The 70243-nt window shown below is 31.9% G+C and overlaps 7 protein-coding genes, 1 long non-coding RNA gene and 1 pseudogene across 10 annotated transcripts; 4 read left to right on the top strand and 5 right to left on the bottom strand.

The window, feature by feature from the left end:
- Positions 1-23: 23 nt before the first annotated feature.
- On the bottom strand, positions 24-2920 carry LOC111287876 (uncharacterized). The gene is made up of 5 exons (XR_016328961.1): positions 2237-2920; positions 1971-2128; positions 1693-1852; positions 1089-1135; positions 24-983 (listed from the first exon to the last, which is right to left on the bottom strand). It is a non-coding gene; the product is annotated as an uncharacterized LOC111287876 (long non-coding RNA).
- A 23475-nt stretch (positions 2921-26395) lies between these two features.
- On the top strand, positions 26396-28028 carry LOC111287867 (pectate lyase 1-like). Its single transcript, XM_022878544.2, has 3 exons — positions 26396-27273; positions 27359-27494; positions 27594-28028. The coding sequence occupies exons 1-3, from the start codon at positions 26495-26497 to the stop codon at positions 27816-27818; spliced, it is 1140 nt and encodes a 379-aa protein (XP_022734279.1). The 5' UTR covers positions 26396-26494; the 3' UTR covers positions 27819-28028.
- A 12811-nt stretch (positions 28029-40839) lies between these two features.
- On the top strand, positions 40840-43056 carry LOC111274257 (hydroxyproline O-galactosyltransferase HPGT1-like). Its single transcript, XM_089746363.1, has 6 exons — positions 40840-41148; positions 41320-41363; positions 41481-41674; positions 42054-42117; positions 42222-42294; positions 42425-43056. Exons 1-6 carry the CDS (start codon positions 41050-41052, stop codon positions 42584-42586), a joined length of 636 nt encoding a protein of 211 aa, XP_089602489.1. The 5' UTR covers positions 40840-41049; the 3' UTR covers positions 42587-43056.
- Positions 43057-43801: 745 nt separating this feature from the next.
- LOC149513995 (hydroxyproline O-galactosyltransferase HPGT1-like) lies at positions 43802-44849 on the top strand. Its single transcript, XM_089746362.1, has 3 exons — positions 43802-43863; positions 43949-44056; positions 44397-44849. Exons 1-3 carry the CDS (start codon positions 43817-43819, stop codon positions 44422-44424), a joined length of 183 nt encoding a protein of 60 aa, XP_089602488.1. The 5' UTR covers positions 43802-43816; the 3' UTR covers positions 44425-44849.
- Positions 44850-44974: 125 nt separating this feature from the next.
- Positions 44975-46885, bottom strand: LOC111287858 (uncharacterized). The gene is made up of 5 exons (XM_022878536.2): positions 46563-46885; positions 46426-46478; positions 46187-46351; positions 45912-46013; positions 44975-45268 (listed from the first exon to the last, which is right to left on the bottom strand). Exons 1-5 carry the CDS (start codon positions 46762-46764, stop codon positions 45134-45136), a joined length of 657 nt encoding a protein of 218 aa, XP_022734271.1. The 5' UTR covers positions 46765-46885; the 3' UTR covers positions 44975-45133.
- A 292-nt stretch (positions 46886-47177) lies between these two features.
- On the bottom strand, positions 47178-50133 carry LOC111274246 (uncharacterized; annotated as a pseudogene).
- Positions 50134-51317: 1184 nt separating this feature from the next.
- On the bottom strand, positions 51318-55106 carry LOC111280726 (putative inactive receptor kinase At4g23740). 2 transcript variants are annotated; one of them, XM_022868159.2, is made up of 3 exons: positions 54603-55106; positions 52795-54115; positions 51318-52235 (listed from the first exon to the last, which is right to left on the bottom strand). In XM_022868159.2, the coding sequence occupies exons 2-3, from the start codon at positions 54014-54016 to the stop codon at positions 51565-51567; spliced, it is 1893 nt and encodes a 630-aa protein (XP_022723894.2). In that variant the 5' UTR covers positions 54017-54115; positions 54603-55106; the 3' UTR covers positions 51318-51564. The 2 variants fall into 2 exon arrangements, with proteins under 2 accessions (XP_022723894.2, XP_022723919.2); XM_022868184.2 differs by having other exon boundaries at positions 52795-54078; positions 54603-55004.
- Positions 55107-56998: 1892 nt separating this feature from the next.
- LOC111287849 (uncharacterized) lies at positions 56999-59142 on the bottom strand. Its single transcript, XM_022878527.2, has 4 exons — positions 58716-59142; positions 58232-58550; positions 57447-57505; positions 56999-57365 (listed from the first exon to the last, which is right to left on the bottom strand). The coding sequence occupies exons 1-4, from the start codon at positions 58972-58974 to the stop codon at positions 57334-57336; spliced, it is 669 nt and encodes a 222-aa protein (XP_022734262.1). The 5' UTR covers positions 58975-59142; the 3' UTR covers positions 56999-57333.
- Positions 59143-61435: 2293 nt separating this feature from the next.
- Positions 61436-64749, top strand: LOC111280705 (SUMO-conjugating enzyme UBC9). 2 transcript variants are annotated; one of them, XM_022868147.2, is made up of 5 exons: positions 61436-61541; positions 61640-61717; positions 63070-63197; positions 63861-63965; positions 64336-64749. In XM_022868147.2, exons 2-5 carry the CDS (start codon positions 61648-61650, stop codon positions 64477-64479), a joined length of 447 nt encoding a protein of 148 aa, XP_022723882.1. In that variant the 5' UTR covers positions 61436-61541; positions 61640-61647; the 3' UTR covers positions 64480-64749. The 2 variants fall into 2 exon arrangements, with proteins under 2 accessions (XP_022723882.1, XP_022723875.1); XM_022868140.2 differs by having other exon boundaries at positions 61436-61545.
- The last annotated feature ends 5494 nt before the right edge of the window (positions 64750-70243 follow it).

Raw genomic sequence — 70243 nt, 5'->3', positions numbered from 1 at the left:
CCTTATATTCTGACGACGAATTATGTTTTAGATGACAGAGAAAAACCTTAAATGCCTGTATCAGCAGATATTTAGTATATACTACTACTATGTTATTGCAGTCCTGAGTCCTCTCCAGCCAAGCAGGAAAATATCTATCATGATAAATACAGTTGACACACTTAAGAAAGAAAAAAAAACAATTATTGAATATAGTTGGAAAAAGAATGGCATCTAATACATAATTCAGAAAAATAAAAGGCAGGGCAAAACAAAATTACCAGTATTTCATATCATCTATGAACACAAAAGCATTGATACCAACAGGTTCCTTGATTGTACAAAGAAAACAGAAATCACGACCCCAAGGAACACAAGTGTTAGCATCCTCTGCATATACAAAGGGCCAAGGCAAAAGCTAATAAACTCACCAAAATTGAACACCATACAGGCACACATTTGGACAAAGAATGGAGTGAGAACCCATCAAAAAATAGTCTCCTCAAAGATTGAGGTTCAAATCAAAACAACCTCAACATAAAGGCCATTTCTACTAGGTGTATTGTCACAAAGGATTGCTCAACACTTGAGACAGTGACGGTCAAAAAAGGAAGGCTGGGTGACAAGTTAAGGTTGACCAGTGAGAGCCAGTTAACCTGTGGAAACATGAGGGAACCAGTCATTGAAAGAGGAAGAAAATTTGAAAGACAATGGTGGAGGATTGTCATCCCAGAAAGACCTTCAGTTGCATCTGTCATCAAGCTATAAAAGGCCTGCCCTCTATGTCAAGAACTCCTTTCTAAACCCACCACTGTATAAGCCAGGAATGGTAAATCTTCCAATACCCACCCAACCAGAATGAAGCAATCCAAAGGAACATAATCTGCAACACCGGCAAAGCTTAATTCAATTCTGTTTTTTTTTCTTGAAACCCTTCTTTTGTTGGCTTCCTCTTCCATGATGAACCCGAGATCATCAAAGCTTGCCTTGGCATCTCCACCCTCCTATCACACATAGTTCATTAGAAACAAGTAAGCATGAGGAAATGTGGATAGCATAAATCAACTGAATAATCAGATAAAATTAGATGAGAATAAAGGGAAACAAACCTCAGAATCCTTCAAATGTGCTTTGGAAAGTAATTCTGGTTCTTGACCTATAAATATGAAATGAAAAGTTTCTAATAGAAGTAAGTTATCCCGATGAAGATAGCCAAGAAACCACCAAACTGCTGAGTTATAACTATAATTAAGAATAACATTCTCATGGAACAAAATTTCAAGAAATCTGTCTCAATGATAAAAATTGGCATCATTTTGTAGGGATGAAATATCTTGGATGGGAAGAATGTTATGAAAAAAGGTGACTACCAGCTGGACCAATTTCCAGTCATACTCCGTGAATAATTCACTGAAATTGGAAGGGTTGACCATTAATGCTGATATCAAAATAACAAAAAAAGAGGGAATCTAATGGCACGAATGCTTTACATGTAGATGAAAGATGAACGTCCTACTTCACAGCATCTAACGAGCTTAGCTACAACTTTGTTTCTGATGGTTTCGTAAACAGTACTCATGCGTTTTCATTGACCAACATTTTAGGCAGGCTTTCAAACAACATCTAATTTCTTTTCCTTTTTCCTGCACCTTAACTTAAGTAAGCAGCTAAAGGGTCCATTGGTAAAACAGAAGAAGAAATTTTTTTGCTTACTAATCCAAAATTTCAAGTGGGCTTTCAAGAAGGGAAACTATAACTGCAATAGCATCACTGCTCGTGAAAGAAAACTTTATATTCCAAAGATACTCTATCTGCTGAGGAGTATCACTTGAGGAAGGCTCGATAGGCATTGAAAGAAAAACTAAAACTTTCACTGCAAAATAAGAAAAAAAAAGAAAAAGAAAATATAAAAGGACGTCAACACTCGCCAGTTTAGCATTTAATACAATTATTTTTAAATCGACCCAAAAACTCGAACATCAAATCTTTACCTGCCTGCATTTAACACCAAATTCCGATCATGTTGCCAGTGTTCAATAATCGGAATCAAGTTTTTTCAAAAAAATATTCCATCTGCAAACTTGCTTAAATACTTCTCGCTTTTGTGGATCGTCCCATCTTCAAAACCTCAGTAAATCCTTCAAAGCATCTGTCAGTAAGTTATTTGAAACAAGATTAGTCAAATCCATTTTTCAGTCGCTCAAAAAAATTAAATACATCAAACAAAAAATTCACTTCAATAAAGGCAAATGACTACCAAGACAGTGTTCGCCCTTCGTGTAAACGATCTGTTTCATTATAGGATCTTCTTCGAGAATGCCGAGACTGGCTTAGATCCCTGATAAGCTTTCCATGTCCATTTTTTTCCTAAGGGAGTTAGGGTTTTGAATTGGGGGTTTGGGAAGAAACCTATAGAGGCTAGGGCTTTGAATAGGGGGTTCGGGAAGGAAAATGGCAGAGACTAGGGTTTTGGGTGATAGAAGAATCAGATCTGACGAAAAACCTGGAAGAATGATGACACCTAATAAGATTTTTGCTAGAGGGATGGGAAGACAAAGATAGTTGAAGAAAGAGGGAAAATGTTACCGTTGGAATATCGGTGATTAGGCCTGTTGTGGCGCCTCTTCAGATCAAATTTTCCCGCGCTTTTGAATGCGGGCTGAGATAGGATCAGGTGCTGTAGTCTGCAGTGAAAATACTGAGGCTCGAGCATACAAGTGACGTGGAAGAATACTGTCAGTGGAACGACAACAAAACAACAAAGAGGATAATAACAATAGAAAAGCTGATGGCCAAAAAAAAAAAAAGGCATCTCCAGCCTTCTCGGGTCATGGTCATGAGCCGCCCATTAGGCCCGTTAAATAGAATAGATTACTTTGTTTCAATTAAGGAAAAAACAAAGATATAATCTGAATCGAGTTGAATTAGTTTAAATTAAAGTTTGACTTAAAAATTTATTATTAAAATTAATTTTGAGTTTAATTAAATTTTAAATTTAAATTTGATTTAAAATAAAGATAAAATTATTTAAACTTCTTTGATTAGTTTGTTTACCGAATAAAAAATAAATTTTAGTATTATATTTGATTTCAAACTTAATTATTTATATTCAAACTCAAGTTAAAACTTGAATTGATATATAAGATAAAATAATATTTTTATTAAATAATAAAATATATTTTAAAATATAAATATTTGATTAAGTTCACAAATTATTTGAGTTAAGTATTAAAATACTTGAACTAGACTTATTAGATAAATCAAATTATTTGAACTTAATTTGAAAATAATAGAACTGAATTCAAATTTTATTTAAATCGAATATAAATAACACATGAACAATAATATATCATTTATACCTTAATTTTAATATCAAATAAACATAGTCTTAATTTTTTAAAATTTTTTTGATGGAGTTTGTTATCATAAGTCAAAAGACATTAATTCACAAAAAAATATTAAAAAAATAAAATAAAATAAAAACAATATAAAATATACAACTAAGGACATTGATTACTATATTACTTAATTTGTTTTATGAAAGAAATAATAAAAAGTTGTAATAGGAAGTTTTATAAATCGTCTCAAATTACTCATTTCTATTATTATATTGTTGAATTTAAAATCAATTTTTTTTCACACTACATGTTTTTTTTATTATTATGTTATTGTAATCTTATATCAATATATAAAAGTCAAAGCCTTTAGCATAAAAAAAAATAATCCTATGTAGATAAGTTACATTTTTGACATGTAGAATGTCATAGGTAAATGTCATGTGTTATATAATTAATGAATTTGATTATATAATTAATTGTAAAATAATTTATTATGGCTAAATTAATTATATTTAAATACCAACATTCTTGCCTCCTATAATTTAGCTATAATTAATTTAATCATTAATTTAAAAAATCAAAATTTAAATAGAAAGCTAATTAATCAGAAATAATTTTGCATATTTACTAATCTTTATCTAAGATTATATAAACATATTAATTTGTAGAACAATTATATATATATATATATATATATATATATATATATAGACACACACATAAAAGATAACTTTAATATATTAAATTGAAAAAAAAAAGAAATAAATCTATGTATGTAGGGTAATTTTTTTATATATGAATAGTATCAAATGATATCAAGTGTTTTGATCATAATCAACAATTCAAATTTCAAAATTAAAATTACAAACTAATTTAATCTTTAATATTTTTTCAATTATGGTCCAAAAAATATCATTATCTGTTCAATGGCTTTAATTTTAGTTTTTTTTTTAAATTTAAATATGAATATTTCTTTTTATTTTTTTTACAATAAAAATCATATTTGCCTTGCATTCAATAGCTTTAATTTTGTTTTGAATTCTCGTAAATTTTTTGTACTTACATTACCTTATTTTTTATAGGTCAAATTATATATTTAAAATTTAAATTCAATAATAATATGTAACTAGTTTGTGGCATGTGCTATACAAATGTTATTTTTATAAAATTAAACATAAAATATTATTTTTAACAAAAATATAAAATTTACATATGCATATAACCAAATGATATTTAAGAAAATAATACATTTAAAATATTCAAACATTCAATAAATAATATGGTTTAATACTTAATTAAACACTTAATAAAATTTACAAATGCATATATCCAAATTATATCTAAAAGTAACTCATTATCATATGGATACTACTTGTAATTAAAAAATTAAATGAAAAAAATCAAATTAAACATTTTCCATAAGAGTGATCAAATTTGCCTTAATTAATTTAAGATTTCAACGTGATTTCACCTACTTTTTAAATCAATTAGAGGTGTATAATGCCTTTTAATAATTATTTGTCTTTTTATTAATTTGAATACACATATATTAGTCATAAAATCATATCAGTAAAAAATTTATATTGCTATTAAAACTCAAAATTTTAATAATTTAGGACATTGTAAGATATGTTTTTGGAAAAAAAAATAATTATATGATGAAGCATATGCTGAACCAAAGATTTGTTATGTATATTTGAGAAAAAAAAGAATCAAAGATTTACTATATATGTGTGAAAAAAAAGGAATCGAAGATTTAATATATATGTATGAACTTTGAATTGAAAACCCAATATAAGTTCAATTAAATAATATCAAATTGGTTAAACTTTTTATTGAATCACATACAAAAAATGAAAAATAAAACTGTAAATAAAAATTAGAGAAGAATAGCATCTTTCCTTACTCGTTACAAATGAAATACTTAATAATCAAATAAAAAAATGAATACTTAATAATCAAATAAAAAAATGAGAATAGTAGACTTTTAATTTTTTTTTTTTGGGCAAATTGAATAACGAATTCATTAAAGAGATAGAAACATATAAGTACCAAATGTTAATAACAAATCAAAAACTCATTTAAAGAGGTCTATAAAAAAAGTTAAACTTTTGATTAAAAAAAAAGTCATTTTTCACATTCTTTTTTAACATTATAATTTTTTGTTTTACTATGAAAACTTTGCAACTATAAAATTGAAAAGAAAAGATTAATTATCAATTAATTTTCATAGTAAAATATTTGTAGACACCCAATTGGGTCCAGGCCCAGATCAATTGGGCCTAACCCGAATGGGTAAGCCAAATTCAATTTTATCTTGTATTTTTTTTCTTTCTTCTTCTTTTGTATTTTATGTATTGTATTATTTATTATTATTATTATGTATTAATATATGTATATATTTATTTATTTATTTTTTGTTAATATTTATGTGTATTTTATTATTTATGTATTATTACTAATATGTATATATATATATTTTTATCTTTTTTATTTTATTTATTTTTGTATTTTTACTTATCTAATTATATATCTGATATTTTTTTTTATTATTTTTTTATCCTATAATATCTTTTGATTTATCTTTTCTAATTATCTAGTTTTTTTTTATTTTGATTTTTATTTTGGAGGGCTAGGATTGAAAGTTGAAGAATCCTACTGGGAGTGAGAATTCAATCAGAAGAGTCCAGACTGGATTCAAAGATTGAATTCCCGTCCAAAGGGGAATTGAGATTGATCAGAAACTCCTGATCAATCCCTATATAAAGCAACCCCTGGGGTAGACTGAAAAACACGGAAAACAGTAAGCAAAGCTACTGATTTGAGAGAAAAGGAGGCGTATAGGAAGCTAGGAAAAGTTTAGGAGTGTTCTGGGAGGGAGAAAAAATTTTTAACAATTTTTGGCGAAAAATTTTTCTGGAAATTTTTGGGAAATTTCCAGATTCCGACGAAATTTGAATTTTTCGGCAACAATTCCGGTGAATATTGAAGTTTCCGACGACCAGCCCAGTTTCCGACGAAGATTCCCAGAAACCGGTGATATTTCGGCCAACTTCCGACGAAATTTCCAGATTCCGGCGACATTTTTCAGAATCCGGCATCGGTGTTCTTCAGGTTTTAGAGAGAAGGGAGAGGAAAAGGGAAGAAGAGAGAGAGAGGGGAGGAGCGTTCTGCCGAAAAATGAAGGGGATTGCCTTTTATACCCTCCCAAAACGACGTCGTTTTGACCTTAAGTAACCAGAGGATCCGCGCGTTTTACCGAACCCGACCCGACCCGAGCGTCGACCCGCTTTTCTGACCCGCGCGTGCCAGCCCCCCTCCGAGCCGAGCCGAGCCGAGCCAAGCTACCAAGCCGCTCCCCCGAGCCGTTTCCCTGCCTTGAGCCGAGCCGAGCCGAGCCGAGATCCGAGCCGCTCCAGGTTTTTTTTTTTTTTTTCTTTTCTTTGAATTTTTTTTATTTCTTTGTTTATTTGTTTATTTTATTTTTTATTTATTAGATTAGGTTTATGTAATATTCTTTTTATTTATTTTTTTATTATTCTATTTTCTTTAAATAAAAATAAAAAATTCCAAAAAATATATATTTTTAGGGAAAAGTTGAAAGTATCAATTTTCCTCATAAATAAATTTCAAAAAAATATATTTTTAGGGAAAAGTTGAAAGTATCAATTTTCTTTAAGAATAAATTTCCAAAAAATATTTTTAGGGAAAAGTTGAAAGTATCAATTTTCCTTAAAAGAAAAATAAATTTTCAAAAAAAATATTTTTAGGGAAAAGTTGAAAGTATCAATTTTTCTTAGAAATAAATTTCCAAAAAATATTTTTGGGGAAAAGTTGAAAGTATCAATTTTCCTCAGAAATAAATTAAAAAAAAATATATTTTTAGGGAAAAGTTGAAAGTATCAATTTTCCCTCCAAAAATCATTCTTTCCTTCCTTTCTATCTTAATTTTGATTTTATTTTTTTTTCTTTAAATAATCCGACGACAGAGCCTCTATAAGTGAAACAATAGTTTTTCTTGCATACTCTTGAGGTGAGGAAATTTTTTCAATTTTTTGCTAAAAGTATTAGAGTCAATTGAGAAAAATTTCCAATAATTAATTACTTGGTAAAATTTTAAGGCTTTTGGATAACACAAATTTAAGCTGGTACCATCTTTTGATGGGCGTTGTGAGGGTGCTATAACCTTCCTCACACGTAATCGAACTCCCGAACCCTGTTCTGGTTAGCAGACCTGAACCTATTCTTTTAGGGACCCTTAAACTTAGGTGTTCCCTGAAAGGACAGATTTCTTAGGTGGCCAATCGCACCTAGATAAAAAAGATTGGTGGCGACTCTCTAAAAGTCAATGTCTAGCGATAGATCCCCGGATCTAGACGTTACGACAGCTTGGCGACTCCGCTGGGGACCTTGAGAGTCAGGCCAGCAAATAATTTGTGTTATCCAAAAGCCAAATGAAATTGAACCTTGTTGTATATATGTGTTGTTATTCATTCATGTTTTAGTTACCTTGTTAATTATGTCATTCATATGCATGTGCATAACATGAGCTCTATACCCGAGCTCCGTCCCTCTAGGAGGGAGTAAAGTACCTATTGCTTTCGTGAGGTCTAATGCCTCCGAGTGGCTAGCGAAATACTCCCACTCAAATTGAACCTTTTCCGCTTGTAGCCTGTAATGGGTGAGGATTAGGGTGCCTTACTAGTCTGTGATGGATAGGGATGTAAGGAGCAATTTGAGGACCTTTAGACTCTGACCTTAAAACCACATGTAGTGAACTTTAAGAGTGCCTACACCTAGGATAGAGCTCTTTCTACCCAATGATAGATATACCCTAAAATTAAGACATAAAAAGGGTGTTTATCTAATCATTTTGATTGCTTAACTTTGTGTATTATTTTTATCATATGTAACATTATGCATCAACATCACTTACGTTTCATCCATGGAACTAACTATGTTGTTTGTCTGATTGTATGCATCTGTATTCTTTTCATGATCATGTTCAACACAATCATTTGCATTCATTTCATACTAGATTTCATTCAAAAAATGTACATTTCATTTGTGTATCAAAGCATCATACATAAGGCACAGCATAACATTTCTAATCATAAGTATGGTACTCAAGGTCCGAGGATAGCTCCATCTAGCGAAAACCCTGCTCATCCATACAACACAAGATCCAGAGCAAGGCAAATGGAAGAAGAAAGTTCTCATAGATTTGAAAAGTTAGAAAAAGCTCAGGAGAAGATTGAAAGTGAACTAAGCAAGATTCTAGAGGCCCTCAATAACATGAATAAGGGGAAAGGGGTTGAAGGAAATACAAGCCAACAAGTTCCCCATTTACAAGAAGTGGCTGACCCTTTGTACCCTCCAGGTTTTGGCCCACCTCAAGCCCAGTCTGCTCAAGAGGTCCCACCACAACACTTCGCATATCCAACATATCCTAGAATGCCATCAGCTTTCAACCCAGGGCAGTATAATAGCTATATAAATCTTGTCTTCATTGAAAAGGTAGCAGAACCAATTCCTAACCTAGATGATCTAAAAGAGAAGGAGAAGGAAAAGATGAGAGAGGAAGCTCAGGAAAGTTTCAAGATTAGCATGCTAAAGCAAAGGCTAAGGGCTGTAGAAGGATTTAGCTTTTATGGGTCAGTTGATGCTGCTGGGCTCTGCCTAGTCCCTGATGTGGTTATTCCCTATAAGTTCAAAGTACCAAAATTTGAAAAATATGATGGTACAAAATGCCCTAAAATTCACATCACAATGTATTGCAGAAAGATGGCAGCTCATGCGCATGATGAAAAGCTATTGATGCATGTTTTCCAGGACAGTCTTATTGGCTCTGCCACCAGATGGTATGTTCAGTTGGATAGGACTCGTATTCGCTCTTGGAGTGATATGGCACATGACTTCATCAGTCAATATCGACACATTATCGATTTGGCTCCTGATCGTTTGTCTTTGCAGAATCTAGAGAAAAAGTCAAACGAGTCTTTTAAAGAGTACGCCCAGAGATGGAGAGATATAGCTTCACAGGTACAACCTCCTTTGACAGAAAAAGAGACTGCAGTGTTGTTTGTTAGCACTTTGAAACCTCCCTATTATGAAAAGATGATAGGGAATGCAACAAAAAATTTTACTGACATGGTGATCTCTGGAGAAATTATTGAAAGTGCCATAAAAAATGGCAAGTTGAAAGGAGGAGAAACCAAGAAGGCATCAGAAAAGAAAGAAGCTGAAGCTCAAGCTGTGAGCTTTGATAGACAACAATTCAGGGATTATCAACCCTATCCATCCCAAGGCTACTCTCTATACTATCCCGCTGTGAATAATGCCTCATCCTACCCATACCAGCTAGCTCCACAACCATCTTATTCATCCACTTACCGCCTTAACATTCAAGCTCCTGTAATAACCCAAATTCGCCCTACTAACCCAGCAAGTGGCTCACGAGAACAACGGACTGCTCAAGAAAAACCTGTATTTGATCCAATCCCTATGACTTATACAGAATTATATCGAGAACTCTATAATAGCCATTTGATTGCCCCCAGCCATGTGGAGCCGCTTAAACCACCCTACCCAAAGTGGTATGATCCCACAGCCCACTGCGACTATCACTATGGAATTACTGGCCATTCTACTGAAAATTGCACTGCTTTAAAGTATAAGGTGCAACGGTTGATCAATGATGGAATGGTAAGTTTTGATCAAGGAAAAGCAACAGCACCTAATGTTAGTGTACTGAGCGAAAGTCAAGAACAGAAAGGATCCGGATATTCACAATGAATTGAGGGGCAAGATGTCAATAGAGATTCTTCACCTGATCGCATAGGGGGACAATTTTAAAATTGGAGATAAGGCTGGTTGAAGGTTTCTTCTGTCATTTTAGGATTTCTTTTCAAACAATGTTAGATTTTTTTTTGCAATATGACTTCACTTGTTATCATTTTAATAAAGGCAAGTCAATGCATTTCATTACATTTTTCTCTTTCACTTGACCATTATTCCATGCCTTGTTACCTTCCATAACTTCACATTCCCATTTTTAAATTTCAGATGATGAATATTTAGACAATGATAACAATAATTCTGGGATTTAATTTTGAGAACTCATCTACGTTAATGTGAGGAGATGATTTGAGCAAAAAGTAAGCTGTTACTGAAGGTGAAATAGATAGGTCTTGAAGATGTGCAATCTTTTATACAAGTTCATGAGCTTTGTTCAATAGATGATGTTCAAGAAAAGTATTCACAATTGAGATGAAAAATGACCATATTTTTTTTACCATTTGAAAAACCATTTATTGTTACCCCTTTGAGCTTATCATTTTTTTGAAGAACCCCAACCAAGGATCACCCTCTACACTGGAGGGTAAATTTTGAAAAAAAAAAAAACACCACAAAAGGTCTTAAAGATGGAAAGAGAAAGAAAAACAAAAGAAAAATAAATGCCACACATGATTTGGGGCAAAGTAATAAGAATCTTTTGTGTGAAGAAAGAAAAAAATAGTGAAACGATGTGGAGGGCAAAATGCCAAGTTGTATCAAATGATCCTTTGGTTTTGAACCTTTTTAATACATGTTTTGAGCCTATTATATCCATTTTTTTATGACCCTTCACCTTGGCCTACATTACAACCTTGAAAAGTCCATTTAGATCAAGTGTGAATACTCAACTTGAATGATCATATGTTGAACGAAGGTATGCTCATAAGGAAGCAATGGAATCATGCTCTAAAGTTGGACGTATGAAAGATATCAACAATGGATGAAAAAAAGATGATGAAAAAAAGAAAAAAAAAGAAAAAAATGAGAAAAAAAAGAAAAAAAAATGAGAAAATGAAAAAAAGAGATTCAAATTGAAAACCTGAAAGGGTGATTTTAGTAGAAAAAAAATTAAGTCAAATGGCTCACATGAATGAAAGATCAAAGACATCTGAAGATCTCTCAAAGACTGGGGCGAAGTTTGCTAAACTCAAGATGACTTCAACTGTAAATGGAATGAGTTTTTGAAAAAGAATCCTAGATTAATGTTTAGAATTGTCTGAATATTCATCATTTGGACATACCATCCATCCCAATGACATGTATCCAATTCATTTCCTTTCACATTTGCTTTGTACCAAAACAGATCTTCATTGATTATCTTTACCATAATTCACCTTGCGTTCTCTTATTGTTTCACCCCTAGAATGAATTGAGAAAATGCTTGGTTGCATTGTATTTGTCAAGATTTGAAATGATAATAAATGAATGAATATGTGCTTAAAAGAGTCTTGCATTCATTTGAAAAGAAATCTAAGATGATGAAGAAATGGTAGAAACCTAAAGGAGATGATTTGAAAAGGTATATGATATAATGGGGCAAATCTTGAAAAGTGATGAATTGATTGATATGACTTGCAAGTTATGATTGAATGATGGGAACAATCAGTGGACAGAGTTTGTTTTGGAATGGTTGATGCTAAGACAAGGACCCAGTGATGGTGGATGAAATTTGTTTTGAAATTTGCTAGTGCTGAGAAATTCATTGAATGATGGTCAAAGGATGATCGATTGATGAAGCTTATTCCAAAGTATTGAGAAACTAAACAAGGAAAGAATGTAAGTGGAAAGGACAATTGAGAGCTACACTGGTTCGATCTTAGAAGAGCAGTGCAATTGGATCCTTGAAGAATCAAAGGGCTTGACACCCAAGAAAGAAAAAAAAAGAGCTTGAGAAACTTGAGTACCATACATTGAACAGGAATTAATTGGCCAACATTTGCATAGCATGCATTGAAAATCATGCACATTGCATAGCATACACTACTTTCAGGAAAGTATAGTGTATAAATTCAAGAAGCAGGGGTGTTCCAACATCCCACATGGAGAAGACAGATATGAAAAGACTTTGCAAGTTTGAGAAAAAACTTGTCAGGTAAGTTCCTAATCCTTGGAATAGGATGTCTTTTGGTATCAGGATCGATTTATAAGACCTTTGGGCATAATCTCCTGAAATTCCCTCAAACACAACTTTCAACTCCTTCGGACATGATTGTCTAGGAGTATTTATTTTCCAAGTTCATTGCCTCTGTTTAGAGGAGCAATTTACTTTTCCAAAGTCGTGGTACCTCTGTTTAGAGGAGCAATTTACTTTTCAAAGTTCGTTGCCTCTGTTTAGAGGAGCAATTTACTTTTAAAGTTCCGTTGCCTCTGTTTAGAGGAGCAATTTATTTTTTCAAAGTCGTGGTGCCTCTGTTTAGAGGAGCAATTTACTTTTCAAGTTCGTTGCCTCTGTTTAAAGGAGCAATTTACTTTTCCAAAGTCGTGGTGCCTCTGTTTAGAGGAGCAATTTACTTTTCCAAGTTCGTTGCCTCTGTTTAGAGGAGCAATTTACTTTTTCAAGTTCGTTGCCTCTGTTTAGAGGAGCAATTTACTTTTCAAAGTCGTGGTACCTCTGTTTAGAGGAGCAATTTACTTTCCAAAAGTCGTGGTGCCTCTGTTTAGAGGAGCAATTTATGTTTCTCAAAGTCGTTGAGCCTCTGTTTAGAGGAGCTTTGGGAAAAAAAAAAAAAACAAAAAACAAAAAACAAAAAAACAAAAAAAAATAAAAAAACAAAAAAACAAAAAAAAACAAAAAAACCAAAAAATGTTGAGTTGAGTCTTGATTGGGTGTCTACGTCTTTGCGCAATTTCTGTTTCACAAAAAATGTGCAAAGAGGGGCAGCTGTAGACACCCAATTGGGTCCAGGCCCAGATCAATTGGGCCTGGCCCAAATGGGTAAGCCCAATTCAATTTTATCTTGTATTTTTTTTCTTTCTTCTTCTTTTGTATTTTATGTATTGTATTATTTATTATTATTATTATGTATTAATATATGTATATATTTATTTATTTATTTTTTGTTAATATTTATGTGTATTTTATTATTTATGTATTATTACTAATATGTATATATATATATTTTTATCTTTTTTATTTTATTTATTTTTGTATTTTTACTTATCTAATTATATATCTGATATTTTTTTTATTATTATTTTTATCCTATAATATCTTTTGATTTATCTTTTCTAATTATCTAGTTTTTTTTTATTTTGATTTTTATTTTGGAGGGCTAGGATTGAAAGTTGAAGAATCCCACTGGGAGTGGGAATTCAATCAGAAGAGTCCAGACTGGATTCAAAGATTGAATTCCCGTCCAAAGGGGAATTGGGATTGATCAGAAACTCCTGATCAATCCCTATATAAAGCAATCCCTGGGGTAGACTGAAAAACATGAAAAATAGTAAGCAAAGCTACTGATTTGAGAGAAAAGGAGGCGTATAGGAAGCTAGGAAAAGTTTAGGAGTATTCTGGGAGGGAGAAAAAATTTTTAGCAATTTTTGGCGAAAAATTTTTCTGGAAATTTCTGGGAAATTTCTAGATTCCGGCGAAATTTGAATTTTCCGGCAACAATTCCGGCGAATATTGAAGTTTCCGACGACCAGCCCAGTTTTCAATGAAGATTCTCAGAAACCGGTGATATTCCGACCAACTTTCGGCGAAATTTCCAGATTCCGACGATATTTTTCAAAATCTGGCGCCGGTGTTCTTCAGGTTTTAGAGAGAAGGGAGAGGAAAAGGGAAGAAGAGAGAGAGAGGAGAGGAGCGTTCTGTCGAAAAATGAAGGGGATTGCCTTTTATACCCTCCCAAAATGACGTCGTTTTGGCCTTAAGTAACCAGAGGATCCGCGCGTTTTACCGAACCCTACCCGACCCGAGCGTCGACCCGCTTTTCTGACCCGCGCGTGCCAGCCCCCCTCCTAGCCGAGCCAAGCTACCAAGCCGCTCCCCCGAGCCGTTTCCCTGCCTTGAGCCGAGCCGAGATCCGAGCCGCTCCAGGTTTTTTTTTTTTTTCTTTTCTTTGAATTTTTTTATTTCTTTGTTTATTTGTTTATTTTATTTTTTATTTATTAGATTAGGTTTATGTAATATTCTTTTTATTTATTTTTATTTATTTTTTTATTATTCTATTTTCTTTAAATAAAAATAAAAAATTCCAAAAAATATATATTTTTAGGAAAAAGTTGAAAGTATCAATTTTCCTTAGAAATAAATTTCCAAAAAATATTTTTGGGGAAAAGTTGAAAGTATCAATTTTCCTTAGAAATAAATTTCAAAAAAATATATTTTTAGGAAAAAGTTGAAAGTATCAATTTTCTTTAAGAATAAATTTCCAAAAAATATTTTTAGGGAAAAGTTGAAAGTATCAATTTTCCTTAAAAGAAAAATAAATTTCCAAAAAAAATATTTTTAGGGAAAAGTTGAAAGTATCAATTTTTCTTAGAAATAAATTTCCAAAAAATATTTTTGGGGAAAAGTTGAAAGTATCAATTTTTCTCAGAAATAAATTTCAAAAAAAAAATATTTTTAGGGAAAAGTTGAAAGTATCAATTTTCCCTCCAAAAATCATTCTTTCCTTCCTTTCTATCTTAATTTTGATTTTGTTTTTTTTTCTTTAAATAATCCGACGACGGAGCCTCTGTAAGTGAAACAGTAGTTTTTCTTGCATACTCTTGAGGTGAGGAAATTTTCTCAATTTTCTGCTAAAAGTATTAGAGTCAATTGAGAAAAATTTCCAATAATTAATTACTTGGTAAAATTTTAAGGCTTTTGGATAACACAAATTTAAGCTGGTACCATCTTTTGATGGGCGTTGTGAGGGTGTTATAACCTTCCTCACACGTAATCGAACTCCCGAACCCTGTTCTGGTTGGCAGACCTGAACCTATTCTTTTAGGGACCCTTAAACTTAGGTGTTCCCTGAAAGGACAGATTCCTTAGGTGGCCAATCGCACCTAGATAAAAAAGATTGGTGGCGACTCCCTAAAAGTCAATGTCTAGCGATAGATCCCCGGATCTAGACGTTACGACAATATTTAAGAACACTAAACCAAAACAGAAATAAATAGAAAAAAATTAAATAATCATAATTAAAATTAATCTAATAATTCTAACTTGAATAATCAAGGAAAATATATTTACAAAAAATATAATACTAAATAAATAAAAAAAGATGTCACAAAAAATAATAACACTCGTAGAGTTATAATCTTACAACTCTCCTTTAGAGCTTATTATAAAATGTAGAAAATTGATGTAAAATATCAAAAAGTCATACCATTATTTAAACAATGTATCAAAGGTAAAAAAGAATAGAAGAATACAAATAAAAAAATTTTTACAATAGTTGTTGTAATAGTTAACTTCATCATATCACTACTATATATATATAAACAACATACATACTCATAAATGTGAATCTCAAGGGTGAGCTATCAATCAACTACATATTATTATAAAAAAATTTTGTCTCTTTAGGCAAGGGCATAAATCCGTCTCTTATTACCCTAGCTAAAACCATTAGATCATTAAATTATTATCGAAAAAAAAAAGTGAAGGTTAATTCATAGGATGTGTTCAACTACAATATATATATATATATCGAAAAAAAAGGTGAAGGCTAATTCATAGGATTTAGAGTCACTTTTAGGCAAAAAAAGTGTCATTTCAGCTTTTTTTTACTCATTTTGTTCTAATCAAGGAGTTTATTACTAAAGAATGAAGGAGATATTCGATAACAAAGCATTGGATGTCATTTTTTCTAAATCTCACGAGCGAGGTCATAACGTGAAGAGCACCACGGATGCTTTCTTCAGTCATATTATACAGTTATAGAGACAAACCATGAGTGTTGTTACTAAAGATATGAAGAGCAGTTAACTATGCACCTCTTATGGTTTAGAGATAATACAATTCCTGACCGTTTATTCCTATGACTCATGGACTCAACCTATTCGAATTTGATTATGGTGTACCCAATTATATGAAGGAAGTTCGAAAAGTCGTTAAAGCCTGGAAACAAATAAATCGAATGAATCCGACTAGGTATGCAAACAATATGGCAAAAGATATCTTCCGTAGAGAGTAAAAAAATCAATGAAGTTAGGCCATTGCCAAAATATGTTTCAGAATAACTACCTATCATGACATCAAAGCCAGTGTTGACAACCTTCAAGATTGCCTAGCAATAGTTTACGATAGAAAAGAAAAAAATAGAGAAAAAAAAGATGGCACTCTTAAAACAGGTTAATCAATTGAGAAATAAGTTGATGATGAGAGGATTTTCTTGAAACTAGATGAGCTGGCTGAGGTTTTTGTTTATACCCACTACTCCCTAGGTATGATTCTCAAGGATATGATAAGGAGTTTAACAGGTAGGGCTAATCTCGAGGACTATCCAAATATGGATTCAGCTTATCCTGTCTGTTTTCTAAGACTGAATTTTTTTTTTTCAAATGAGAGGTATAGTATCCTAATGTCCAGCACTTTAGATCAGGTTATCAATAAGGTAAAGCCTCATTGGCTCTACATATATTGGGATTCTATGGCAGCTGGATTGAGACTCCCTCTTTATTCTTTCTTTGTTGTAATTTTTAATTTTTATAATTTAATAATTACCTAGTTCACCCCAAACTCAATTTGGTATGATATGAGGAGCAGTTAACTATTCACCTCTTATGGTTTAAGACAATACAATTCCTGACCGTTTATTTCTATGACTTATGGACTCAACCTATTCGAATTTGATTATGGTGTACCCAATTATATGAAGGAAGTTTGAGAAGTCGTTAAAGCCTGGAAATAAATAAATCGAATGAATCTGACTAGGTATACAAACAACATGGCAAAAGATATCTTCCGTAGAGAGTAAAAAAATCAATGAAGTTAGGCCATTGCCAAAATATGTTTCAGAATAACTACCCATCATGACATCAAAGCCAGTGTTGACAACCCTTAAGATTGCCTAACAAGAGTTTACGGTAGAAAAGAAAAAAATAGAGAAAGAAAAGATGGCAATTTTAAAACAAGTTAATCAATTGAGATATAAGTTAATGATGAGAGGACTTTCTTGAAACTAGATGAGCTAGCTGAGGTTCTTGTTTATACCCATTACTCTTTCGGTATGATTCTCAATGATGTGATAAGGAGTTTAACAGGTAGGGCTAATCTCGAGGACTATCCAAATATGGATTCAGCTTATCCTGTCCGTTTTCTAAGAGTGAACCTTTTTTTTCCAAATGAGGGGTATAGTATACTAATGTCCAGCACTTTAGATCAGGTTATCAATAAGGTAAAGCCTCATTGGCTCTATGTATATTGGGATTCTATGGCAACTGGATTGGGATTCCCTCTTTATTCTTTCTTTGTTGTAATTTTTAATTTTTATAATTTAACAATTACCTAGTTCACCCCAAACTCAATTTGGTACATAGTAAAGTTTATAATTCTTTGCCAACAATTAAGTATTCTTCTTGACCTCTCTCTATTTAGTAGTTTTTTTCTATTAAAAAAAACACTTTAGTGATAAAAGGTGATTTTACATCACAATTTAACCCAATAAAAAATTATTCGTAGACTGTTTGAACTCAGTAAAGAACTAAAAGTTGCTTTTCTTCTACCTTCAGAAAGAGAAGAAAAATAAGAACAGTGAGTTCAAGGTCTGGGAGATCATAAATGAGCCTGACAATTTTCTTGATGTACCTGTTACTTTTTCCATCCTAAACCTCACAGATTAAGACAAAATAATAAAACATACCCAGAGATGGGAACTGGTCATAGATGCCTACTAGCTGACCTCACATGAAGTGATAGACAAGTTCAAGTACTGGGGTAGGTGTAAGGTAACTTTGTATGGTCTTTAACTTGATTTTTTTTCTAACTTTCAGCTCAGTTTTGCAAAAAAGTCTTCCAACCTAGTGAGGGACTTCGACTTCTTATTTTTTTTCCACAAACCAAGGCCCAAAAAAGGCCAGAATAAAAAGATCCAACTTGTTGCCCCCTCTTAAAGAGGAAATAAAGTAGTAAATTTAATACTGAATAAGTAGTCGAGATCTTCAGCTCAGCCTTCAACCACTGCCAAGAGCAAGCACAAGATGATGGCATATTTAGAGCTTTTTACAGTAGCTCTTCCTTTCGTTATGAAGTTGGGGATTGGGGCTTCTTTTTCCACCTTGAAGAATCTCGAGTCCAAGGTCTTAAGGCCCAACTTGAAAAAATTTTACACCAATATAAAAGACACTCATTGTGAGAACCCACTAGATAGTGCTGATGTGACAAAGAGGTTCTACAAGGTCGCAGTCCCTTTCAACAGTAAATATCACTTTAGCTCAATTTTTCCATTATTATTAACTTTGTTATTTTTCTAAATCTAAGCTCTACCTTTACAATTTACCAAAAGCTTTCACCTTAGCCTATTCCTACGCCAACCAAACTCTACACCATGCCTATATGGCCATGGTTCACATGCTCAAGGCTAAGGACTTGATTGCCTAGGAAGAAGAATATTAGAAGAACATAAAATCCTTGGCCAGTCTTAGGTCTAGCCTCAGCATTTTCATAAAAAAGTGATCAAGTAAAAAAAAAGATAGATGAATTGACAGCCAAGCTAAAGGGCATGCAAATAGAAAAAGCCTTAGCAGAGTCCATGAAGAAACAGGTCAAGCTAAAACTTAGTGAAACTCAGGTTGAACTTGTTATGCTAAGGTCTTAGTTAAAGGTTAAGGTGAAGGAAAAATAATAAATCAAGTAAAAGGCTAAAAATATTTACAGAGATAAGGTCATTTGAGAGTTCAAAGCCACTAAAGAATTCACTCGACTTTAGGATGGAGTTTTGAAGGAATAATTTCCTTGGTGTCTTCAAGCGTGCAAAAGAAAAGATGTTGTTCAAGTATGTTAACATCAACCTCAATGTCTCTGACATTATTCTGAACATCAAGTTGAGGTCTCTTCCATACCTCTCTAAAGGAGAAGAGGAAAAAGATAAGGATGCAACTATGAATGCCAAGCTCAAGACTGCCTTAGTACCTGAGGCTGAAGAGGGATTTGATGCTATTATTGCTAATGCTAATTAAGAAGAAACCTGAAAGGGTCTTTTATTTTCTTTTTATTTTTTTGTTGATTTTTTATAAACTTTTGTTCAAGTTTGAAGTCAGATTTTTGTTATTATTTCAGGTAAAGTCACTCAACCAAACTTTTATCAATTACTAATTTTTTGTACTGACATTTGCTAACAATTAATGAAAGATGAAATTTTCATTTAAGACTTAGTTTGGTCTCATTTTTCCCTTTTACCGCTTGAATATTTAAGTAAAAGAGTTCAAGTTTAAGCTTAAACAATAATTTACCAAATGATCTCATGGCTTAAATTTGATGAATTTAGCTCGGATGACTTAAAATGATTTAATCTAGTGTTCAACAAAATAATAATTTAACTTAAAATAATTTAAAACTCAACTTGGTTTGAATGAACTTAAAATTTAACTAAGTGTTCAAGAATATTTTAAATTAACTTTAGAATCTATCTTAATACAAATCTCAAGTCAGACTTTGTTAAATCGGTTGAAGTCTAAGCTCATAAGTTAGAATAAACGTAATCATATTTGACTTCAAGTTTTAGGCCAGACTCAACCGAAGTTAGATTAGATCGGATAAAACCTAAGTTTTAGACTCACAGTAAATATGATTGTCATAACTTCTTTCAAGATTTTTGAATTACAAGTGTGGGCTTAACAAACCTGAGCTATTGGTAATACACTTTCAAATTATCTGCATTACACGTCCTAGAGATAAGGTTGCCATTCATGTCTTATAATCTATAAGTTGTATCATAGACGACCTTTTTAACTATATGGGGTCCTTCTCAGGTTAGAGCTAATTTGTCACATTAATCATAAACTCTTGAGGCTTTAATCTTTCAAAGTATTAAGTCGTATTTTTTAATGTTTTTATGTTAAACTCTCTTGTTGTAATAGTTAGATACTTTCTATTAATAGGCTGCTATCTGGATTAGAGCCACGTCTCTTTGTTCCTTAACCAAATCTAGGTCGACCTTGAAAGCCTTTTCATTTCCCTCTTTTGAATCGAGTTCAACTTTCAAGCTTGAGAGCCTGATCTTAATGACCACCATGACTTTTGTCCCAAATACTAAATGGAAAAAAGTTTCTTGGGGACCTTTGTGGTTGTCTTTAGGGCCCATAGTATTCTAGGGAGCTCATCAGCCCACTTACCTTTAACTTCATCCAACCTTTTCTTTAAGGCCTCTAATATTGTTTTGTTGGTCACCTCAGCTTATGTATTAGATTGAGGGTAGGCGATTAATATGAATCTTAGATCAATATGAAGATTGGAACACCATTCCTTGAACTTTAAATTTTTAAACTATTTACTATTGTCTATTATTATGGACTGAGGTAGGCCAAACTTGCAAACTATATTCTTTTATATAAATTTCTCAACTTGGACTTCTATTCTAGTAGCTAAGGCCTTGTTTCAAACCATTTAATAAAGTAATCTACTGCCAATAAAACAAATCTCTTATGGTCAATGTGAATGGTCTAAGGATGTCAATCCCCCATTAAATGAAGAACCAAGCGCTAATGATAGAGACAAGTTCAGTTGATAGAAAATATTGTATATGGGCGAACTTTGGCATTTGTCATAAATTTTCACTAGGTCGATTGCATCATTTCTGATGATAGGCCAATTATAGCTTTATCTAAGTACCTTGTAAGTAAGTAGCAAAGGTCCGAGGTTATTTTCACATATCCCTTTATGAATTTTCATAAGGATGTAGTTTATTTTTTCGTCATTTATGTACCTCAAGTAGGGTAGGCTAAAAAATCTCCTATATAGCTTTTTATTGAATATGACATATTGATGAGCCTTCTTCATCAAGGCTTTAGCTTGGACTTTATCTTTAGGTAGTTTTTTATGGTCAGGTATGCCTTAATCGTGGTCATCCAAGTCCTTTTATTCTCGATTTGTCCAACCAGTTTCTCTTTAGTGCACTTTTAGGCCAATTCTTCTACCAAGACTTGGCTCGAATTTTTCATTATCATTTCTAAGGCCAGCTTGGACAAGGAGTTTGTCAACGTATTTTTTACCCTTAATATTTTCTTTACCTTGACTTTATAAAAAGTGGCAATAAGGGGCCAGTGTTTTGTCTAAGTATGTTTGAATTCTTTCTTTTCTAACTTTAAATCTATCGTTTATCTAGACAACCACTATTGAAAATCACTATATATAATTAAATGCTTTATATTTAGCTCGACTTCATTGTTGGATGCCTCAAATCCAAATTTGAGGGTTTATTAATATTGTAATCTTTCTAGGCTAATCAAGATAAGGTTAGCCCCACTGCTGTTTCTAGTAATTGATTTGTGGATAAAAAGTTCACATTTCCTCTTTTTTGACCTTTTCGTTTTTTTAGGCCATTCATTGGTCTGAGCCAACTTGAATTATGTGATGAAGCATGCCAATACTTGAGATTTAAAGGTTGACCAGAAGAGCATATATAGGTCGAATTCGCTGAACTATACTGCTCACTTGATTAATTTACCTGACAGCTCTAATTTTTGTAAAACTTATTTGAACAGTTGATTAGTCAATATGTGAATTGTATGAGCTTAAAAATATAGTTTGAGTTTTCTTACTGATGTGACGACTGCGTAGGCTAGCTTTTCTTCCTGACATAGTTCATTTCTGACCCTGCTAGTACTTTTCTCATAAAATAGATCGATCTCTATCTTTTTTTCTTTTTTGATAAAGACTGAGCTGCTGGCTTGGTCGTTAGTGGCCAAATACAAATACAATATCTTGTTTGGCCTTAGGTGGAAAGAAGAGGAACTTTTTAGACTCATCAAATATTTTCTAGCATTGAAAGGTCCATCTGAAGTTAAAAATGTTCTTAAAGATCTTGAATTATGGCATGCATCGCTCTGTCAACTTGGACATGAATTTGTTCAGAGCGGTTATTCTTTTGATTAGCCTCTGTACCTCATTCACTGAGATCAGTGCTTTTATGTCTAAAATGGTCTGAACCTTTTTTAGGTTTGTCTTTATCCCCCTTTTATTGATCATATAGCCAAAGAATTTTCTCAATATAACTCTAAAGGCATACTTGCTTGGATTAAGCCTTATGTTGACTTTTTCATATTATAAAATGTCTCTTCTAGGTCTTTTAAGTGCTCGATTGGGCTATTGCTCTTTGCTATCATGTTATCCACATATGCCTCCATGTTTTAGTTAATCTAATTTTTATAGACCTTGTTGACCAATCTCTGATAGATTGTTCCTATATTTTTCAAGCCAAATGGCATGACCTTGTAACAATAGAGGTATTTTTTAGTGATAAAAGTTATTTTTTTCCTTGTCTTTCTTCAACATTTTAATCTGGTTGTAATCAGAGTAGGTTTTCATGAAACTAAAAAGGTTGTGTTCAATGTTATCTTCTATCAGTTGATCTATATTGGAGAAAGGAAAACTATCTTTTGAGCATGTTTGGTTAAGGTTGGTAAAGTCGAGGTACAATTTTCATTTTTTGTTGTGCTTCTTAACCATGATCACTATTAGTTATCCATTCGGGAAAATAGACCTTCTTAATGAAACCTGTTTATAGTAGCTAACCGACCTCCTCTTCAATAGGTTTTTGCCTTTTTAGTGCAAAAGTCCTATTTTTTTGTTAGACTAGTTTCATGTTTGGGTTAGTTTGCAACCTAAGGGCCATTACCACAAGGTCAATTCCTGATATATTGGACGGTGTCCAGGCAAATCAGTTGATGCTATTGCTCAAGAGTTAGATTAATTGCTCTTTATGTTCAAGTTTAATTTTGATTTGCATGTATTTTTTAGGGGTGTTCTCCCAAAATGATATAGACATAAGGTTTTCTATTAGTTCAGGTCGGTTCTCATCTTCCTTAGGTCTTTAATTAATTATTTCTTTTTACTCAATTAGATCAGGATCGTTTCCTACGGGGATAAATCCCGATATGGCAGTTAGTATGAAATGATAAGTAATGAGAATATAAAGCTAAACAGAAAGCACATTTTCATTTCAATATGTCTTCGGTTAGTGTGTTAGCTCAATCCTATTTGACATGTATAAATTTGTGCAGCCTTAAGAGATCAGTTACTTGTAAAATCTATCCAAAAATTCAAAAATTGCTGAAAGTATAGTATTTGTCAATGTAGAGCTCAAGAGCTCAGAGTGGCTTAAAAGCACACTTCTTTCAGGTCAATTTTTTGTTTTGTTAGTGTTAACCCTTACTTTTTTTTCAGTCTTTATTACTTTTTTCTCTTATTCAATCTTCTCAAAAAGCAGTTGAACTGTCAGCTTAATCTTGTAAAAGTTGAAAACTTTACTTTTAAATTGGAAGTTAAGCCTATAAGCCACATAACAGACTGACTAGATCGACTTAATATCATATTATAAGCGATGGGATATCTACAACCATGAATTCTATGACTAATATCATAGTCTTCAATTTTATTCCTAGTGAGATTAGTAATTTAATAGTCCCTTTGACTGGTACCTATTCATTTTCAAATCTGATTAAAATCGTAGTGATCGATTGTAATTGGTCTTTTTTTATTCTTATCTTCTTCATGGTGTTATGATACAAGACATCGGTTAAGCTTTCATTATCAAATAAGATCTTTTTGACTACATAATTGTATACCACTACCATGATCATTATGGTATCATCGTGGGTATTAGATTTTTTCTAAATATCTCAAGCTGAATGAGATCGATTTATCTTTTTTATCCTTTTTTTTCTTTAATGAGGAATCGATAGCCATGACTATACTCTAGTTGAACTTCTTCTTGACCGAGGTGAAGCTTCCCTAGTGATCATATTTATTAACTTTACAATTGGTCTATTGTTAGCAGCTTATCCTTTGTCTTGTCTTTGCTCATCCCTTTTAAATTTTCCTATCTTGTTTTCTTCTGGCCTACCTTTCCTATACCTTGTGGGTTCCCTACAATTTTTTCTATGGTTCAAAATATTATACCCTTGTCTCTGTCAGTCTACAAACCTTCCTAGTTGACCTCTCCTTATCATAGCCTCAATTTCATTCTTTAAATTGACATAATCCTCAGTGTTGTGGCCTATGTCTCTATAGAAGGTGTATCTTTTAGTTAGATCCCTTCTTATGTTTTGCATTAGCGACTTCAATCATTTAAGCTCTAGATTCTTATTAGTTTGCATCAGAATCCTCTTTCAGGAGGTATTTAATGTGGTATAATTTCTTTCTTTGTTAGGGCTCCTAACCTTAGGTCACTTCCCTTTTGAGAAAGAATTATAAAAATTTTTGCTTTTTTTATGACCAAGGAGGGCAGATGAGCCTCTTCCACCTTGATCGCCAAGGAAAAAGGATGAATCTCTCTCACCTTGGTTATTTTTAGCGTTTATATGTTTTTCAGCCATAAGTAAGACATCAACCAACGTCTTAGGCGGCTCTAAGGATAAGGTCAGCTTAAGGTGGCACTCTTTGTCACCGAATCCACTTGTTAGGGTAGTTATAGCGATCGTCTACTCTAGGTCTTTCACCGATAGAGCTTTCACATTAAAACATGTAACATAGTCTTTCAAAGATTCATTTCTGCCTTAATAGATTGACATTAAGCTCAGAGTCATTTTCTTTGTTCTTTAACTACTTACAAAATAGGATAAAATAGAGTGGTTGAGCTCTTTAAATGTTGTAATTGACCTTAGCTTAGGACTACTATACCAAGATCGAGTTACGCCCTTAAAGGTGGTAGCTAGAGCTTTGTACATCAGAGCTTCATCTGCATCCTGCATCATCATATTAGTTCTATAAAGCTTCAAATGATTAAAGGGGTCAGATGTACCTTCATAAGTTTTCAAGGTTGGTATTTTGAATCCCTTTAAAGGCATAGCTTTGTCAATCTCTTCAGTGAAGGGTAAAGTCTCTAAGAATTTGAACTCGTCTTTAAAAGCATCTACCTTGCCCTTTAGCTTCTTTTTCATAACTTGCATCCAAGTTTCCATGTCTATACTCAATTAGGGTTATGAGTCAATTTGTTTTGATTTTTAGGTCGTTATGTGTGTCGAATTGTGGCTAGGGTAATGGTGGGCATTAGGAACATCATATTCTTCTTCCCTGAAGGCCAAAGAAGCTTCTGCTTCTTTGTTGCCTTTCAACAACTTGTCGGCCAAGGGTGACCAGATTGGGCACTTTTGAAGCCTGAGGTAGGGTTATAGTTTATAGTGTTTGCTTGAGAGCTTGTATTTACTTGGTTAGAGTCTAGAATTGCTCCATGGTCAAACCAGCCAATTATGAAGCAGGTCAGTCTGTGTGCTAGCTATTATGTGTTTTTGTTCTAGTCGGGATGGCTGTCTCTCCTTTCTTCATAGCTCTCTTCTTAGACGACATAATTTCAACCTAGGTTGATGAGTAGATAGCCCTTTATTAGTGTGCCAAATATTTGTACTGAGCTTCACCCTAAAGGTATTTTTGGAAAGACAAAGAAAGGAAAAGAGCAACCGGATGTAAAATAAGAGGTGTTTTTTTTTGTCTGAATTCTGACGCGTAAATCAAAAATTAGAATGAGAGAGATAAGTAAGGAATTAGAACAAGATGGAACTTGGAATTATAATACCTAAATGTCCATATTTATAGGTAAGAGACAATGGACCAATTGGGACAACAGTGATGTGGTCAAGCTGACATGGCACTGAACATCTCAGGTTGATCGACATGTCAGATCCGCTCAAATGTTTGAATTGCACCTGATTGTTTATTGACAGCCTCTGATAGAGGGAAAGGACTACAATGCCCTTTTGATCACTAAATGCCCTTAACACTAATATTAATAAATTTTTAGTGTTTCTTTTAAATTACTATTTCAAATTTTTAGATATTATTATTATAAATTAATTTTCAAAAAGCTTCCCACTTCAAAGCGTATAATTCCTTGACTCATGAGAAGAAAGAAAAAACGCCACGCTTTGCACCCTTTTCCTTTATTTAAAAGAAATTGGTCTCAAACCTTTTAGTCTCAACAAAAAAAGGTGTCAATTAGTAGTAATTCCTAACTAATTAGCCAACTATTTGTACAGCATAAGATGAAAACAGTAATAACCTTCACCTTTCTATTCGTAGCATTATAAATTACTTGTAACTCCCTCTGCCGCTGCTCCATAACCAGACTAAACAACTTTTCCTGTCTTATATTTGGCGTCTTTTGCTGTATAAAGCCATTCCTCCCCTCTAACTCTTTTTCCATCTTCCTATCAATACAAATCATTGAAAATACTTAAAAACAAAGAATTCAACAATGGCTTCAATACCATGGTGCTTCACATTGGCCCTTTTCATTGTCATTCTCTCGGCAAATCCTAATGCCAGTGCGGCCAAGATGAATGCCATTGATAAATGCTGGAGAGAGAATCCTCGTTGGCGGAGTAACCGGCAACAGTTGGCCACGTGCTCTGTAGGTTTTGCTGGCAAAATGACCAACAACATTGGCACAGATGTTACATGGTATAAGGTCACCGATCCTTCTGATGACTCTTTAAGTCCTAAACTAGGGACCCTTCGTTATGGAGCCACCGTGATCAAGGGAAAAGCATGGATCACTTTTAAAAAGAACATGCACATCACACTCCAGAGGCCACTTCTCATAAGCAGCTTCACCGCCATTGATGGCCGTGGTGTTGACGTTCATATTACCGGCGCAGGTTGCCTCTTGGTGTATCAGGCGACAGATGTAATCATCCATGGGTTGCGCATCCACCATTGCCAGTCCCAACCACCTAGCTCTGTGATGGGTCCAGATTCAAAGGTGATACCACTTGGTCAGATGGATGGGGATGCGATCAGATTGGTCACTGCAAGGAAAGTGTGGATAGATCACAATACGTTGTATGAGTGCCAAGATGGTCTCCTTGATGTAACTCGTGGTTCGACCGATGTTACAATCTCTAACAACTGGTTCAGAAATCAGGACAAAGTAATGCTTCTTGGCCATGATGATGGCCATTTGAGAGACAGGAACATGAAGGTCACTGTCATCTTTAACCATTTTGGGCCTAATTGCAACCAACGAATGCCAAGGTAATTAATAATTAAGTTCTTAAGTGTCTCTCAATGAACTAATTATAACAACAAATTGCATATTTACATAAAAGAAAAATGTCAGAGTCCGGCACGGGTTAGCGCATGTAGCCAACAATCTCTACCAAGGATGGGAACAATATGCCATCGGCGGAAGCATGAGCCCCAGCGTTAAGAGTGAAGCCAACTTGTTCATTGCTCCAAAATTAGGCAACAAAGAGGTAATACCCACCAATAATATTCTTGTTTTTTTCAATGAATATTTTGCTTCCAATTTGAATCGATTGCTGACCCCCAGAATCCAAATTACGTTCAAATAGGTAACATGGAGACAAGGCAGCCAGGCGGACAAAGCTACATGGAAATTCTATTCTGTGGGGGATGTTTTCGAAAATGGAGCATCATTCAGTAGTCCAACAGGTATAGGTGGTGCGAAGCCTTACTATAACCACGAACAAAGTTTCAAGGTTGAGGATGCTCCATCGGTTAGAGAATTAACAAGCTCATCAGGTGTTTTACAATGCTCTAGGACTTTGAGTTGCTAATAGTCCAAGTGAGCAAAAACTTATAGTGTCTATACGAAAATTTCAATATTTTCAATTATAATTACTTGTAATTAGCTCAAGCGAACAAAGAAATCACCCCCCATCTGTGATCGACGTCAAATAGTGTGAATGTTTGTGAAAGGGAGGGGGCATATTATTGTAGCTATCAACTACATTTACAATTTCAAAACGTCTGACTCTTCTGGTAATGCAAAATAGTAATTTGTCTCGAGTCTTGACTATCAAAACTATTGAACATTCTAAGATTAATAGTAAGCGAGATCGAAGTGTATTCTTTTAATTTTATAAACGAAGTTAAATGATTGTCAATTAAATCCTCTGTTCGTAAAAGTTTAAAATCCTACATAATTTCAACATCGACGTTATCAACATAAAATATGTATAAACTTGATTTGAAAAAAAAAAACATATAGATGAAATTTGGAATATCACAAACAAAAGAAAGAATCTAAATATTCTTAACAATAAAAATTAGACTCAAAATATTTATGCCTAATAATCCTTACATGTATGTGAATATGTATGTATGTATATATATATATATATATAATTTTGTAACACTTGCATTGCGCACATGTAATTTTTATCTTTAAAATTTTAATTCAATAAATAATAATAATAATAATAATAATAATAATAATAATAATAACAACAACAATAAAAAATGCTAACAATTTATGTTTAATTTTGATATATATAAGTAAAACTTGATAACTTTTGATATAATTTTGATTTTAATAACATTGATATGTTTCAAAAACCTCGGTTAAAAATTTTATAACCTTTAATAAAATTTTGGTAATTTTTGATACAATTTTAATAACCTTTTACATTAATTTAGTAACTTATTATATAAATTTTTTAACTATTGTTATAGATTTGATAATTTTTTATAAAATTTTAGTAACCTCTTACTGTAATTTTGGTAATTTTTCATATAATTTTGATAATTTATAATTACTTTTAGTAATCATTGATAAAATTAGTATAATCATATATTTAATAATTGATTCCCACAAGACATTTCCATTCTACTTTAAGTATTTTTTTATATAATATCATTATTTTTTTATTCAAATTTAAAATTTTTTACTAAATTGTTTTATTGAATAGGTTCATTTTAAGTTTATCCTAACCTCCTAAGATAAAAGTCTTAGTTTCGTTTCTATTAGTAACTAAAGTTCAACCCCTGATAACTTCAAATATTAAAAAATTATCAATGATTGATAATTAAATTATTATTATGTTGTCAGTGATTACTACTAAACTATAAATGATTTATTACTAAATTATCAATGATTTATTATTAAATTATCTACTAAATTATTGATGATTTATTATTAAGTTACTGATGATTTATTATAAAATTATAATTTATTTATTACTAATTTATTAATGATTTACTTTCAAAGTTATCAATGATTAACTAATTTATTATTAAATTATTACTGCAATTAAGTTATTAGTGATTTACTACTACTAAATCATCAGTAATTTAATATTAAATTATCAATAATTTGCTAATATGTTATTATGCATTTATTACTATATTATCATTTATTTACTACTTAGGTTTTTATTATTTACTATAAAATTATCATAGTTCGATTATTTACTATAAAATTATTACTTATATATATTAAATTATCCGTAATTCACTATTAATTTATCATTGGTTTATATTAAATTATCTATAATTTATTATTAAGTTATCATTTATTAACTATTAAGTTATTATTAATTTATAATTAAATTATATTGATTTACTTTTAAGTTTTTAATAATTAATTACTAAATTATTACTAATTTATAATTAAGTTATTTATTATTTACTATTAAGTTTATCAGTTAATTACTATTAAACTGAAGCTGATTTACTATTACTCTATTATTGATTTATTGCTAAATTATTAATTAACTATAAAGTTATCACTTATTTTTTACTAAATTATCATTAATTTTCTCATATGTTATCATGCATTTACAACTATAAAATATAGATTTTAAAAAGTCCATTAAAAATATCTTAGATAATTTCTTTTTATATAATAACATTATTACTTCCAAATTTAAATTTTTTTTACTAAATTTTTTTATTAAATAAATTTATAGTAGATTTATCGTAGCTCTCAAGATAAAAGTTCTCACTTCATTTCTACTAATAATTAAGGTTCAATTCTTGAAATTTTCATATATTAATAAAAGTCATCAATGATTGACAATTAATTTATTATTGATTTACTTTTATGTTATCAATGATTTGTCACTAAATTATCAATGATTTACTAATAAATTATCCATAATTTATTACTAATTTATGAATGATTTACCATTAAATTTTGAATGGCTTGCTATTAAGCTATAAATGATTTAATATTAAATTATTGATGATTCACTATTAAGTTATTGATGATATATTATAAAGTTATAGCTAATTTACTATTAATTTATCAATGACTTATTATAAAGTTATTATTGATTAACTAATTTAATATTAATTATTATTGATTTACAACTAAATTATTAGTAATTTGCTTCTACATTATTTTTTATTTAGTATTTTGTTATCAATTTACTACTAAATTATTAGTGATTTATTATTGTATTATTATATATTTATTACTATATTATCATTGATTTACTACATAATTTTTTATTATTTATTACAAAATTACATATATAGTTTATATTAATAAATAAATTCATTAAAGATAATTATAATTCAGTCATTGAAGCATATTTGTTTTTTATTTCTATTTTTGCCTTTTAGTTTTTTTGTTTTAATATATTTTACTACTAAATTGTCAATTATTGACTATTAAATTATCATTCATTTAATATTAAGTTATCACTAATTTGCTACTAAGTTATTATACTTTACTATTAAGTTATTATTAATTAATTATTAAGTTATTAGTAATTACTACTAAATTATATTGATTATGTTTAAGTTTTTAATGATTAATTAATAAGTTATCCATTATCTAATATTATATTGTCGTTGATTTACTTATATCCAAAAAAGAAAGTGACCACAATGTATGCTATATGACTTAATTTGTAAAGTAAAGAAAGAAAGTAAGAAAAATTTTAAGTGTAGATAACTTCAAAAGCAATGAATAAATGCTCTTAATTTGCTATTTGTAGTTTAACATGTAATTATAAGTTAAAGTCAAAACTTACTATGCTAATGCAAGTATCAAACTAAATTAAATAAATATATACAATATATATTAAGTCAATATTTCTAAGATATTCTTTAAATTTTTAGTTAATGGTAAAATTGTACATATTAAGATAAGTTTTATTGATGATTTGATTGAATGATTAGTATATGTATTTTAATACCTATTAACGAAGTACAATTGCACATAAAAGACTGAAAATTTTGAAATGTTCTACCAACAATAAATAATAAAATTTGCCTTATGTTTATACTTTTAAGTATATAATTTTGGGTAAAAATTTTGTTATATATATGATAAAAGTGATGAGAAAAATTTACTAAATAAAATTAATAAAAAATAAACAAATAACATTTTTAAAAAATATTAAGTTCACAACAATTAACTTCATATTATCTTTCAATTAATTCTATGTTATTTTCTTGAATGAATATAAATTATGATATCTTTTTTAAATAAAATGTTTGAGTTATTTTCCTTAACTCATATAGTAGTAACTTGATCAATAAATGAACGATTATAAATTTGTTGATTTAAATTAATATTTTTATAATATAAATTTCAATACCTTCAAAAGAAATTATATTTTTTAATCTCTGTAACACTTAAATATAAGGAATTTCTTCCAGAATTATCGTTGGTGTCTCTATAACTTTTGTACTTAAATTTTTATTATGTTGCATTTTTATTTTATTTTGAAGTTTATTAATGGTATCATAAAAGTATAGCTAAAAATAACATGATTAATCCACTCAAAATTGAAACAATTCAAAACTTAAATTGAATATACAAAATTTTTTTTACTCATTTTAAATTTAATTCAATTAAAAATTAATATAATATACAAAATTATAAAAATGAACTAACTTGACTCGATTTCAATTGATTTTAAAAAGTTAACAATTTAGTAGTTGCTTAAAACCCGAAATGATTGAGCATAACCAAAATTTGAATTAAAATAGTAACCCAATTAGAATCCAATATTTTTTATTCATCTTATACAATAATTTAAAAGTTTTTTATTTAAACTTTTTCCTTTCATCTTCGGTGTCTCATTTTTATTATCCTTGTAGTAGAATTAGTTAATTATTTTTTAAGAATATTTTTAATTAAAATTATGAAAAAAATTCAAAATTATTGAAATGCTAATACATAATTAAGTAAAAATTTATCAAATAAATTTTGCTAATGAATGCCTTTAGTTAAATAATAATTTATAATAATATTTGGCTAAAATATTTAAAAAGTTCTTGAACTATTCACTTTTTTAAATAAGCTCTTATATTTTTATTATACCAAAATAAGTTTTTATCATTTAATTTGTATTCAAATAAACCCTTATTTTAGATCAGAGATTAATTTTTTTGAAGGACTAATTTAGCTACAAATTAAAAATTAGGAGTTTATTTGGCTACAAATTAATACTTAATAGTTTATTTAAGTACAAATTAAAGGTTAAGAGTTAATTTTGGTACAATAAAATTATATCGGTTTATCTAAGTAAAGTGGTAAAATTCAAGTTTTTTTGTTGTTTTAGCCTAATATTTTTATATTAAATTTAATATCTATAATTAATTTGATGAATTTCAACGCTTTTGAACAAATATTACCTAATATAATAATCTTAAAAATTTTAATATAATAGTGAACATTATTCAACCGATACAATAAAGATAATAAAGTTGTATACAATATTTCTCCTAATAAAAGAGTTTCATATTAATCCTTAAAATTTTTGAAATCGTTATATTTGTATATTCTTTATTGAAATATTATATAGCACTAATTTTATATTTGTATATTCTTTATTGATATATAATCAGTCAATCTTTCACCTTATGTTTTGCTTGGCATAATCTTTTATCGGTGCTTCCATTGATTGAATGTAATTCTATGTTTCACTAATTGAAAGCTTAAATTTTTTATTTGAAAATTTTTATTAAATAAAAATATTAAAATACATCATTTTAAAAATTAAAATGAAATAAAATAAATTCCTAACCTTAGTACTTGTCATTTTTTGAAGAAAATTTTAATTTTCAAATTAACAAATTTGTTACATAATACCTATACAATTCATAATGATTCTGTTTTCAGTATTAATAACATAATTTTTTATGAAAGAATGTAACATTGGTGGTGGCAAAAAAGATGTAACATTGATATAAATACATTCAAAAGATGATTTCAATGATTTTTGTCACACCTTAAAAAAATACACCAAAAACAATTAATTTTACTTTATTTTATAATTCTCTACTTAGATAATTATATTAAAAAATCAATCACTTTTAATAGTTTTAGAGTTCGTACTTTTAAATATTAAAAAATAATTATATTTACTTATATTGAAATGGATAACAAATTCTGTTAATGTTATGAGTCAAGTTGCATTAATTTTATTAAAAAAATAAAATCAAATAATAAAATTAGGGTATTCATATCTTGTAATTTAAAAAGGAGCTATTTTCCTTAAAAAAAAAAAAAAAAAAAAACTAATCACTTCTTTAAAAAAATTGCCCATATATTTACTTCTCTCTCAACATTTTGTTTTCACATATTTTTTTTCTTTCACTCACAAAGTGGTTATTACATATTTCTAATTTGAGTACTTTCTCCAACTTATGCCATTTAAATCATGACATCAAACTCAATTAAGAGTTTTATAAATAGTATAAATTCTTTAAAAAATTATAAATGTTTGATTTTGTGAATAATTTTTTATACAAAAAAAATATTAAATTAGCATTGATGATAACTGTTATGCATTTGCTTTTCTAGATTTGGAAAGAACCTGGATGGATAAGCCTTTAACCAGTAATACTTATGAAATATTTTTAAAGCTTTGGAAGAGAATAGTGAGATATGAAACATCATTTGTCACGTAGCCAAAATTTGATTTACATTATATTCTCTCCGAAAGAGAAATGATCTTTTTGTCTATGTTGCCCACATTTTATAAAAAAAAAAATTAGCACTAATTAATTAGTAAATAACTCTAGTTACTTAAATTTTTAGTGTTGAAGCTCTTCATAGGATACTTTAAAATAGATCTAACAATTCATATATTTATATAATATATATTTTATATTAAATACTTGTAAAATATAAATATTATCATATCATAATTTATGTTAATATACTAAATATAAAATATTTTTTTAATTTGAATCAAATTCATATACGAGTTTATTAAAATTTGAAACTTTATCGTTTTTATATTTTTTTTCATATCATTTTTACATTATATCAAAAATTATAAGACCTACCTTAAAGCATACTCTAAGCATGTGCTATTTTACTAACAATAGCACTTTCCCTGTAAATTTGACAATTTACTATGATTTATCCTTTTGTTTGATTTAGATTGTCATAACGTTTAGATTCGAGGATCCATCGCTAGACATTGACTTGAAGGAGTCACCGCCAATCTTTTTTATCTAGGTGCGATTGGCCACCTAAGAAATCTATCATTTTAAGGAACACCTAAGCTTAAAGGTCTCTAAAAGAATAGGTTCGAGTCTACTAATCAGAATAGGGTTCGAGAGTTCAGTTACGTGTGAGGAATGTTATAGCATCCTCATAACGCCCATCGAAAGATAGTACCAGCTTAATTTTGTGTTATTCAATAAGCCTTAAAAATTTACCAAGTAATTAATTATTGAAAATTATTCTCAATTGACTCTAATACTTTTAGCAGAAAATTGAGAAAATTCCTTCACCTTAAGAGTATGCAAGAAACTACTGCTTCACTTGCAGAAGCTCTATCGTCGGATTATTTAACATTAAAGAAAATTCAAGAAAATAAAAAAAATGATTGCTTTTGTACAAAAAAAATTGATACTTTCAACTTTTTCCCAAAATATTTTTTAGAAACTTTTAATTTAGAGAAAAATTGATACTTTTAACTTTTCCTCAAAATTCACTTTTGAAAACTTATTTTTAAGGAAAATTAATACCTTCAACTTTTCCTCAAAAATTCACTTTTGAAAATTTATTTTTTTTTAAAAAAAAATACTTTCAATTTTTCTTTAAAAATACTTTTTAAAAAAATTTTTAAAAAAAAAAAATTGATACTTTCAACTTTTCCTTAAAATATCGTTCGAAAACATTTTTCTTTATTCATTTATTCCTTTTTACTCATTCAAAAAAAAAATTTGAAGCAGAATGATAAAAATGGACAAAAAATACCCAAAACAATCCGCGGCTTGGCTCCGGAAAGTCGCCACGGCTCAGCTTCACATAAGAAAATGGCTCGACTTGGAGCTCAATGGCGCGACGCTGGACTGGAAGAAAAAGTTCGAGCTAAGCGACTATGTCGGATCGTGCAATGTTTGATGCGTGGATCCTTAAACGGGTCAAAGGAACCCAGTTTCCTTGACCAAAATGGCACCATTTTATTAATCCTATAAAAGCCTTATTTTAAGCTTTTCTCTCCATTTTGCCTTTTTTTTCTATCTCTACACTGAACTTTCTCTCCTTCTCTCTCTAGGGACAGAAGCATCCAGGTTAGAAACTTCAAAGGTTTCCAGATTTTATTACTAGTGCGTCGCGCTCCACCACCGGTGTCGTCGTACTCCGTCATCGATCAGCGGCCAGTCAAGCCAACATTTCCTCTACTGCTGCTTTTCACCCTCATCGTTTAGAATATGGACGGGTTCTTTTTTTTGAAAATCACTTCCTAATGGCGCAGATCCGCAGTTCAAGCTTCGGGTTTTCCTTTTTTTGTTCCAGCCTCTTCTACCATCGGATCTTCTCCGACTTTCAGTATGTTGTTTCCTTCGTCCAACTCTTCATCCTCACCGTTCAGATCTCCAGAAGTCCTGCGAATCGTCACTTGTCATCGTTGTTGTCGTTGCTGGCTGCTGGCCGCTGGCCGTCAAGCTTGTTCGTCGCCTTTCGTCACCAGCCTGTCACCACCAGTTATTCTTTCAGCAACGTAGATTCTTCGTTCACACCGAAACTCCAAAGATTTCTACCAATTTTTTTTATTCAACTTCCTCTGTCGATTTTGATGTTCTTTGCTTATGGTCTTCCTTTGTTTCTGACCTTTTTTATTTGACAAGAGGCGGCCATTTTGCAAGAGATTAAGGACGATGGCAGGATCGACTTGAGTGGCAATTGGTGATTTGATTTGTTGGGTTTTAGTCTAGTATTTGTGGATGTCGAGGGAATTGTTTGCAGGTTTATGGCTTGATAGTGTTTGGATATGAATTTTCTGGGTTTTATGTTTGGTTGCTGGATTATTTGATGCTTCCTCTGCGCTGTTTGGTTTGCAAGGATTTTTCATCTCTTTTGGGGTTGATTCTAGGCTACTGGCTTTTTGGAGATTGATTCGGCTGACAGTAGACGAGTAGAAACTGATTGATGCTTGCTATGATTTCACTATGTTCGATTTTTCCTCAATTTTTTGCATCTGATTTTCTATTTAATCTTTGTGTATTCTTGGATTTGTTGGCTTAAAATGGGGCTCCATTAGGGTCTGAGTATGATGGCTGAAAATTGATGAAAAATTGGGTATTGTAATTTGTATCTAGTTGATTGATGATGGCAATGACAGAGGAGTTGAAATTTAGTGATACAGCTATGGTGTTGATGTCACTGGCAAAGACAGTCTGCTCAAGCTCTTTTTTTTTTGGTGATCCCCTGAATTTCTGTGTATTCATTGTTGATATATAGATCAATGCTGATAGAGTTTCAATTCAATTCTAATTAGCATCCAAATCAAAAGATTAGCACCAATCTTAATCTCATTTTTTCAGCTTTTTTTTTTTAAATTAATTAGATAATGAAGAAAGAAAAAGAAATTAAACAATAGATAGATCATAAAAAAAATAAAAATGATAAATACAAAAATAAAAAAATTTAAAATAAAAATAAATAAAAATTCTTATACTCGAGCTTAGATTAGTCTTAATTGACAAATGATCTCGGACAAAATGAGGTGTCTACACAGATTGCTCATGCTTCCAACCATATTATATAATCACAAAGCAATTTTTGTAATGAAAACCTTGGCTACAGAAACCACCAAAAAGTCATCAATAACATTTTTTCTTCAAGCTTTAGTTTTCAACAAAATAATAATTTGATTTGTCATAACGTATTCGGGGATTTAATTACTAGATGTAATAATTAAGAAGTTATCACTAATCTTTTATATTGATGTGCGATTGATCACCAAGTTAAAATTACCCATTTTAAAGAAATTATAAGTTCAATTAAGATTTTACCAAAAAAAAAAAAAAAAAAGATAAGTTTTGCTTTACATTATAAAGTTATGTTCGGAAGTACGGTTACGTGTAGGAAAAGATTAGAATTCTCATGATACCCATTCGAAAATAGTACCAAATAACTTTGTGTTGCACTAAAATGATCTTAATTAAATGGTCTTTTGTTTTGTTGTTTGTTTTAATTTTTCATTTAATTATTTAAAGATCAAAAAATTTCATAAATTTTTTATTATTATGGTAAAATTTTTCAAAAATTTTTCTAACTTCAAAAGTGTTCAAAAAATCCATTCATTTTCTTAAAGAGACTCCATCATTGGATTGATAAAATTTTTTTATAATTTTATGAAAAAATTTTTATTCTAAATTTTTCATCATTATGATAAAATTTAGAAATATCTTATTTTTTAAAAAATTTCTTTTAAGAACCACACATTCATATTCTTTAAAATTTCATGATATGAATTTTTTTTAAATGGTTTAAATCATAAATTATCTATTATTTTGGAATAATTTAGATTGATTTTTTAAAAAAAATTACTCGTTCGTAATTTTTTTAGAATCCTTTTATTAATTAACGATTGTTCTTATTTATTTTGATTTATTAAAATGTTATAACATTTATTGTTATTAAAATTTTTTACTTGGGAATAAGTGTAAGTCGACAAAGTAAAAAAATTTTCTTTAAAATTTTCAACATTTTGATAACATTTAGATAAATTTTCACACATAAAAACCTCTTACAAAAATCATTCTTTTGTGACTTCTTATAATTTCATGATTTAAATGATTTTGATTATTCCGAAGCTTTTTTTTTTTTACCTTTTTTGCTTTATTTTATTCTCTTTAGTTTTTCTCAATATATCATCATTCTATTAAAATTCAAAAATAATATTTTCTAGAAAATTACGCATTCATTAATTTCTAGATTTTTTATTGTTGGCTTTATCCTATTTCTTATTTAATTTTTATTATTTGTTTTATTTTTATTTTTGTTTCAAAATAAATATTTTTAGAATTTTCTTTTAAATTTCCCATCATTTTGGTAAAATTTAAAAGGTTTTTCTTTTATTAATTGCACATTCGCAACTATTTGAAAAATTATTATTTGAAATATTTTTTCTATTACTTTATTTATTTATTTAATTATTTTTAATTTTTCTTAAAATTTGTTTAAATTATGGTAAATCATCATTGTGTAAATAAATTTTAGTTTTAATTAAATTTTTTTATAAATATTCCATACTCAAACAAATTCAAATTTTAAAAATACATATATTTAATAGATATATAAAACATAAGTAAAATAAATAAATAATTACCCAAAATGGCCGGTCCAAATCAGTTATTGGTCTAACAATGGCAGTTCAGCCACTCTGAGACAGTTTTCTGGCTATTTTTTATGGTTCAACATGATTTTTGACGAATTAGCTTGTAGTTCGATCAAATCGAAATGGTTCACCTATGGTTTAGTTAGACCAGTCAAGAGCTAATTAATGAAATTGAAGCCAGGTCGAGTGTGCGAACCTTAAGTTGAATCAAAACAGTTCACTTATGGTTCAATTAGACCATGCACGAATCCTCTTGGGGCTTTAAACAATGTCGTTTTGTTTTTTTTTTTTTTTTGCTATATAAACCAACTTTTTTTTATTTCATTTTAACCTTTTAAAAAAAAAAAAAACCTTTCAAACCCAAAAAAAAAAATTTCTCTAACTTTCTTTTCCAAAACACCGATCACCAGCAATTCCACCACTGAGCATGCATCATTGTCGGTGATTGAAAATTTTATTAAAAAACACCAAACAACTCTCATTGGTATCCTTTACCCAATCTAGCCTATTCTTTACCAAAATGGCCACAAAAATCCCAAATCCTTCTCAAAAAGTTTTGGCAAAATTTTTTTTATTGTTTTGCTTTTTTCTTTTTGTTGAAACTTGTTCTTAGCATTAGTTCTAAAGGCTATGGTTTTTTTTTTTTTTATTGTTATGTGTTTGATTTTTTTATGTGTTTTTGCAAGCTTTTTTGTTTAAAGAAACTTTTTTTTTTTAGTTTTCTTCTTTCTTCAGGGTTCCCTTTTTTGTTTGTAGGAAATGCTTTATTTATAGAGCCTTCTGAGATTCAAATCTCAAATTTTTTTATATTCAAATCTCAAATTTTCAAAGTTTAGATTGTGGTATTGTTTTTCAAAACTATCAGAAGACTTTTGGGTGATCAGATTTTATGTCGCCAAGTTAGGCAGGTGTTAGGGGTAGTGGACTTGTAGTGGCCAGAATCCTAGACTGGAGATGGGTAGTAAATGTGATGCACCAAGATGTTTTGCCAAAAAGACCAAAAAAGAGAAGAAACCAAAAATAATAATAATATAAAAAACAAAATTATTGGGATTAAAACTTAATTAAGCCTAATGGATACAAATAGAATCGAGAATTGATTCGAAACAATATTTACTTTTTTTTTTACAAAATAAATATCTATAGCTACCCATCATTGTACATTACTGAGAATAAAAAATATAGCAAAGATATAGATAACAATTTTATCCAGACTCATTAACCCAACATTTTTTTTTAAGTGAATATAAAAACCCCTCTCATTAGAGACTAAAAAACTTTTAAAATCAGACTGAAATGCTTCTCTCATCAGAGACTCGACAACTTTTGAAGATTTAAAAAGCTCCTCTACGCAAAGGTTTGATAACTTTTGAAAATTTACAAAAATTTTTTTAAATAGAGACTCGACAACTTTTTAAATTTTAAAATATTTTACCTAAAAGACTTACAAATCTTGACAATGCATGTTTCTCTAAATAGAGACTCAACAATTTTAAAAAATTTAAAAGGTTACTCTAAGTAGAGGCTTCATAACTTTTGAAAATTTACAATATTATATCCGAAGGACTTATGAATCTTGATAATGAATGCTCCTTCAAGTAGAGATTCAACAACTTTAAAAAAATTTAAAAAGCTTGTCTAAGCAAAGGCTCCACAACTTTAAAGTTTTCATCTTTTCTAGAAACTAAAATCTCTTTTTTTAAAAAACAAAATTTTTTTTTTAAGGATTGAAGTCTCTTCTTTGATCATTATCTTTACATGAAGACCAAAATCCTATTTTTCATTAGGGAATGAAATTTTTTTGTCTTTGCTACAACGGTTCCTTAGCCAAGGATGATTAGATTAGGTACTTTCAAAATTTGTGGTGGGATTATGATTTACAATATCTATAAGGGCTTATATCTACTTAGTCAAAGTCTGAAATTGTTTCATGGTCAAGCCGATTTGTGGTGAGGCAATTCGATCTGAGTGTTCGTTATTATGCATTTCTATCCCAACTAAGATGGCCATTTATCCTTCTTCTAAAGTTCTCTTCTTATGTGACATTTTTTTGTACTCAGCTAGTGAGTGGAAAAGATTCTTTACCTAATGTGCTAAATGTTTATGTCGAGCTTCAATCCAAAAGCATTCTTGGAAAGGTAGAAAAGAATAACAGTTAAAGACAAAAATAAATAGTGTTCCTTATGTTTGTACTCCGACACACAAGTCAGAATGAGTGAGATCAGAAAGAAAATAGTAAAAAAAATTTTGAGTAGATTAAACTTGCCTTAGTAATATCGGGATATGTGTATTTGTAGATAAGAAAAAAGGGAATATTAAGAGACAATAACGACGTGACCAAACTGATGTAACATTGAATATATCATATCGATTTGATATATTAAGTCAGTGCAAATATCGGAATTACCTTTGATTGTCTAATAAAAGCTTCTAATAAGGAGAAATATCACGTCACTTTCTTGATATGATTTTTTTTGTGGGTTTTACTGTAGAAGTTAGATTATGGCAGGATGCAGAAAACAGGGTTTATCTGATAAAGGAGCTTGATAGGATCACAGGGCTGGTGAGAATTTTTTAGCATTTAGCGTGGTATTTAGTATTTTACTCTTTGACTATGGAATTTAGCTGTTTTTTGTGGGTATCATTTATCAGATTGGCTTTGTTACTTACTGTTCCATTTTGTTGTTTCTGAAAAAAGTGATTTAGTTAATGAATTAGTGACTTTTCATTTTAGAGCGCTATATCAGTTGATGATACTTTGAAAATCATAGCCTGCAGGTAAGGTGGTTTTGTTTATTTTGAGTATTAATTTTTGTTGGTCCTTGTCTTTTATCTGTTACGTTGAGAATTTCTATTGCAACATTGATATTTTATAGAGGATCCTTTTCTTATTAGGGAACAACACAAGAAATTATCTGCCCTTGAGATGGATCTTGCTGCAGCTAGACAAGAGTGCTTTACTTCCAAGCGTTCATCAGATATTGATGGGGCTGTTTCAAAGGGAAGGCCACTTGTAGTAATAGGAGTTCTAACAAGATTTGGACGTAAGAACAAAAGAGATGCTATACGTAAGGCATGGATGGGAAGTGGTATGAACACTTTGACTTTCTGTCATTCGCTCTTGTATTCTCTGTTTGGTGAGATTTTGTTTGCTTAAGTGGATTGGTGTGTAAATGGATTTATTTTCTTGTCAGAAGGACAAGAAGGTTAGCATATAGAAGAATCAACCTCTTTGAGTTTTAAAAGGAAGGGAGAGCAATGGAGATTATTTAGTTTTCTGCTTGAATGCTTGTTTAATCTGTACCACTTATAGCTATTGAGGGCACAAGTTAGACATATTCATCTTTGACTGACAATTTATGTATGTTTTTCTAATTAAGCATGCACTTATACTGAGAGACAGAGAGATTGATGTGAAAATGAATTTTTTTTTGTTGGGGTACCAAAACCTGCATGTTTGTTTTCCAGGTGCAACTTTGAAGAAAATGGAGAAAGAAAAGGGCACAGTTTCACGATTTGTCATTGGAAGAAGGTATAGTTTTCTCTTTCAATTTTTTATTTTCTTTTTCTCAGGATCCTTGCAAAATTATGAAGATGGTAAGCTAGAACTCAATCTTAAGTTGCATATTTTTGCAGTGTGAACCGTGGGGACAGTTTGGACAGGAGCATTGATGATGAAAATCGGCAAACGAATGACTTTGTCATTCTTGTAAGTCAATGGAACACTCGTTATCCTATTATTGCTTTGAGAAGTCACTTGAAAGCAATTTACTTGTCTTTTTTCAAAAAGTTGCTTATGGATGCGACTATACCGCCATTTCTATATACTTCATTAACAGGACCAAGTGGAAACACCAGGGGAGCTTCCAAAGAAGGCCAAAATGTTTTTTGCTCTTGCTGCAGACAGATGGGATGCTGAGTTTTATGCAAAAGTCAATGATGATGTTTATCTAAATATTGGTCAGGATCCCAATCGATGGATAACCTACAATCTTTCTTGAACCCCCTACATCAACTATGTGCATCAATAAGTTCAAAGAATCTCATACAGAATTCTCAATTTCTCAAAGTTATAGCACTTTGTTTATGTCATTTGTTTTACTTTGTTACTCGATTTAGAAAACAGCTTAGCTAAATCTTTGTGAAGTGAAATTCACAATGATGATTCTCTGAGATGACCCAATACAGTAGATGAAAACCATTTTCGAAGATCATAAGCTGATTTAAGTGGCGAACAACATAATATCAACTTACTAGAGATTTCGCTTTTAAATCTGTTGATTGTAGATGTTATTAAAATTTGAGAAGCTGTCTTCAGCCTCTTGGCCTAGTGGTTAAGGCTTAAAAAGACATGTAAGCTGGGAATTCGAACCTCACCAGCCCCATTCCCTATCTTGTGAACCCAAAAAATTTGAGAAAGCTGTTAAACAATGTAACTATGGGCTTACTGTACGAAAATCTGTCAATTTTATTACCTGCACTCTTTGTGGTATCCTAATTATGTTCTGTCATCTTCAAAGATGAGCAAGCTTTCCATTTCAAGATTTGTTTCATTATTGATAAAACATTTGCTCGGTGCAATGCCTTCACACTATCAAGTTGATGTTTTCCAGATGCCTTGCGAGCTACACTGACATCTCACTGGACAAATCTCGTGTTTATATTGGCTGTATGAAATCAGGGGAAGTTTTTTCTGAACCGTAAGTTTGGCTTAGATATTGGACTTTTTATTTTACAGATTAGGATATATGAGTTTGATATTTACTTGAATAGCCTTTGTTTCTTCTCATGCTTGCAACTCTGGATACCGGCAGGAGCCATAAATGGTATGAACCAGATTGGTGGAAGTTTGGTGATAAAAAATCATAAGTTTTGCTACCACTGATTTCATCTTCTAGGACAAATAGAAGAAAGCAACCATGACTAAACAAATTATGCTTGTTACTGATGTACTCTTTATAAAATCTCATAGACTAATATCTGTTAATATTGTTTAGTTGTCCACACTATCAAGATCGGTGTTGTCAGTTCATCTTGTAAAGCACTTTTGCTTTTCTTAATTTAAGTACTGAAAACTTCAGTTATTGAAATGCGTTTCAAATCAACAGCTATCTTTTTTATGGACAGAAAAACTTGGAATATGTTTCTTATACTGGTTGTTTACTTATATTGGTATTTGTTTTTCCTTTTATGGATTTTTTATCTTTTTTTGGTGCTCAACAACAGGTGAAATGTTCGTCATATCAGGAGCTTTGGCTAAATTTATTTCAATAAATAGGTCAGGTCCTTTATTCTTTGGTGCTACAATTTCATAAGTTGTGCCATTATAAAGCAAGAAGTTTATCCTAATTTGTTGAATGCAGATCTCTTTTGTGCACCTATGCCCATGATGATGTCAGTGCTGGATCCTGGTTTATAGGGATTGACATCAAACGTGTAGATGAAGGGAAGTTTTGCTGCTCATCTTGGTCAAAAGCTCTCTCTCTCTCTCTCTCTCTCTCTCTCTCTCTCTCTCTCTCTTTGTTAAATCATGCATTTGCCAGTATGCATAATAATGTATTAATGTGAAATTAATATCCAAACTTTACTGCAATTCTGCGAAGAACAATTATAAAAATTAGGAAGTATTATCTTTTAACATTTCAGCTACAGTGTCCTGTCTATTTTATTGGTCCTTACTCCTTGCTGATAGTCATGAAACAGTTCAGATATAGACATCCCAAAATGAGAATGTTCTTCCAGAGAGATTTGATTTGGCGCTTTCTTGGTGGTAACTAACATGTACTTTTTGTAATTTTCTTTTGCTGTGGTTTCAGGAGCTATTTGTTCTGGTATTTGAATTTATTTACCGATCCTGGAAAGCAAATACAAAAGCTGATTCTATTTGATAGGATGTATTTTATTTTCAAGTAGTCACAGTCTGCTCACACGAATGCTCACACGAATTTGATAGAGAAAGAATTGCTCCTCAAATTTTGATAAGAGGGCTTCTTGCTTTTATAATACAAGTTGTTTCGATCGACATCTGATGAACCGTGGAGACTAGAGTTTGAAATTGACACACCGAAGGGCTTACAGAGTTAATAATAGTATATTAAGAGGGTTACTAGATTCATTTTTCCATTTTTTAGTTCTTTACACTTGTAAAATATATAAGTTTATATTCTTATTCAAAAACCACTCTTAAAAGATGACATCCAACAAGTGGGAGATACAAATTTCAACATTTGTAACCCTTTCTTTTATATCCAGATTGCAGCCCCTTTTGTTTAAAAAAAATATATCTTTGGAGGACAAGGCAATAGGCAATAACTTATAAAAGCATCTGCTTCTCCGGAACAATGATATTGGGGAACAATACACCCATCACCAAAGAGGCAATAATGATGTGATAATAGTAATTTTTTCTTTTATTAGAGACAACAAAATATCATAGAATGACTATTAGTACAATCTGTTGCAAAGCAGAAAAAGCACACAATAAATAAGGGTATCAGATTATTACTCCAGTGTTCACTCAAATACAAACTATTTAGTTTATATCATCCTCATGATGAACTGTTAAGGAAATGTGCCAATGCCTTGTCTGTGTCATTGTCATGCATGAGTAAGGCTTCAGCAACATTGTTTGATGAGAATCCCATTTCTCGCAGTAGGTTATAACCATTGACAAATTCCCGAACCTAACAAAGGAAAGAAACAAAATAAATAAATAAATAGCAGAAGACATTCGTAATTAACATTATGAAAATTCCAGCTGCAGATCTGGAAGAATCGATGAAACTACTCAAGCTAAACTTCAAGCACTTGGACAATTTTCCCCCCATTATAAGATTACTGGTTTCTGTGTATTTTCCCCACATTACAAGACTACTGGTTTCTGTGCATCCGCAACATAAAATATACGAAACTAAGTCATCGGTCATCAAAACCAGTAACTTCTCCTAGAACAATAGGGAGCCAAAAAAAGGAAACAAAATAACCGAAAAGAATTCTAGCATGCCACTAAACCAGAATTACTCTCAGCTAATCAAGAAAATGCAGGTAGACAGGATTCTAATCCATGATAAATTTGTGTCCCAATGTTGAGCATAAAGCACATCTCGGCTCTATAACTAGCTACACTAGAAGACCAGTTGGGAAAAAATCACATCAAACATGCATTAGAAATTATAAAATCGAGTAAGGAATACTTCAAAGTAGACAAAACCAAGTTCTATGTTAGGAATATAGTCCATACACTAGGTTCGGATAACAAGTAAACTCATCAGTTGTTCCTACTACTTTGACGCAGTAACAAATGTTATTACACAAAAATCAAAATACCTTGATTGAATTGTCTCCATAATTTGCAACTGCAACGCTAACAGCTTCTCGGCTGAGTCCGGAGGCAATGTATTTGCTCACCACAGGATCTGAATTTGCAACCTGCGCTTTCAAATTATTGTTTTTAGTTTTACGAGAAACCCTAAAAAGCTCAACAAATATGGACTAATTTCATTAAAACAGAATTCTACTGACAGTCATCACAGATAAAAAAACCAGCGAACAGACAAGTTACAAGGTTAATGAAAGATATAAAAGGAAGTCGAATAGCGTACAGGTGAAGAAGTTGATTGGGTCGGTTTCGAAGGAAGGTTTTCCAAGCCAAGCCTGCTCCAATTCATGCTTTCCTTGTCTGCTTCAGCCAAGACTTTCCTCTCAAACTCGAAATCAAACTGGAAATTGCTTCGAGGAATATCCCCAACTTGGGGCGACAACTGAGGCTGCAAAAAGAGAAATTAATGAATAGGATAACTTTATTCCTATAGCTAAAACCCAAAGGACTGAAAAGGCTTACCGGAGGAGCAATACGATATTCTGGTTTCAAAGCAACCCTAACGCCCAATCCGGCTGCCATAAATAAAATTAAAATAAATAAATTTTAAAAACGAAGAATGGTACAGAGACAATTTTTTTTAAGGGCAGAAAGTTTACAGGAAGAGGACGGAGAAGAAGTCTGCTGGAAAGAGGAGGTGCGGGATGCGGGAGGGACTACGCTGTGAACGGGTTGACCGATCTTTGGATATAATGAAGGTCCGTACATCGGATGGGAAGATGATGCTGATGATGAAGTGGGTTGTTGCCGGTACATCGGGATTTGCGCCTGACCTGTTCTGTTCCTGAAATCGTGATCCATTGTGAAAGTGGTCAAAGAGGATGATGGAATTTTGCAAGAGAGGGGAGGGGAATATATGAAAAATAGGCAAGTTGTGAGAAGAAAAATACAAGGAATTGTTAAACAAAAAACAAAAAAAGTCTTGTCTGCGGAGCCTTTTAGCTTTTTTTTTGAAGCGAGACCTGACTGGCGAGTACGCGGTTGCGGAAAAATTATTTTTAAAAAAATTGTAATATTAGTAACACTGCTTGTGGCAGGTATATACACAGCGCCATCGATACATACATTTTTTAAAAAATTTAAACCGAAGAGCAAGATCTACTATGAATACACAATAAAATAAAAGTTATTCTGGCACGACAACAGGAGGCAGTACAGAGACTAGCAACAACAAAGTCACAAGCCAAATTAAATATATGGTCATACCCAAATATGGCAGCATTGAACTGTCCCTTGCTCAAATCACCCCCTTATTGAAATATTCTCCAATGCCTTTCAAAAGGTGAAAGTGCTGCAAACTTGACCAACGATTCTAATTGCAAGCCGTTGCAACACAGGTGCTGAGTCGCCGAATTGCTCCCACCAAAGCCCTACAAGAGATAAATGCAGACACCATAAAATGCTGGTGTCTGATATGCAAATATTCCTTGAAGAATGACAGCTACGATTTCATTGGATAGAACGATGTATTTAAACAAGTGAACTACTTCAATTTTCAAGGAAAGGAGGGAAATTTAGGGGGCAAAGAAGAAGTAAAAGGCTGGGCTGTTCACACACACATGCAGACCAAAAAAACCCAAGCGGTTGCCTTACGGAAAACAGTAAACATACAAGGAGAAACTGTATCTTCTGCCACCATCGCTAGATTACAAGCGAACATCCCCTTTGCCCTAGTCTAAGTAAAACTTTAATTGGTGATGTCACGTCTTAACTCTGGTGTGGGAAGTAGTTTCTCCAGAGCCTTGGAGAAGTCTTCTTTATAGATCCAAGAAATTTTATTTCTGGATTATATTGGATACTTGGATTTTAAAATGCCCTTGAATGTAGAGGTGAATGATGTTGGTCCCGCCACTTTCTATCAACTATTAGAAAAGATGTCTTACACTTACTCTCTTCCATTATATAGTATGTCCTTATTGATTCCTTGGCTCTAGTTACTAGTTCATATATAGAACCAAGTGCAGGTTTCCCTCATATACTTCCCTCAACTCTTTCAGAAAAGGCTCTGATATGACCTCGCATTCTTCTACTGCCCTCCAAATGTCATTATCTTAAGCAGTTGCGATGCAAGATATGCTCTGTTTTTATTTGTGTTAGGAGCATTTTATAGTCCAAAGGCATAATGAATTTTTTTCTCTTCTGTATGACTTAGCAACACACAATGCTGACATGATATGTCGACCTAATTTGGCGAAGTCTACATAGGCTCAGCCAGGTCGCCGGGTCACTCGCTTACATGGATGCACATGAATTTGTCAATGTCTCATTGCCTAAGTAGATCTCCATCTGCCAGATCAGATTGAGCCAGCCTCGTCAGCCCAATGCTCGATGATGGACTCCAGGTCAATTTGGCTCGAAGCCCCTTGTGACACAGCTACAAATATTCTCTCTCTAGGTATTATTCATCGAATTCTCTATTTTCTATGGTTTCCTTCCATATTTTTTTTCGAACACTGATTTGAGCGTCAAAGAGTAAATACCAGAGAAAACTTTGACCTTTGTTACTAGCCTACCTCCGATCCCCAATTTGTTGTCTTTTCAGGTTTTGCCCTCATCGGACAGCTCGACACCTACCATTTGCATGCAAGGAGTTAGTTGAAGACTCGGGACTATTGAACATATGCTTCAATCTTGACCTCTGTTCCAACATCGATTGCAATGATAGAAAGCTGTTCTTATGAGTTCCTGTCCCCCAGTGAACTTCTTCATTAAATCAAGCGTTGATGCATTGTAGTATAGAAACTTAGACAATGTTTGTGCTTGTAAGATACATCTGTTCATCCATCTACCTTAGAAAATTCTTCCCAGATTAGATTCCAACATTGAGAAGCACAAGGAGACACAAGAATGGTTCCATAATTCTGCAAGATAAGGTTTGAAAAACTAGTACAGTTGAAACTACTATCCATGTTAATTTGCACAGCATTATCTGGGCCAAACGGTTCAATAACAGAATCAAATAAATCGGCAAGGCACTTAGTGTTCTTAAAATACAATGAGGCATCTACAGACTTGCAGAAAAAAGTCTTCGAGAGTGATGAAACTGAGAACTGAGAAGTTGATCAAAGCTCTAGCTTTATGTCAGTCCATGTGTCTGCAATGATGGTACAGCCAGTAGTAGCCCATTCTTTCTCAGTACCTTTTGATTGCAAACTCACTTCAGACTTGATCCTCTCCAACCACAGTCTTCAAGGTTTCCGCAGATGAACCTATAAATGCAGGACCACACTTTCCCAACTACATCAATCATTGCTTGATAGGGCAAAGAACGTGCCATACCAAAGTCCAACTTACTCTAAAAAAAAAGAACAAAGCAATGCTTCTATCCTGGCTCCACACTTTCTCGGTTGCTCAATGATGAAGGGGCAACAAATGAGACGGTGGAGAAAACTTTTGCCACAGAAGACGAATGCCTCTAGAGGAATAATTTTACTAGTAGATATAGTTCTAGGAGACCTAGCTTCAGCTATCTTCTGCTTTGTTTCTTTAATCTCCCCTTTCGAGGATATAATAGCAGTAACCTAATCAGTAACATCATCTCTAACACTACTACACGGTTTTACACCTTTAGTTAGAAGGCGAGATAGATGATGATACTTTAACCTACTAATCCCACCATTTAAAACTCTTAAGGCAAAATGTTCATCTAACTTTATTTCCTTCTAATTTCTCAGCATATTCCCAACACACATCTTTTTCCCTAGCCACTGCCCGAAAATTCAGTGAACATAATTATCATTTTCTCAGATGACAATGCAATCAAACTATAATTATTGACAATTGAAGCAAATTATTTCATTCAAACAAGAAAATGAAAATGTAATAATCCGAAATTTTGAACTTACTAATAATGTTGGGAAACGACTTTTAAGTTCTCCAAATTGACCTGCAAGAGGAAGCAAATTAATAACAAAAATCATGTTAGAAGCTCACCAAACATTAGATAGTCAAATTTTCAAATAAAGCAAATTTGAATTGTTCATACTCTTCAACATTTTAGTTTAATTCAGAGCTCAAAGTTCAGATTCTCGACAGTTTTTTCTTTCCTTGAAGAATCATTCTGCTATCATGAGCTCCGTAGAGTGAAATTTCCAATTTTATCTCTTACAAAATCTTTTTTCACCGAAACCTAAAAAAACTTCGCTGAAAAAGTTTACGCTTTACGTCCATTTTCTCAGTAACCAAACACAGCATTTAGTTCAGAAATTCTGGAACTAAAACCAGAATCCAGCACCAACAATTAAAAGTTTTTTAAAATATTAAAAAAAAATCGAGAAATTATTTTATTTATTTATTTCGAAATGCAACGGAAATGCAATAACTATAATATTGAAATCAAAGAAAGAGATCGGTCTTCTCGAGGAGAGATAATCAGAGATTGCAGAACGCGACATTTTAGACCAGGATCCTCCCTAATTTATCTCTTCTCGTTTCCCGCTTTTATGATTTTGAACCAATCAGATACTAGATTTAGAAGGTGGATGATACGATATCGTTTTTTCACTTTTTTAAGTTATGGCCAAAAATAATAATCGCTGGAAGCCACTCTATCAGAGCCAGGTTTCGATCCTGGGACCTGTGGGTTATGGGCCCACCACGCTTCCGCTGCGCCACTCTGATCTGTTGGTCTTTAGGTGCACGATATATATTTAGTTAAATTAATTTAAATGTGCCATTTCCAACTACTATATTTTCAGTTGCAAGAGCCAGATGTATGTTAATGGTAATGCAAGTTTTTTGTTAAAAAAACTATGAGTTAATAAGCTGATCAAAAGTAATTTAGCATATTTACAAGATTTGGTCTGTTATCAGTATCATTAGAAAAGTTGGCAATGTTTGTTGGAGGAGTATTTTAATTGATTATTTTCTATTTACAATCGCATCCAAAAATTATTAAACAAACATATCTATAATCAACTCGCATTTGTAACGTATTCTTTACACTTATTAGTCTCAGCCTTACTACATTTTTAATCTGCCTCATTAGCTGCTCCTCTGTGCATCCTTTTGAATTGTAGAGCTTCTTTTCCTCTCTACCCGGATCAAATATATGTAAGCTCTCCGTGCTATTCGTAGTATTACAGAAACAAATGCCTTTCCTTTCAGCCTCCTCACTGCTCACTGAAACTCACTCTCCCAGTCATCCACCTCCTTGCAGAGATTACATAGCTGCAATATCTGTTTCCAAATTGCCCTAGAGTATGTGGTACTGGAAAAAGTATGATACTCTTTTTTATCATTGTACTTATTACATGATTTTGTAATATTTTGCACTTGCAATTAGTATGCTAATTTTCACAAAAATCAATCACCCTGGCACAACATTAGACAGATAAATGAAAATAGACTTCATAGAGCAAAACCATTAAAATCTACAAGCTTTAACAATTAATTCCTGATTGCTTAAATGAGACAATAGCCAAGATCCATGTTGACTTTGATCATAGCTGGATTAGGGTAGGGTTAAACTAATCTTGTCACCATATTTATCACAGAAGTATAGGGTACATAAACAACTTAAATACTAATAGAAAACACTTTTGCCTGTTCCATAATGAATTATAACAATTTATGAAACTACTAATTCGTAAGACAAGAATCCTACTGTGGAACAGATGACGAGGGACCTATTTCTGCTCCACGTGGGATTGGGGTTGAAACTGAGGTTTCTGATTTAGTTTCAGAGGATGGTTGGTTTCCCGTGTTTGCTCGCCTAATTTCCTCCACTGTTCTCACTAGGTCAGACATTTTTGGTCTTTGCTCTGGCATTCTCACTACACAATTCATCCCAATTTGTAGCATCTCCACCATTTCCTCCTCTACATTGGGATAGCGTAAAAGTTCTAGATCAAAAACTTCTGCAGTCCACTCTTCTCTGACTACAGAATGAACCCACCTCACCAAGTGAACAATCTCCTCTCCACCGGTGGTATGTATCGGTGATTTTCCGGTTAAGAGCTCAAGTAACAAGACCCCAAAACTGTATACATCAGATGCTTGAGTTGCTTTCCTAGTGTCTGTTACTTCTGGTGCGCGATAACCTGCAGCCCGCATTACAGGTGGGGGCATTGGGCTCATCACTGCTGCCAAACCAATATCCGAGACACAACCATATCCTTCAGAGTTAAGGAAAATGTTGGAAGCTTTTATGTTTCCATGAACAAATTTTCCACTGTTTTGTGAGTGGATATGAGCAATGCCTCTTGCAGCACCAATTGCAATTTTTAGTCTAGTTTCCCAGTCCAGAGGCGTCCGGCCATCACCTCTTTTACCTGAAATATTAGATATCCATCGATATAAAATTGTTTACTTCTTTGCAAACTGCAATGAAGTGGGTTTTTTTAGGAAATCACAAACTGATATATAGATTGAGGATCAAGAAACAAATATATTGAACAAAATGAATCAAATTCATGAGTTAACATATAGGCTTAAGTGTTATATAATTGACCATCACTCATCATTCTGCAGCTCAAATGTAGATAAGAGATACATTACATGGCCCTGAAAATTTTGAAATTTTGTTCCATGTGCTTCTTTTATGGCTTGCTATAAATAAATAACATTTCTCAACAACACAGGCTTGCATTATAGAAGCAGATAGCAAACATTACCTTCTACAACTCTTATATGCCCAACTTATACTAAAATTAGCAACAAGAAGAGGAAACGCCCTTAGAATTCATAAATTTTCTAAAACACAAGTGAAAAACTGAGGCAGTGTGGAATGCAGGTCTTATAGGAAGAAACTGAGGGACTGACTAATTTTAGAAATTAACAGCCAGCAAGTAAGAGCTGAACTAAACATTGAAATTAAGCTTATCAACTTACCATGTAGCAGAGCAGACACACTTCCCAGGTCATAGTAATCATGAACCACAAGCTTCTCATCCTTTGAATAATAATAGGCCCTGAGCGCAGACACATTCTCATGCTTGATACGCCCAACCACCTCCATCTGTTGCTCAAACTCCCGTTTTGTTGAGGTTACTTCCTTCAACCTCTTCACTGCCACTGTGGTTGCTTCCTCCAAGGCTGCTTTGTATGTTACTCCAAATGTCCCCTTCCCAAGCACCTCTGCGGATGCTCTCAACAAGTCCTCCAAGTCAAATGCAAGATTACAACCCTCGAAGAAGACAAGCCTGTTGTTCTTATCATAATTCTCAGAAGCCCTTTTCTTCAAAGAGACCTCTTTTTTTTGGTACTTTGCTGGAAATTCTCGTTCCTTTTGTCTCTTAGAGTGACAACAGATCATCAAAAGGGCAACTAGGACAAACAGCAACACGCAACCACCAATTACGATCCCCAAGAGTGCAGGTTCACTAAGTTTTTTCGCTTTCTTTGGTTGTTGAGCATTAGGTGGCTGGCCTGGAAGAGCAGGAGGAATGGCGTTTTCTGATGAAAGGTTATTGCCAAAAAATGCCCAGCTTGGAAATCTTTCGAGGGACTTAGGAACAATTCCTGTGAGATTATTGTTGGCTAAATCAAGCTGTTGCAAACTAGGGATATTGACATCAGGAATATCACCTGAAAGGGAGTTATTAGAAAGATCCAAAGCAGTGAGGCGACTCAATTTTGATACTGATGGAGGAATGCCTCCATTGAAGCCATTGTTTGAAAGATTAACGATTATAAGATTGTTCCAAACCGAGAAATCAGGCAATGGCCCAGAAAACTTGTTGAAGGGAAGATAGAGGATGGTCAAGTTCTTGAGTTCAGCAAAATCAGAAGGGAATGAACCCGAAATGGCATTGGATCTAAGATTTAAAATCTGAACAGCTGATAAACGACTGAGAGTGTTAGCTGGAATAGGGCCACGAAGTCCCATTCCAGGCAAACGCAGGGCTATGACTCTGGAATGATCACTGTTGCATGTCACTCCTATCCAGCTGTTGCATACAGAGGTTTCCTCGCTCCAGATGAGAGATCGTGAATGATTAATATGTTCAAGGAAATCCAGTAATGCTTGTTTGTCTTTAACCGGATCAGCAAGGATGGATGAGAAAATTGCCCCCAGCAAAAATATGAACAAGATGTTCATTCTCTTGCCCATTTTCCAAGCTGTCTCAAAATCCCAACAATTCCACCAAAATCGCAGTAAAAGAGGAATCCTTTCTGCAAATTATGGCTACAGGTACATGACTTTGAATGACTGAAGCAATCATAAACAGAAAATCAATCATTAAAGAATCTGTTACTGAGCTGTAATCAATATTTAACGACAAAATTAAAAACTTCTGTTAAAAATATTGACCTAAATGACTTAGTTTTAGGCGGAATTTAGTCAAAAGCGGCAGTTTTAGGTGCGTTAGGTTCTGTCATTTGTTGACTTTCTTTTCCACCTTCTTCTGTTTGGTTACTGAGTAAAATGCTTAAAAACCTAACAAGTAAAGGAATTTGTAATCCAAATTTAGCAAATCTCATGTTATGAAATTAAAACCCGATTAACTTTCTATACTGTCTACCACTCAGCACCCAAACACAGCTACAAATTGATTCAGTTGAAGTTTCCATATTTTGAAGATGCAAAATTAAAGCCATTTACTACCAATTTTCTGCACTCTCTTTCTCTCCATTCTCGATAACCAAACAGACAATATTCAAATACCAAAAAGATCAAGAAGAACAACTTTACTTACTTTGAGAAAACCTAAAGCCCAGATCAAATGAAACTCCGCAAAGATCCAGAAATGAAAAAAAATAAGAACTTGACAGTTAATCCCTGGAACGTTGAAAAAAGAAGCAAAGGAGAATGCAAAAGAAGAATCAGACAAGAGTTACGGGGCTAGCAAACGAGTTCATGATAGCAATGATAATGATGAGGACGATGATAGATTTATGAGCTGTTCTTTCTTGAGGGAGCAGCATCACATGCAAGAAAAACCAAAAACAAAACTACTACTTCATTAGATAATCATTTGAGTGAAGAAAGAACTCTTTTTTTTTATACCGCAGGACTAGGAAAATCCTTTTTTAAAGCCATATGGAGACAAAGAAAGAGTAGGGAAATCAGATTCAAAACGTAAGCTTTAAAAAGCTAAACACAATTTTATAATTACTTTACGTTTGTATTCATTATTTAGCTAAGAAGAAGGAGCTGCTGTGGGGGTATCGGGTAATGTACTGTACGTTCCAGCTTTCCATGTTCAAGTTTTTTCTACTGCCATTGATGATAGCTTTTAAAGTTGCCGCTGTTTCGGGGATAATCAAAGAAAGTTGAATTAAGAATTTACGATTGTCAAATGAAAAAAAAAAAAAAGGAATATTACAAAATCAGTGGGCATTAATTGGCGGGGCGGTGATGAGATAAGGAGAAGGTTATGTCTGTCTTTCTAAAGGAAATTTACAAAAATTAATGATTACATTTCTGGCACAACCAAAACACACGATGCCTCCATGCCCAAAGCGACTCGCTGTCTTACCACGCGCAATAATACACACAATTATAATAAATAATTAATTTTTTAAAAAATAATTTGTTTTTATCTTAATACACATAATATTTTAGATATTTTGTATGATAAATAATTAAATTTTTATAAAAATGATTATACAACATAATTTTAATATAAGAAATATATATTGATGTGAACTAATTGTTTTATATAATTTTTATGTATATTTTTTAATTTTTTAAGCACTTGATGATAATTTTTTGCTAAAAAAATTGATATAATTCCCCTTTTTTTCCTAGTTAAAATATCTAAAAAACATAATATAAATTCTTTCTTTTATTAAAAAAAAAAAAGATAAGTTTGATTTTTTGCTTTACTTTTGCTATCAATAGAAAAAGGCTTTGTAAAAAATATGATATTATAGTATTATACATTGAGAGAGACTCTTAAATACTTACAACTCTATTACATATTAATAAAATAAATTTTTAATTTCATTAAATCTACCAGTAAAATATTATTATCAATTAATTAAATTAATTCCATCTGCGTAAAATACTAAACTGTTTGACATAAAATAAAATAAAATAAAATAACTCTTCCGCATAAATCGGAAACTTGCAAAAAAAAAAAAAATTGGAGGTGGGGGTTTTGAAGATCCATGCACCCGTCGCCTGACGAAGCTGAATTATTATATTCTATATACTTCAGATAGCGACGTTAGCGCCACGCTCTAGATTTAAGACGTTGACTTTTGATTCGGCGGTGTGGGATATAAGACAAAACGTGAGCCATTTAAGAGTAGGCAAAAGCCAAACAGCTGAGCGTTGAGATGACAGCAGTAGCACCGCCTCACATCGTGCTACGTGATGTTACCGATTCCAACTTTTTACTATTGACTCGAACAACGTCAGCATAAAAACAAAATCGTATGGGAACGTCACATCATTGGCCATCACACTCCTCTGTTATTTGCTACATAAGGACTAAGGTTCGAGGAGGATGAAACTTTTTTGACAAAAAGCCTTTATTTTCGACCATTGTTGGACAATTATTTTGGACATCGTCTAATTCAATCAATTTATGTCATCATTTGTGAAATAATATATACTCTCTTTATCTTTTTTTGTTTATTTTTAAATATCTCAAAATTATATATATTTTAAACATCTAAAATTTTTATTTTTTAATATTAAAAATCATGAAATTTTAACTTTAAAAAAGAATTATAATTTTAATATATTTAATATTAAAATTAAAATTTTTTTAACGGAAATAGTACATAATTATATTTACTATCACTACTTTGATTTGTAATTAGTACAATTCATCAAAATCAAATATCAATTCATTTTATTTTGCTTTGTAATTAGTACAATTACATTATGACTTCTTCTTTCGTAAAAATAAAATAAGTACGTTGAAATCACATCAAATTGAGCAAGTAAAAAGACACAGAAGGCGTGTAATTTAAGGGTTCATGAATTTACGCATGTGTAAAAAGAATATGAGACGATCATTTTGAAGTTAGGGATGGTAATTTCAACCGTGACTGATGGGTAAATCCATTTCTGATCACATTATCAGCATATCACGCAAATTTTCATCTGTCCCAAACAAAATCCCCGGCGACAACAATGTGACATGAATCAGAACACAACTTGAATTGCAGAAAATAGTATACTTCATTAAAGTTACACAAAGGAGGCATCTTCTATTGTGACAATTTCTACCAAGTGTGGAGATATCACATCTCATAATCCAATAGAACGAAAGCTAAAATTTTGTATACAAAACTATTTTCTTGAAATAAGAATTACAAAATATGTGAAAGCGTAAGCTACATACTTTTGAGCGTCGCCTCAAAGCAGAGCAGAAACTCACACAAAGACCAATGAATCTTTAATTTTTACATTTTGAAGAGTGCAATTCACCACAAGGTCTCACGCAAGGCAAATACATGTTGGCAACTCACCTACTTCCTCACAATTCTTGTTCTAACACCCCCTGAGATTTGCAAAAATAAGCATGTTTCAGTGACACATAAAACCAGTATACCACAGGTGTAAAGTGCATTATGTCACATACCTTCAACTTCCTCAAACTGAACTTCCTTAACGAGGTCAGCAGAAGCATTATATTCAAACCTAACAAAAGACAATGACAAATAAAATCAATAGATACAAAGATTAAATAAACAGAAACCAACAGCCTCATAAATTTTTAATGAAGCCAGCGATACGATATCACTGGATGCATGATTAAAAAAAATCTCCTTCTTAGCAAGTAAACTAACATTATGCTGGAAATTATCCTCCAATGAGAAGCTTGAAGTCACTGAGATTTATGTCACGCTATCCTATAAATGCCATCTATAAGCAAAAAAATAGCAGATATCTAATAATTTCTATAAAGGCCCTTACACTAAATTTATATCTTCTAAAGCTGAATCCTCCATTTCTTTGTTAGTAAAGCAGGCTTTTCTCTGCGCCTCTTAGTTTCTAATGCTGATATGCTATATCTTCTATATTTCCTCTTCAACAAGAGAGCTGATTCTTGCGGGTGTATGATCCCTTCAGCAATCAATGAAGGGTATTTTCAACAAAATTCATTAACACGAAACCTTAGATGCAAATGCGAATATCAAGAAAATAATGAAATAGCCAATAGAAGACACAAATCGCAAGCCACAATCAACAATTTACACTAAAATATGAAGGTGTTTATATATGGCTAATAACTTTAGCCACATTAGTTAAGATTGTTAGTAAAATCTAATTGGAAAAAAAAGCCTATAGCAATTTAATTAAACCATTGAAACATATGATAAAACCACGAAACATATAAATGGCAGTTGAATAAATATCTATTACCTATTGGAAAAAACCACCTCAAGTTCATATTCAGAAGCACTCCTGGTAGCTTCTACCAAGACAGTAACGATTTCAGTTTTGCGAGTACTAGCCATAAGTAAATCATACTCTGTTGGAATTATAATCGCGAAGAAATTATCGCTCAATTCACTCAAACACATCTTATCTACGGCTGCTAAAGCTATCCGGCGTTTAAGTGAATCGGTGTCAGGATCAACAATGTATATTGCAAAATCAGTAATCATAAGAATCCGCCGTTTCATCTTCCCTGATGAAGTGAACTTCAAAATTTTATCGGCAAACAAAACTTGCTTGTCACCTGCAGGTTTCATTAGCACAATATTCCCTCTTTAAGAAAATTTCAATTATGATTCCCAAAAATTACCAAAAAGCAACATTTTTTTACAGCAATTGTTGTTTCAGACAAACTATAGACAATACCGCAAAGGAAGGCTTTTTTTTTTAAAGGTGGAATAAGGGGAACCTTGTTTTTGCAAGATCTTCATTAAGAAGGGACGGGAGGGGATATCCAAGTAGTCTCCTTTGTATTCTCGGCGGAGGGAAGCTTTTCGTCTGACTTTGACTCCCATGAAGGGCTCCTGATCTTCCGTTACATTGCTCTCCGACGGTCTCAATCGCAACCCGTTTTCTTCTTGTTGTTCTTCGTCTTGTACATCGTCGTTGTACTTGGGGGTATCCGATTCATCGATCTGGACTCGGGTTTGTGCCTTGTATCGATTCATTGTCGATCAGTGCAAGTCGGAACCGGCGGCCGATGTTTGGTTTTTTGGGAAATTGACAGAGAGGGAGAGAGGTGGAAATGGAAGCTAGCTTTGTTCAGGTGTGCTTGTCACGGAATCCACATCATGCGCCGATGGGCCCATCCTGTGATCTGGATCCAGTTGGGGGTGTGTCCCTGTCTGATAAGAAGTTTGATTGAAAACTGCATTGATTCTGAGCCGTCGGATTTGCAGGTTCCTCTTATTGGATTAATCAAATACTGCTAATGGCCCAATATTCTTTTGTTTTTAATACGACGTTAAATATTCTTTTTACTTTAAATTTAAGTCCTTTCTGTTGCTTAAAAAAAATGCTTTTGGTTATTTTTTTTAAATGTAATGGTATCATTTTTTGAAAATACGTTGAAATAGTCTAATTATCTTTAGAGTTATATTTATATTTTTGGTTAATAATTAGATTTTTTTTAATTTGCTGTCATTATAATTCTTTTAAAGACAACAGTTTTATTTTTTTGCACATGCCAAGAAGTTTATAAGAAAAAATAAATAATTAAATCCTATTATCTCAATTTTTAAAATTTTTTAACATATAATTTAAAAATTAAGTATATAATCTAGATGAATTGAATTAATATATTATCAAATTCAAATTTAGTTCAATTTGAAAATTTAAAGCTTGATTGAACTCGATTGAATTTCATTTTTCGTGTTCGAACTTTGCTCCTAATTTCATCAAATCATTCAAGCTTTACTTGATAAACTAAATTAAATTTAATAAAATTATAAATATTAACATTAAACTTAATATTTTATCATTTATTTATATTAAATATATTAAAAAATAAAAATTCAATTAAATTTGTGAACCTCTCAAATATTAAACTATTTGAATTTAATTTGATTCATTATTAACGTAATTTAAGTTCAACTCGATGATAAATGAATCGAGCTCAAATTTTTTTAAATTGAATTCCAATATTTTGTAAGTAATTTGATTCATTTACATTATTGCTAATCATGCTTTTTAAGATTATCATCATTTTTCAATGTATTAAAATTACAACATTAACTATTCATAATTACATTTAATATAAAATAAATATTTTATTAATAAATATATATTAATTAACTTTAATAATGTCTTTAACGTGCTCATTAACAATATCTTTAAAGAAATAACAAATTTTGGACCAAACATTGATTATGTGAAGGCATCAAAAAAAATTTCACTTTGTGATTATATTGAAATGCCATAAGTGATTATTATTGTCGTTTCTTTGGATTAGATTTCTGTTGAAGCTACATTTGTTTGAATAATAATAATATTAATCAATGATAGCTACTGTTAACATGCTGGAAAATATATTTTATGGCATCAATTATTATATAAGTTAAAATATAATAAAAAAAAGGAAATGAAAGTTGTTAGAAGAACAAATAAAGATAATATTTAATTATTGCTTGTATAAATTAATTTTTAATGATAAGTATTAACAATTTCAGCATTATTTAAGCACACCAATAATGAATTTGTGCTGCAACAGTTGACTTCATATTCATGCTTATCCTTGGACCACGGTCTTTGCTCTTTCATACACAAAATTCACGCGTTTCGACCTAAACCCGGATGACCACCAGACCAAACTGGACCAAGCCTACTCAATTCACTTACGCTATTCAGATATGGGGAAGGAAGTTGCAAACGGGTTGAATTATTTGAGTTACTAGAAATTGATTAGGAAAAAAATTGAGTTTTATTTGATTATTGTTAACTTAGGTTTAAATTATTTAATAATTAATTTAAAAATTTTACTAATTTAATTGATTTTAATTAAAATTTTATTTTTAAAAATTTAATATAAATAAATAATAAAAATATTATAATTTATAATTTTATTAAATTTAATTGAACCTACTATGCTGAATTCAAGCAACTAATTAAATTAAGAGTAAGATTTAAACATGAAAACAAAATTTAATTGAGTTCAATTAAAATATTAAAAATTAAAATTTCAAATCAAATCGAACTTAAAATTTGTAATGTTTTAACTCAATTCGATTTTGTTTAACTTTTATTTTAAACTCGAGACTTTGAGATCCGACCAATCACAAACAATACCGAAATCCGAAAGCTTGAAGGTATGATTTAGATTTTCATCAAACGACTACCAACTACGCGAAAAGTCCTCGATCCCGTCCACTTAATATAATAAAATAAAATCACCCGTAATAATAATAAAAATAAAAAACAGGCTTAATATAATAAGTTTTGCAGGCGGCCACTTTCGGCGAAAATCAGGTGATTTTCGTACAGAGAACGGAAAAGCATGGGACCCACAACAGATTAACATTAACCCAATCAGACTTTCTCAACCGAGGCCTGTCCACCCGTTTATAAAATACCGCCACCACACCTAATCATAAATTCTCCTCTCATTTGTTTGCTTTCTACCATCTCCGTTTCGGCTTTCTTCGTTCTTAATCTTTTCCTTTTCTTTCCTACCCAACCAAAGTTCCTTCAGGCATTCAAATCCCCCTTCCCCAATAAAAGGAGGATCTGAAATATCTTTGTAGGTTCGATCCCTTCTCTCGCTTTTAATTGTTCCTTTTCTTTTGTATTTTTATTTGCGTTGGTTTGATTTTTTTATCTACGCTGGATGGGTCATAGGTTTCACGATGGCATCAAAACGGATCTTGAAGGAATTGAAGGATTTACAAAAGGATCCTCCTACATCTTGCAGTGCTGGTATTGCATTTTATAAATAAAAAAAATCCCCCTTTCGCTGTTTTTTTTTTTTTTTTCAAATATTGGTTTTTTTTTTCTGTAATATTCCTGTAAGACCATAGATTCCTTGGTATAAATGTTTTCATATTTAAGTCGAGGATTAAAAAAGATCTGTTTGATATAAGTATCTGTGATTTAAAAAAAATAAAATAATTGTAATATTTTTTTGCGATTATCTAGAAATTATTGTAATTTCGTGTTTGCTTGCTGCCGACATACGGGAATGGATAGCTGAGCTGAGGTAGTGTTTTTGCCTCATAATCTGTTGGTTTCTCAAATTGTGTTCTTTTAAAGGCCAATACAATTATAGCATCAAAAAAAAAAAAAAAAAGACAAATAAAATTGTAAAATTTTAAGAGCGTTCTTAATAACGTTTTAGTATTTCAGTATTTTTAAATGAAACTTTTTATGAATTAAATGTGTGTTGAACTGGAAGTAGTTCTGATTTTTTATATTTGGTCACAGATTATAACATGTCTAAACGATAGGTTGTGTTTGATTCTTGTACATGTATTTATTGTCTTATTATGTTTTCAGTTGATGTTGACAAAGGCATATGACACATTTTATCGCTCCTTAAACATCGGTGATAAAGACTGCATTTCATCATGTTATCGCATCATCAATTGAAGTCTGCCACTCCAAAAGATAGAATAGTGGAATGGAAGGGAAAATATATATTTTTTAATTTTCCCATGATGGATGTTTTTTTTCCCCTTTGGCCTTATAATAAGAGGAAGGAAAATGAAAACTTTGATATTCATTATTATGTCAGCTGATCCTCACACTGTATCTGTATGTGATATGTGCAAAACAGGCATGATATGGTGAAGTAGGAAGGAAACCCTTAGTTTGGTGCTTCCTCTTTCTATTAGGTAGTTAAAGACAATAGTATATTGCAATTGTCTTAATTTTCTGGAGTTTACATCAAGTCGATGAACCATAATGCTAAACTGGGTCTGTTGTCTAGTTTATTGGGCTTACCCTTCCAAGGGATCCAAAGCTTTTTTAGTTGACGGTTTTTTTTTTTTTTGGTTATATGTTCTTTTTGGAGTAGCTAAGAATCGTGACTGAATAGCAGAAAAATAGTTTTCTCATTTGATGAATTATTATCTAGCGTCTAGGTAAGCAATATGATACCATTACCATTTTTCTTGTCTTTATATATTGCATACTGAATTTTTTATCAGCATGATGATATCCATATTTTCGCAAGATGTCTTACATGTTTTCTTGTGTTGTTTGCCCTCATGTATTTTGGCAATTGGTTGTATGTACAAGTGTTCAAAGAGTATCATCTGACAATGTTGCAGGTCCTGTTGCCGAAGACATGTTTCATTGGCAGGCAACAATCATGGGTCCACCAGACAGTCCTTATTCTGGGGGTGTTTTCCTAGTGACAATCCATTTTCCTCCAGATTATCCCTTTAAGCCCCCAAAGGTACTTTTTATATGTAATTTTTCTTTACCACCATTTGCAAGTGTATGCAAAATTTCTCTTTTGTTTCAATGCTTTAAGACTTTGATCATTCACTTTTATTCTGTGTTAAAAGCTATCTCTATAATTCAGTATTCCAGTTGCATATTTACACTATTTGAAATGTCCTCGCCACCATCATTTCTCTCTCATCTCCTTTTTATCAATTTTTTAAGAAATTAAGGGTTGTGCTTTTAGAATATATATTTCTTTCTGGGTTACTTGTTTCATACTACATTGCATACGAAAGCAATTGATAATATGTGCCCTTGGAGAGTGAGAGATGCTTTAATGAGCATAATTGAAGCCTTCATTGTCATGTTACTCTTAAGTGCTTCTTCCTTTCCAAATGCTGGTCCACCTGATGGCTTAAAAGCTTAAATGAAAATAAAAAATACATGAATATTCTCAAAAGCTTGAAACGGCAGAAAATATATGTACAATGAAAACTGGTGTTGCACTGGGTTGGTAGATTTTTTATATTTGGCTGACCGATTGCATTTTAAGAATTTAAGTGGCTTAACACAAAATTATTAAGGCTAGAACTGACATAGAGTGTGTATTGCTTCCTTCTCTCTCTTGTTTCTGTCTCTCCCTAATGTTTTCCATTGGATAATGGGTTTGCAGGTGGCATTTAGAACAAAGGTATTCCACCCCAATATTAACAGCAATGGAAGCATTTGCCTAGACATCTTGAAGGAGCAGTGGAGTCCTGCGCTAACAATTTCTAAGGTGATTATCCTCTAAATATCTTGATATTCCTATTTGAAACTCCTCTCATAAATTTGGCATCAAGGGTGACAAAAATGGATCCAACCTGAATGAGCCACCCCCATCATGGCCAAAACCTAAAATACAAATTAACAACCTGAATGCAAACCCCATAAACCTGAAATAGGAATCCCCTAGGCTAAACCTGTGATGACCATCTGTAGCAAAGCTAGAGTGGTAGAATCCAACCCAATGCCTAAAATGAAAACTCACTCTGTAGTTATGTTTTTTGGCTACTATTTTTTAATTGGAGTACCAACCTTTTCATTTGCAAATTGTCTGTTTCATCTTTTTAATTGGTCAAAACCTTTCAACGATTTTGTTATTTTAGGTATTGTTATCAATCTGTTCTTTGCTGACGGACCCAAATCCCGATGATCCATTGGTGCCGGAGATTGCTCACATGTACAAGACAGACAGGAACAAGTATGAGACGACTGCAAGGAGCTGGACCCAGAAGTATGCCATGGGCTAAACGAGCTTTGGTGTGTGCGAGGAGAGGCCCTATGTGTTTTTTTTATATATATTTTTTGCTTTTTTCTAGTTCTATGTATGAATGTGTGTTCTGTCCCTTAAATCCTAAAATGGACTAAGGAGGTCCATAGCATGCACTTAGTTAAAAAAAGAAACGCAGATGTTGCTTTCTGTTGTATGGATAATGTAACTTTGGAACAGAGAAATTTGTGTCCTGAATCTGAAAGTTTTTTCCTACACTAGGATAAAATAAAATCTTTATTCCTAATAAGAGTACTTTTAATCTTATTTACTTAAACAGGTACTTCATTGCACATCAGCTTCATTTTTCCTTCCACTCCTGGTTCTTCAATTTTTCTTTCCTTTCTCTTTTTCCCCAATCCCTAACGTCACAGAAATATCAGAGCCAATCAATTAGAAAATCAATCGAAAGTCAGAAGAGTCTTTATAGAAAAGCCTGTGGTCTCGCTGAAGGAACTTGGTCCTTGATTTTCACTTTCGTTCTTGGTTTCACTCTGACCTTACACCACAGCCAAGGTCATCGCCATCCGACCTGTGTTAGGAAGCAAAGTTGAAGACTCGGCTTTTTTTGTCAAGAGTTAAGGAGTGGTGTTTTCTCAGGGCCGCCAAAAAAATTCCTTTGTCCCTCTGATTCCCATGCTACTCTACGGAAAAGAAAAAAAAAAAAAACTATTCTACAGCTCATCCATTAATCCAAAAGTGGAGTGGAGGGAGGAGAGTAAGGGGCACACATATCGACAACAAAGAATGGAATTCAATTAGTGGATGTTTATGGTGAACTGGAGTCATAAGATTAATTGCATTACTATCATTAGCTTTGCTGTAACGTTCCGTTGCAGGAGCAAAGAATCTTATACAGAGGCTAGGTGCTCTGTAACCCCAACATATTTCCTTTCTTCGTTTACTGTTCCTCACTCCAATTAAGAAATTATATAATCATGGAATCATATAAATGATTTAAGATATGGAGGGTGTGACATCTGATCTTAGTTACAAGGATAATATTTTAATAAAGATGAAAATTAAACCCAGAGGGAATATGGGACCTTTTTTTTTTTTTTTGAGTTTGTATACAGTGAAGATGAAAATAAATTAAAATGATGATGTGGTATGAAGTATTCCATTTAAATAAATAAGATTAAAAGTACTTTTATAAAAACAATAAAAATTTTATTGTATATTAATGTAAGAAAAAATTCATAATCTCAAACATCACTCCGTCTACCGCCGCCGTTTTATTTATTTTCTTGTTAATAGAGTTGTTATTACTTATAAATAAAGTTATACCGAACTTGTTTCTATTAACATGGGAACTTCGAAAAGAGAATGGAATGGGATTCTATAGACGAATGAAATAACTGACAAGTGTTAACTTGGTATGTGAGGGCGTTTTTTTTTTTTTTCTTGTTAAACGATGTGAGATTCATACAAAATATCATATTATAAGAAAGAAATGAATAATTGATCGAAGAAGCAATAGGCAAATATATAAATTTTTTTTTTTTTTTTTGGTTTCAAGGGGGTGAGCCCTACAACATAGTCAAATATGTAATTGATTGAAGCAGTCGGTTGCTTCAGTTTTCTGTTTAGCCATTTTTAATTTTTGGGCTTGTAATACATTTTTCTCTACCTTTGAGCCCATTAACTAAATACACACTGAGAAGTACCTTGGAAATGCAACTCTTAAAAGTTCCTTTTGCCTTTTTGGAAATGTTCAAGTAATCATGCTATACTTAATATCATATGATTACTGGATTATCTTTATTCAACGTACAAACCATGCACGGTTAGATCAGAATTTCCTCAGATCAGGCATTCATTATAGATATATTAGTTTGTTAATGGCAGTGGCTGATGTGAATTTTACGTACCATATCATATCATTGGTGGAGAAAAGAGTGCTTTTGCTAGTAGTCTAAATTAACCCTTGTGAATGTGATAAGTAGTAAAAATTGAAAAGCTAATTAATTTCAACTGAATAAAATTAATCCTACTAAATATTAAAATCTTCCCTGCATAAAAAAAGTCCATCCAACTGCCAAGTGTGTCCTAGTGGAAGTTTGAGGTATCCTTTGGGCTCAATTGCAGCGCAGGCAGCATATCTTATATATTTCGAGCTGCTGGATACTTGACTTGTTCTAGGGCCAATTCCTATCTAAACTGTATGCAAAATAATGCCTGTTGTTAATACGCTACCAGTACCAGTAATTAACCATTGTTTCATCAATCAAAAGAAGCCAAATTTATCGCCGGCATTGATGACGCCTGTCTGTTGAACCCCCCCAGTGTTGCTTTCTTTTGGCATCTTTCTCGAGAAGCTATATACAGCCTCTTGACAGGGCCAGCATGATCCATGCCCACCATCCATGCATCTTGTTTTAGTCAACTTAATTTGGGGCTGGCTTTTGCATTGAGGAAAACAGTAGTTCTATAATTCTGCTGATCATATATATATATATATATATATATATATATTATATTATATATATTATATATATATAATATGTATATCCAGAAAACTAGGCCTTAAATTCACCTTCTCATCTCAATAATCAGTCTTGGTTGGATAGAAATTTGTTAATTAATGTCCACTACTAGAGCATTTTTCGTTTCTCAAAGTTGACCTCATATCTATGAAACAAATAGAAGAAAGCCGCTGCCAACTTTATATATGAAAAAGAAAAAACCAAGAAAAGATAGAGAATATTTGAACTGTTTCAACTTTTAACCAAACAAATTATAAATTAATTAGTATTTGCTACTTATTTAAATGGTTTCAGATGTATCTCAAAAAAATTTTTTCATGCAATCACAATTAGGTTTTGCTTATAAAATTTCATTGTTATATATTGTTCATATAATTTTTTAACTCCATCAACGAAATTAAAAGATTGACATGAATTTTAATTTTTTTTATTTTATATTTTTTAATATGCCTTGAGAAGTATATCATCTATTAATTTCGCTTATAAAATTTAAAAGTTTCATTATCAATTAATCAAATATATTTACTCCCGCTGTGATTTTTTTTTGTTACATATCTATCACAGTTCACAAGCCAGTAAGCCACAAGAAGGAGAAAGATTGTAAGAAGACCTGGAAAGTAGACATGCCTAGGAATGCAGACATTAAAAGTATATAAATATAAAAAATATACCGATTCATTGAACTTTATGGGTATCTACTTAATCATGTTTTAAAGTATTAGAACATAGTGACCCATGTCGTTTTTTGTCTGAGTCCAAACTTGGCAAAAATCTCAGTCTAAACTCTCTCTAGCTAACTCAAGATTAAATATAAACAAATGGGTCGTGGCCGCGAGTGAAGGAGATCAGCATGGTCCATGAAAATCAGGTTAAATTAATTTTAAAAAACAAACCCTAATCTCAGTTTGAATATTGAACTCAAGGTTATCTCCACTGAAGACAAGGCACAAGATTGAGAATCGCAAACTGGCGACTTCCCCACACACACCCACAGTTCCACTATAAATAATTATAGTTTCTCTTTTTGGTGAAAATTTAGGTGTCGAGTTATGAAGTTTGCCACTTTGGTGCATGGAACTAAGTTCATAAAAGCTGAGCTGCAGTGTGCAAGGTGCCCATGAAAAGATATTTAGGTAATCAATTTCTTATTCATAGCTTAAATCATTGTTGATATATTATGAGTTTATTGATATAAACTTTGAAGCGGTCTCATGGGAGCCATTTACGTTTGCCACACAAGATGGCCAATCACTTCATTTTTGCTACATTGTGGAGAAAACAGAACTGAAATTGGATTTTTAAGAGAAACTTCTTTAATTTAATGAAAATTTATTGAACAAAACAGGCCTTTGGGATTGGGATATTGGGTTGATAAAAAAAAATCACGTACAATCTGATGATCGTGCCAAGTAGTAGGGAATGAAAATTATGATTTACATCGTTTTTTAGTAAAATAAATAAAGGATAATTTTTTCCCCTAGCTTGGTCAACGATGAAGAATTCCCTTTAATTTTAAATGCTTTTTCTTTTTTGAAATTATAAAAACCAATCATTTAAACCAAACCCATTGATTCTCCCACCTCATAACATCAAATGGTGGGAATATAAATATAAAAGGAGAGAACAAAACAGTGAAACATGCATGTTCTTCCACCAAAACCAAATCCCTCAATTCAATGTGCAAAAAGGAAACTGCAAATTGAAGCAGTGGAGTTTTGTTTTCTCTCATTTTCAGAGCAATTTCGGGTTCCAAACCCAACCACACCAAAAACAAGTGTGTAGTGACACAACTCCATTGCCCATACAAACAGAGAACCTCTCTCCATAATAATCCAATAATTAATAAATTCTTCTTCCAGTCAAAGGCCACATCATCTCCACATGGTGGGAGGGAAGCACACGTGCCTCTCTTTGGTTGTAGAGAACGCGTAAACAGCGCCGGTCACCGCTTTTTCAACTGATCAGTGTCAATGGGACCCATTGGGCTAAGGCCGGTCGCCAACTGTCGGCATGTCTCGAGACAAACTGCGTCCCTATAGGGGCCCTTTGCTGCACCCATAGCCTTTTCCTAAACCCTTTTTTCCACCAACTGTGATACCCGCACCTTACTCACTAGATTATTAACGCACAAACAAATAAATATAACTCTCTCAGGGACAAAATTATAAGTTCAAAGCATTGTTTTTTTTTCCAAAAAACAGACAATAATTTCAACCTACTCACAAATGAAATAGGGATGATATATAATGAACTAAGAAATATTTATTTTTTGAATTTTATTAAAGAGTGTTTTAATAAAATTCTTTAAGATTAGTTAATATTTTATTTACAGTAATATTTTTAATTAAATATGATAGTTGCCAATTAATATGTTGATTTTCAATGTATTAAAATAAAATATAACTTAATATAGTAATTTTAAAGAGTGATTTAGGATTCTAGTTAATAAAACCTTTATGTTTATTCTAGTAATCATACTATTAAAAGGTTGAATATATTATAAGTGATGTATATTTTGTCAAACTTTGAAAATATCATAAAGTCGATATTTATTAGTTCAATTTATATGTCACATACACTTGTCTTTAATGCGAAGGCAATGTGATTCTCTTTGAACATACTTGACCTGACCACATGATGCCTCCACGTCTCTTTGAAGAGGAGAATATTTATTATTTTGGAGTTATTCAGTTTTTTTTTTTATTTTTAAATTTTTTTGGGAGTTAATCAAAATCGAGAAAATCAACATGTGAACTCACTTGCTTAGCTATAATATTACTAGCAATGAGTCACAATGTATATAAAAGAAGAGAGATTAATTTATACAATATAAAATTAAAAAAAATTTACATGTTTTTAGTAATTAATTTTAATAGATTAAAAAAATAAAAAAATAATTTAACCTATTAAAATCAATGATTAAAAAATATATAAAAAAACTTTTAAAATGTTACGGTATGTATATATAATCTTATTCGTAATTTTAGATAGGTTGCTGTTTCTTTGGGTTTCATTAATAAAGCTTTACAATGCCGAAAAAGATTTTGAAAAAAAAAAATGAAAATCAAGGGTTTCGTGAGTGAAATAGTGTGAATAAATGAAGTTTGATTTTTGTAGGATTGTTCAGAATTCCAATAGCGGCAAGATCTCTCGGAAGCTTCAATCGTATCCTATTTATCCTCATAAATTATTGGGTAAACTCATTCTTGTGAGTGAATGTCTACTTAATTAGATAGATGCTCTTCATCTTTCCTATCT

The sequence above is a fragment of the Durio zibethinus genome, chromosome 17, assembly GCF_047325235.1.
Source record: "Durio zibethinus cultivar Kanyao isolate XHJ-2024 chromosome 17, ASM4732523v1, whole genome shotgun sequence".
Taxonomy (NCBI): domain Eukaryota; kingdom Viridiplantae; phylum Streptophyta; class Magnoliopsida; order Malvales; family Malvaceae; genus Durio; species Durio zibethinus.
Note: the sequence above shows the minus strand (reverse complement) of the source record. Positions and strands in the feature narration are given on the sequence as shown.

What these genes read in the sequence shown, in the direction of transcription:
- LOC111287867 (XM_022878544.2), top strand. Translation starts at nt 26,495, where the DNA reads ATGGCTTCAATACCATGGTGCTTCACATTGGCCCTTTTCATTGTCATT. An exon ending in TGCAACCAACGAATGCCAAG is followed by an intron (nt 27,274 to 27,358) that starts GTAATTAATAAT and finishes GAAAAATGTCAG; the next exon opens with AGTCCGGCACGGGTTAGCGC. An exon ending in CAAAATTAGGCAACAAAGAG is followed by an intron (nt 27,495 to 27,593) that starts GTAATACCCACC and finishes ACGTTCAAATAG; the next exon opens with GTAACATGGAGACAAGGCAG.
- LOC111274257 (XM_089746363.1), top strand. Translation starts at nt 41,050, where the DNA reads ATGATTTTTTTTGTGGGTTTTACTGTAGAAGTTAGATTATGGCAGGAT. An exon ending in TTGATAGGATCACAGGGCTG is followed by an intron (nt 41,149 to 41,319) that starts GTGAGAATTTTT and finishes TTTTCATTTTAG; the next exon opens with AGCGCTATATCAGTTGATGA. An exon ending in CGATTTGTCATTGGAAGAAG is followed by an intron (nt 42,118 to 42,221) that starts GTATAGTTTTCT and finishes ATATTTTTGCAG; the next exon opens with TGTGAACCGTGGGGACAGTT.
- LOC149513995 (XM_089746362.1), top strand. Translation starts at nt 43,817, where the DNA reads ATGTTCGTCATATCAGGAGCTTTGGCTAAATTTATTTCAATAAATAG. An exon ending in AAATTTATTTCAATAAATAG is followed by an intron (nt 43,864 to 43,948) that starts GTCAGGTCCTTT and finishes TGTTGAATGCAG; the next exon opens with ATCTCTTTTGTGCACCTATG. An exon ending in TTTTGCTGCTCATCTTGGTC is followed by an intron (nt 44,057 to 44,396) that starts AAAAGCTCTCTC and finishes TTTTGCTGTGGT; the next exon opens with TTCAGGAGCTATTTGTTCTG.
- LOC111287858 (XM_022878536.2), bottom strand. Translation starts at nt 46,764, where the DNA reads ATGGATCACGATTTCAGGAACAGAACAGGTCAGGCGCAAATCCCGATG. An exon ending in TTCTTCTCCGTCCTCTTCCT is followed by an intron (nt 46,479 to 46,562) that starts GTAAACTTTCTG and finishes TATTTATGGCAG; the next exon opens with CCGGATTGGGCGTTAGGGTT. An exon ending in AATATCGTATTGCTCCTCCG is followed by an intron (nt 46,352 to 46,425) that starts GTAAGCCTTTTC and finishes CTCTTTTTGCAG; the next exon opens with CCTCAGTTGTCGCCCCAAGT.
- LOC111280726 (XM_022868159.2), bottom strand. Translation starts at nt 54,016, where the DNA reads ATGGGCAAGAGAATGAACATCTTGTTCATATTTTTGCTGGGGGCAATT. An exon ending in TGTGTCTGCTCTGCTACATG is followed by an intron (nt 52,236 to 52,794) that starts GTAAGTTGATAA and finishes CTAATATTTCAG; the next exon opens with GTAAAAGAGGTGATGGCCGG.
- LOC111287849 (XM_022878527.2), bottom strand. Translation starts at nt 58,974, where the DNA reads ATGAATCGATACAAGGCACAAACCCGAGTCCAGATCGATGAATCGGAT. An exon ending in GAAGATCTTGCAAAAACAAG is followed by an intron (nt 58,551 to 58,715) that starts GTTCCCCTTATT and finishes TGAAACCTGCAG; the next exon opens with GTGACAAGCAAGTTTTGTTT. An exon ending in GAGGTGGTTTTTTCCAATAG is followed by an intron (nt 57,506 to 58,231) that starts GTAATAGATATT and finishes GTCTTTTGTTAG; the next exon opens with GTTTGAATATAATGCTTCTG.
- LOC111280705 (XM_022868147.2), top strand. Translation starts at nt 61,648, where the DNA reads ATGGCATCAAAACGGATCTTGAAGGAATTGAAGGATTTACAAAAGGAT. An exon ending in TCCTACATCTTGCAGTGCTG is followed by an intron (nt 61,718 to 63,069) that starts GTATTGCATTTT and finishes ACAATGTTGCAG; the next exon opens with GTCCTGTTGCCGAAGACATG. An exon ending in ATCCCTTTAAGCCCCCAAAG is followed by an intron (nt 63,198 to 63,860) that starts GTACTTTTTATA and finishes ATGGGTTTGCAG; the next exon opens with GTGGCATTTAGAACAAAGGT.